This window comes from Ailuropoda melanoleuca, chromosome 12 (assembly GCF_002007445.2).
Source record: "Ailuropoda melanoleuca isolate Jingjing chromosome 12, ASM200744v2, whole genome shotgun sequence".
Taxonomy (NCBI): Eukaryota; Metazoa; Chordata; class Mammalia; order Carnivora; family Ursidae; genus Ailuropoda; species Ailuropoda melanoleuca.
The window spans coordinates 38,257,832-38,324,897 of record NC_048229.1 but is presented as its reverse complement, the minus strand read 5'-3'; the positions used below and the strand labels follow the sequence as shown (position 1 = coordinate 38,324,897).

Sequence of the window (67,066 nt, the reverse complement as noted above, 5' to 3'; positions counted from 1 at the left end):
TTCCATGCTCATGGATTGGAAGAATTAACATAGTTAAGATGTCCATGCTACCCAGAGCAATCTACACTTTCCATGCTATCCCGATCAAAATAAGGAGGACATTTTTCAAAAAACTGTAACAAATAGTCCTTAAATTTGTATGGAACCAGAAAAGGCCCCGAATCGCCAAGGAACTGCTGAAAAGGAAAAAGAAAGCTGGGGGCATCACAATGCCGGATTTCGAGCTGTACTACAAAGCTGTGATCACAAAGACAGCATGGTACTGGCACAAATACACACCCATAGACCAATGGAACAGACTAGAAAACCCAGAAATGGACCCTCAGCTCTTTGGGCAACTAATCTTTGATAAAGCAGGAAAAAACATCTGGTGGAAAAAAGACAGTCTCTTCAATAATGGTGTTGGGAAAATTGGACAGCTACATGCAAAAGAATGAAACTTGACCACTCTCTCACACCATACACAAAAATAAACTCCAAATGGATGAAAGACCAGTATGTGAGACAGGAATCCATCAAAATTCTAGAGAATATAGGCAACAGCCTCTACGACATCGGCCAGAGCAACCTTTTCCATGACACGTCTCCAAAGGCGGGAGAAACAAAAGATAAAATGAACATATGGGACTTCATTCGGATAAAAAGCTTCTGCATAGCCAAGGAAACAGTCAAAAAAACTAAGAGGCCACCCACGGAATGAGAGAATATATTTGCAAAGGACACTACAGATAAGGGACTGGTATCCAAGATCTACAAATAACTTCTCAAACTCAATACACGAGAAACAAATAAACAAATCAAAAAATGGGCAGAAGATATAAACAGACACTTTTCCAATGAAGACATACAAATGGCTAACAGGCACATGAAAAAATGTTCATCATTAGCCGTCAGGGAAATACAAATCAAAACCACATTGAGATACCACCTTACACCAGTCAGAATGGCAAAAACTGACAAGGCAAGAAGCAACAAATGTTGAAGAGGTTGTGGAGAAAGGGGATCCCTCTTACACTGTTGGTGGGAATGCAAGTTGGTACAGCCACTCTGGAAAACAGTGTGGCGGTCCCTTAAAAAGTTAAATACTGAGCTACCCTATGACCCAGCCATTGCACTCCTGGGTATTTACCCCAAAGATACTGACGTAGTGAAGAGAAGGGCCATATGCACCCCAATGTTCATAGCAGCAATGTCCACAATAGACAAACTGTGGAAGGAGGCAAGATGCCCTTCGACAGATGAATGGATAAAGAAGTTGTGGTCCATATAGATGATGGAATATTACTCAGCCATCAAGAAAGATGATTACCCAACATTTGCGTCAATATGGATGGAATTGGAGATTATGCTAAGTGAAATAAGTCAAGCAGAGAAAGACAATTATCATATGGTTTCACTCATTTGTGGAACATAAGGAATAACAGGGAGGACTTTAGAAGGAAGGGAAAAAGGAAGGGGGGAGATCAGAGGGGGAGATGAACCATGAGAGACTATGGACTTTGGGAAACAACCAGGATTTTAGAGGGGAGGGGGGTGGGAGGATGGGTTAGCCCAGTGATGGGTATTAAGGAGGGCACATATTGCATGGAGCACTGGGTGTTATACACAAACAATGCATCATGGAACACTACATCAAAAACAAATGATGTACTGTACAGTGACTAACATAATAAAAATAATAATTAGGGGTAAAGAAAAAAAACTGGGTGATTGACAGAGGCTGGAAGAGTTTTGAGGTACATGTTAGAAAAAGCCTAGATTACATTAAAGATACTATTGGTAGAAAGATACACATTAAAAGTGATTCTGGTGAGCTCTCAGATGGAAATTATGAACATGCTCTAGGAAACTGGAAGAAGAGTGATCCTTGTTAGGAAATGACAAAGAACTTGGCTGAACCATTCTATTCCTCTGTGGAAGGTAGAACTTGCACCTGCCAACCTTGGATATTTAGCTAAGGAGATTTTTAAGCAAAGTATTGATAGTTTAGCTTGGTTTCTTACTGGTTACTGTAAAATGCAAGAGGAGAAAGAGATAAATTGGAATTGTTAAGCAAAAAGGAACAGAACTTGAAGATCCTGAAAATTCTCAGCCTGTCCATATTGCAAAAAAGGGAGAAAGTGCATTCTGGAGAGAAGACCAAGAGTGTGGTTCAACAACTACTCCATAAGAGATTACAAATGGCTTTAATCTGGCATCTCAGTTGAAGTCAGGAACAGAGATGGGATTATACCAGCAGACACACTGCCCATTGGGTCTAAATGGGACAGAGAAAATGGAATGAGATGAAGGAAATCTGTTGGGCTTCTGAGATTCTATAGGACAAAGCAATAGAGCTATCTGGCTTTGAACATGCATTACCCTTAGAAAAAAGAAAAAGGTTCCAGTTCAGAATGGTTACTTTGCATTTACAACTACAGATGGAACGATTCCCTTGAAAGAAATGCAAAATAGAGCTAAGCAACTCCCACACATTGGGTGAAAAAGAAAGAACCCACACTGGACCGGGTAAGAGAGAGTGAGACACAGTCTCACCATAAACCTCACCCCTGGCAGAGCAACAAAATAAGGAGGGATCCACAAATCCAAGCTTCTTCCTGAGGAGCAAAGGATTTTAACCCCACATCTGGAACCCCAACTTTTTTTGTTGTTTTGTTTTTATTTTTAAATAATATTTATTTTGTTATATTAGTCACCATACAGTACATCCCCAGTTCTTGATGCAATGTTCCATGATTCATTACTTGCATATAACACCCAGTGCACCATGCAATATGTGCCCTCCTTAATACCCATCACTGGCCTATCCCCATCCCCCACCTCCCTCCCCTCTGAAGCCCTCAGTTTGTTTCCCAGAGTGGAACCCCAACTTTTAAGCCTTGCACCTAAGAGACAAGACCCCAAAAGTTTTGAAAGCCAACGAGGCTTTTGTCCATGAGACTCATGAGGCTATAACAAACAGGAACAGATCTTTGAGGTACTATTTACCCTCACAGAGCCCAGCACAAAGGCAGATGACTGAAATGCATCCATTCTTTCTGTGAAAGAAAACTATTTGCTTATTTTAAAGCTTTAGCCTGTGAGGCAGTTATTTTACCCACGTTTAGGGGCCTACATTATTCTCCAAATGTCAGTGAGCCCCCTTGCTCAACTAGACCTCAACAGTTATTTCTTTGTTACTTTCTTGAGGCATTGACAATGGCTAGAACATTCCCACCACCAGGCGAGAAAAACTCTGACAGCAACTGGAATGTCTAGAAGACCACACCTCACATGTCTCCCTCTCTGCCCAAGATCACTTACCAACCGCCACCCATGATCACAATCTGTTCTCTTGAACATACCCTCCCAACCTCTCCTTATAAAAATCAATCTTGCAGGCAGAGAGATTGATTGCTAAGGCCTGAGCCTACCACCTCCCCCAGCTGCTGGCACCCAAAGTAAATTTCTCCCTTTCTCTTTTCCGAACCCTCATCTCTTGAGTTATTGGCTTCTCTTGCAATGGCTTCATCCAAGTTTGTTCAGCAACAGGTCAGCAAACCCAGCCAGGAACTATGCTTTCGATTTGTCCATCCCCTTCGGGATTCCCCAGGATGGAGCAGTTGGCCACAGCAGTGCACCAAGACTTAACCACTCATTTCCTGAATTAGTGGCTGTGATAGATCATTCAGGAACACAAAGACTATGAAGGCCAGCAGGTACCATCTTCATGCTGTTCCCTCTGCCTTGATCAGGGTCTCTCCAATCTCCTGGAAAGGAGCTTGGGCACACCTTTAGAGTCCCAGTTTTTGTGGGTACCACCAGGGAACACCAGGGCTCTGCTGGCCAGTAAGCCTTACATCCAGGGATCCAACAGAACTGTAACAAATAGAGAAAGAGATCTTAGGGAGCTATCCCCCACCCAGGGCACATCCAGATAGGCAGCAGACTACACCTCCATCTTTCTGTGAAAGGGGCCTAACAGCTTATCTTCATAGCTGTAGCCTAAAGGCTAGGCTCCTAATTAAAAACACATCTGGGGGCCAGTCCTCTCCAGAGATCAGGAAGGCTGGTGGGTGCCAGGTCCATGCTCTCCCGCTGCTCCACCCCAGGTCAGCAGTGTTAACAAGAAAGAAGCTTGTGAACATATCTGGCACCCTGGCTTTTGGGGCTGCTGTCCTCGAGCACCTGGTTCTGGTGGCCTGTAGCGCTTGTGTTCAAGGGTTCAACAGTACAGTAGCAAACAAGAAGGAGCAGACAGAAATACCTATCTCCCAGTCTTCCTCTGAAAGAGGAACATTCGCATACTTTAAAAGCTGCTGCCTGAAGGTCTGGCTTCCAATCAGCCTTAATTGCTGACTGAAATCTTCCACTTTGGATCACTGACAAGTGTTGGCACAGCCTTGACTACTGGGAGTGAAACTGGTAACTAAAGAGTTAACAGGGCAAAGGAACACAGCTGTATCTCTTTTACCCAAATCTGCTTGTTCTCAGCATCCTGTCTCCCACCATGTTTCTATGAGATACCACCTTACGCCAGTTAGAATGGCAAAAACTGACAAGGCAGGAAACAACAAATGTTGGAGAGGGTGTGGAGAAAGGGGATCCCTCCTACATTGTTGGTGAGAATGCAAGTTGGTACAGTCACTTTGGAAAACAGTGTGGAGGTCCCTTAAAAAGTTAAAAATTGAGCTACCCTATGATCCATCCATTGCACTACTAGGTATTTACCCCAAAGATACAGACGTAGTGAAGAGAAGGGTCATATGCACCCCAACGTTCACAGCAGCATTGTCCACAATAGCTAAATCATGGAAGGAGCCGAGATGCCCTTCAACAGATGACTGGATTAAGAAGATGTGGTCCATATATACAATGGAGTATTACTCAGCCATCAAAAAGAATGAGTTCTCAACATTTGCTGCAACAGGGATGGCACTGGAGGAGATAATGCTAAGTGAAATAAGTCAAGCAGAGAAAGACAATTATCATGGTTTCACTCATTTATGGAACATAAGAAGTAGGAAGATCGGTAGGAGAAGAAGGGGAAGAAGAAAGGGGGGGATAAACAGAAGGGGGAATGAACCATGAGAGACTATGGACTCTGGGAAACAAACTGAGGGCTTCAGAGGGGAGGGAGGTGGGGGAATGGGATAGGCTGGTGATGGGTATTAAGAAGGGCACATATTGCATGGTGCACTGGGTGTTATACACACGTAATGAATCAAAAACTAGGGATGTACTGTATGGTGACTAACATAATATAATAAAAATATTTTTTTTGTGGTGGATTTTATTTTTTATAATAATTTTTTTCTTAAATCTGGCTCCTGGAAGTGGGAGAGTCAAGGATTTTTTTAAAAGAGTTTATTTATTTATTATTTTAGAGAGAGAGGTAGAGCAAGTTGGGGCCATGTGAGGATACAAGAAGTTGCCAGTCTGCAGCCTAGAAGAGGGTCCTTACCAGAACCCAACCATGCTAGCACCCTGAATCTGGCTTCCAGATTTCAGAACTGTATGAAATAAATGTTTGTTGTGTAAGTCACCCAGTTTACGGTATTTTGTTATAGCAGCCTGAGCTAAGACAGGGGTTATATATCTCTAAGCCGAATTTCAGACCTGATCCCTAGAAAAATATAGCTAGGCTCCAATGTGCAACACTGTACATACAACTCACTGTGCATACACTGAGAGTTCATAGACCTCCAGGAACTTGTCCAGGAAGTCCCCAAACTTCAGGTTAAGGAGATCAGCTCCTTACTTGCAACTTGTAACTGTCCATTGGGCCAAACCACACCTTGATGAACAGAGAGCTGGGAAGGCTAACCTAAAGTTGCACATAGGTCTTCATTACCCAAACTGCTTCAACTTTAAACCAGACCCTTCAACAATGAAACTTGTGCTTCATCTCCCATCAATTCCCTGTCCGAGCTCCTACCCTGTTGACCCACATCTCTGTGCTAAAGGCCCCAATCACAAACCTTTTAAATTCCTCCTAAAGCAGGTGCCCCCTATCAGGTATCAGGACTATCTCCCCTCTGGCCTCAAAAACTGCTATGTATAATGTAAGCAATATTATTGTATTTCATCAAGTTGAATATTCCAATGGTTGAAAAAAAGACATCCCAATTTCAGAAATGTTCAAATCAAAGAGAATGTGTAAGTCTTAGAACCTTACAGATTGATAAAATGGTAAACAGCTCCTACACCAAACACCCTCCAAGCTGAACTATTCAAATCCCTTTTCCCAGAACCCTCAATCTTGAAACCAAGGGTTAATATCAGATCTAGCAGGTGGCTTCCAAGGCCTTGCTCCATCCCTGACCTGTGTCTTTCTGGCTGGCCAGTGCCTATGCCTCATAGGCTGGTAAATACTGACAGATGAAACCACAGGTCGCAGTGCTTTCTAATTCCCTCCAGGACATGTATTTCTGCACCATCAGAGCTGTGCTGAGCACTGAGTTCCCTGGATGTGTGGAATAATTTCCTGAGTAAGAGTGGGAAGTGGGCTATTTGAGAACATTTCTTTAGCCCTCTGTCCCCTATTCAGTTCTCAAAATAGGAAGAACTGAAGACCAATTGCCCAGAGAGCCTGTTAGGATAGCAAACTTTAGACAAAATATTGAGCGTAAGTCATGAAAAACAAGATGGCGTCTGAGGAAAGAAGGAAGATAGCAATTTATCTGGGCCATGACTTTAAGGCGTAAGTGGTGCAAACTCCTTCCCTCAGGCTCCTCTGGTGAGAAGTACAGAATTCTACAGGTCTGGAGGAAGAAAAAGGAGACAGAAGACTTGCAGCTCCCAAACACATATTATTTGAAACACATTCTTGCTTCCTTCTCTGGCCCATGATACACAAGAAGATTCTTCAGCCCCCCCAAAAAACCCCAAAAGGCTGGGGTTGAGTCCCTCAAACACCAAAAAGATCTGACATCCCTGGTCAAAATGGCTGCATTTTTCCACAGAACTTGCCTTAGGCTCTAGGAGACTGAGTTCACAACTTTCTCTCCTGAACAGGTGGTGCCCCACCCTGCCCCGGGAAATAGGAAGTGCAGAACATCGTCTTCCGAATCCGACAGGAGCACGAATCAGCCGCCCACCCCTCCCACCCTAAGAAAGGCCAGGCACTGACGCTGCCACGTGCGTCACAAGACCCAATTGGGCCCCGGTGGACTCTGGGAAACGTAGTTGAGGGGGAAGGCTGGAACCGACTCTGTGGCTCCTAGTTCAGGAGGGAGAAGCAGGTGCTCCGCGTGATCTAACCCGCGCAGGTGGCGGGCAGAGTAAGCCCCAGGGCCAAATCCCCTCCGCGTCCGGATCCAGCCCTCTGAGCTAGGGCTGGGGCCTCAAGCGGTGTTTTTGCACAGGAAAAGGGGTACGGCGCGGGGGGGGGCGGGGAGTGGATGAAGGGCGCCGAAATCAGAAGTGGAAAGGAACAAGCTTCGAAGGGTGGAAGAGAAAAAAGGGATAAAGAAGGGGGGTAATCAGAAGGGGTAACGAAGCATGAGAGACTATGGACTCTGAGAAACAAACAGGGCTTTAGAGGGGAGGGGGTGAGGGAATGGGATAGGCTAGTGATGGGTAGTAAGGAGGGCACGTATTGCATGGTGCACTGGGTGTTATACGCAACTAATGAATCATCGAACTTTATATTAAAAAAATTTTTAAAAAAAGGGTGGAAGAGGAACAGTTCTATGGACCCCTCCCCACCAGCACAGCCCGGAGGTGCTGTTGTCTGGAAGCCCAGGGGCGGGGGGCTCTTCTGGGAGAGAAGCTCTTTAGTGATGCTCGTCCAAAGGTACCGGTGAGCCAAGGACCCTGCAGTTCACGTTAATTTTGGCAGCCCTTTGCCTTATAACCTAGCTCAGAGGCATGGAGATAATCTTTGGGAGGCTCGGTTTTCCTGGCATCACTGTTCATCTCAGACCAGGCAGAGCAGGATAAAGATTTGTGAGCACCGCAGAAACAGCAATGAAGTATCTGTCTTGGAGGAGGCAAAACTCCTGTCTCCCGGCTGGAGGAGGAAACATACTATGCCAGGGCAACCCATGATGCAGGTACAGTTTTTCATGGGTGCTGGGCTCCTGGGGGGTTGTGGGTGGGGGCATCTTGGGGACTTCCAGCACAAAGGCTCACTAAGCTTTACCCCAGGTGCCACCCAAAGCAAGGCAATGGCTTCCTATGGCCAATACCCACCATACGCCCAATTTTTCTGCAAGAATTGGGGGTATCCAATCTATATCTTGAGTCCAGAATAAGCTACATACTGGGATGGGTAGAAGGGAAAGGATTTCCCCCTTGATGACACTGAGGAGGAGGGGCTAGCAAAAGGGACAAAGAAATGGTCCAAGTCATGGTGATTTCCAACCTTCATCATGGCACAAACAGAAAATGGTAATATTTGTATGGCACACGGGTTGTATAAGGTAGGATGTAGATTAAGCTGATATAATAAAGACCCTAAAACACAGTGATCTAAATATCATATATTTATTTCTCCCTCATATGAGAGTCTAGGTAGGAGCAGTACAAGATTGGTGGGATAGTTCTGCTTTCCTGACCAAGTAATTTTCTTCTTTGGGGCCAAAGAGGATGTTAAAATTCTCGTTATCTCCCAGCCAGTAGGCCAGAGAAAGCAGGCACAGAAATGACAATCATCCCTATTGCTTACATCTCATTGGTCAAGTAAATTGGACTTGACAAAAATTAATAACTTCTGTGTATTAAAGGACATTATTAAGAATATGAAAAGATAACCTACAGAATGATAGAAAAATCTTTGCAAATTTTATATACAATAGGGTCTAGTACCCAATATATATATATAAAGAACTCCTTAAGACTCAACAAAAAGATAAACAGCCCAGTTAAAATTTGGGCAAGGGCTTGAATAGATATTTCTCCAGAAAAGATATACAAATGGCCAACAAATATAGGAAAAGATATTTAACATCATTAGTCATTAGGGAAATGCAAATCAAAACCACATAAGGTACCACTTCACATCCATTTGGTGGCTTAATTTAAAAAAGGAAAGTAAGTATTAGTGAGGGTGTGGAGAAGCTGGAGACTTGTACAGTGCTGCTGGGAACCTAAAATTCTTCAGCCACTGTAGGAAACAGTTGGCAGTTCCTCAAAAAGTTAAGTACAAAATAACCATATAACTCAATAATTCTCCTAGGCATATGCCCCAAAGAACTGAAAAGAAGTACATGTACATGCTTGTTCACAGCATCACTATTCACAATGGCCTAAAGGTGTAACTATGCCGAATCTCCACCAACATATTAACAAATGAACAAAATGTGGTATTTACATACAGTGGAATATTATTCAACCACAAAAAGGATTGAAGTATAGATAAGGCTTACATGAATGAACCTGCTAACCATTATGCTAAAGAAACCAGATACAAAAGGTCATTTATTGTATGGTTCCATCTATATGGAACATCCAAAATAGATAGATCAATTGAGGTAGAATGCAGTTCAGGGGTTGACAGGTTATGAGGGGAGAGAGAATGAGAAGAAACTGCTGAATAGGTAAGGAATTTTACTTTGGAATGATGGAAATGTTTTGGACCTAGAGAGAAATGGTGGTTGCACAACATTGTGAATGTACTAAATGCTGCCAAGTGTTCACTTAAAAATGGCTAACTTCATATTATGTGAATTTCACCTCAATAAATTATTCTTAAAATGCGAATGGTCTAAACACACCAATTAAACAGCAGAGATTTTCAGACTGAATTTTAAAAACAATTTTTAAAAACCAATTATATGCTGCCTATGGGTATTAAGGAGGGCACGTATTGCATGGTGCACTGGGTGTTATACGCAAGTAATGAATCATGGAACTTTACATCAAAAACCAGGGATGTACTGTATGGTGACTAACATAATAAAAAATATTATTAGGGGCGCCTGGGTGGCACAGCGGTTAAGCGTCTGCCTTCGGCTCAGGGCGTGATCCCGGCGTTATGGGATCGAGCCCCACATCAGGCTCCTCTGCTATGAGCCTGCTTCTTCCTCTCCCACTCCCCCTGCGTGTTCCCTCTCTCGCTGGCTGTCTCTATCTCTGTCAAATAAATAAATAAAATCTTTAAAAAAATATTATTAAAAAGAAAAAAAAAAAGGAAAGAGTGCAGCGGGTTGTGACTACATCATGAAGCTGAGGCGAGGAGATCCTTTGGGTCGCTCGGGGAGAGATTGCTGCCTGTCCTGGAAGGCATTTGGAAGTGTGTATTTAGCCCCTCCTAAGACAAAGCAGCAGGATCAGAGGGGGCACCCAGAGGGCAGGAAACCTCTTCACATTCCAGTGTCAGCCACAGTAGGCTCAGAATTCTGTGTGCTCACCCATTGGCCACTGCTCTGGGGTGAACTGAGCAGACACAGAGACTGGGGAAGATTGAGGATAACCTGGCCACTCCTTCTTGCTGTGAACCACAAAAGGCTTAAGCCTTTGCGCACAAAGATGTGATTTGAAAGAGGCTCTCTGCAGTGCTATTTCAGTGACTTAGGCATAAGCCACATTCCCTGTGCTACCACACGTTACAGTTGATAAGGCTGCTATCTTCACGATAGATGTTCATTGTAAGATGCTTTCCTACACAGTGATGTTTGGATGCGGGAAATAATGGCACATTCTCTGTTTCCACAGAGGTATTGAAAAATGCTTCCATCTTCATGAACGAAGATGTTAGTTGAAAGATGCTTTTGAAAGGGTGCTCTTTCTGCTCCTTTTCTTTTCTTTTTTAATTTAAATTGATTTAGCCAAGGTATAGTACCCAGGGTGCTGTTTCATTGACTTACGTAAATGGCACTTTCCTTCTGTTTCCACACATACCTTTGAAAACCCTCCTAGCTTCACGAGAGAAGATGTTAGCTGAATGATGCTTTCTTCTACAGAGTGTCTTTCAGTGAATCAAGTGTCTGACACGTTCCTTGTGCCTCAACCCGTATATTTGAAAACGCTATTCTCTTCATGAAGGAAGATGGCATTTGCAAGATTGAGTACTTTGCACTTTCCCCTGCCCTCCACAGACACATGTGAAAATACTTCTACCTGCACAAACCCTCATGTCCGTTGAAAGATGCTTCCCACACAGTGTTGTTCAAAGGGGTCAAGTCTATAGCAGTTTCCTTACACTTCCACTCATACGTTTGAAAACACTTCTAACTTCCTGAGAAATGCAGTTTAAATAGAAATCATGGAAGGAACCGAGATGCCCTTCAACAGATGACTGGATTAAGAAGTTGTGGTCCATCTATACAATGGAATATTACTCAGCTATCAAAAAGAACGATTTCTCAACATTTGCTGCAACATGGATGGCACTGGAGGAGATAATGCTAAGTGAAATAAGTCAAGCAGAGAAAGGCAATTATCATATGATTTCTCTCATCTATGGAACATAAGAACTAGGAAGATCAGTAGGAGAAGAAAGGGATGAAGAAAGGGGGGGTAATCAGAAGGGGGAATGAAGCATGAGAGACTATGGACTCTGAGAAACAAACTGTGGGCTTCAGAGGGGAGGGGGGTGGGGGAATGGGATAGACTGGTGATGGGTAGTAAGGAGGGCACGTATTGCATGGTGCACTGGGTGTTATATGCAACTAATGAATCATCGAACTTTACATCAAAAAACAGGGATGTACTGTACGGTGACTAACATAATATAATTAAAAAATATTTTAAAAAAATGGAAAGACACAGGGATGCCTGGTTGGCTCAATCGGTAAAGCACGTGACTCTTAGTCTTGGATTGTAAATTCAAACTCCATTTTGGGTGTAGAGCTTACTTGAAAAAAGAAATGAGAAAGACACAAATAGGTCAAAAGTAAAAAGATGGGGAAAGATATGCTATGCTAATACTAATTAAAAGAAAGCTAAAGTGGGTATATTAATATCAGACAAAATAGATTTGGGAACAAAATATTACCAGGGACAAAGAAGTTTGTTTTATAATGATAAGGGGATCCATTAAGAGTACATAATCAACAACAAGTGAATAAATAAACAAACAAGCAGAATCAGACCCATAAATACAGAGAATTGATGGTTACCAGATGGGAGGGGGGAGGAAAATGGGTGAAGGGGAGTAGAAGATACAGGCTTCCAGTACGGAATGAACAAATCACAAGAATAAAAGACACAGCATAAGGAATATAGTCAATGACATTGTAATGTATCAGACAGATGGTAGCTACACTTGCAGTGAATATAGCATGACATGTTTAAACCTGTTGAATCACTATGTTGTACACCTGAAACTAATGTAACATTGTGTGTCAACTATACCTCCTGCAAAACAAAACAAAACAAAACAACAACAACAAAAAAACAACCATACACACACAGAAAAAAAAATTTTAAAAAGGAAGTGTGTTGGGGTGCCTGGCTGGCTCAGTCAGTGGAGCATGCAACTTTTGGTCTTGGGGTCATGAGTTCAAGCCCCGTGTTGGGCATGGAGCTTACTTTAAAGAATTTTTTTTAAAAAGTGTATTAGAAAGAGCTGCCAAATTTTATCAAAGCTTTGGCTTCTATTTGTATAATTCAGTAGGGTTTCTCTTTTACTTTGTGTTTACAAGCTCCTTTTATTATGAATTACATTGCTAAATGTTGACAAATTCCCAGATATTGATTGATCTAGTCTTGCATTCTTGTAATAAATAAACCCTATTTAGTCATAATAGATAATTGATAGATAATAGATATAGATAGCAATGTAATTAAAGAAAAAAAAGAGTATGTAAAAATCGCAAATGTTTGCATTTCCTGCGAGAGCTTCAAAACACATAAAGCAAATACTGCTAGAACCACAAAAGACAAATAGACAAATTCACAATTATACCCACCAATATCAAAACAATTAGACAGTAGACTTGACAAATTAATGCAACAGAACAGGAATTATATGAATGTACCCAAATATGCGTGGTAATTTGGTATATGCTAAAGGTGACATTTCAAATAAGTAGGAAAAGATGGATTATTTGTAAATGGTGCTGAGAAATGGAATATAACATAGTGGTAAAATTAGATTCTTGCACAAAAAAACTTTAATGTAAAAAAATGAAAACAAAAGTAACAGGAGAAATCATGGGACCATTTTAAAATCATCTCAAGATGCAGAGGGCCTTTTAAATATGAATAAAAACTCAGAAGGCTTGAGATGCCTGGGTGGCTCAGTTGGTTAGGTGTCTACCTTTGGCTCAGATTATGATCCCGGTCCTGGGATCAAGTCCCACATCTGGCTGCTTGCTCAGCAGGGAGCCTACTTTCTCCCTCTGCCTGCCAGTCCTCCTGCTTGTACTCTTACTCTCTGTCCCACTCTCTCTCTCTGGCAAATAAATATATAAAATCTTTTTTCAAAATTAAAAAATAAAAAATAAAAACAGAAAAACCTCAGAAGGCTTTAAAGAAAATACTCATAAATTAGATAACATAAAAAATCATTTTGCATGGCAAAATGGCCTAAACAAATTCAAAAAAATAGTAAATTGGAAAAAATACTTATGAAATCATAAGGTGATTTCCTTACTATATAAGTAAAAGGTTACTTTGTAATTGAGTATTGAGCAAAAGATAAAGACAGTTCACAGAAAAGAAACCCAAACTTATTCACAATAAGAAAAAAGCAAATTAAAACTACACTTGGTTATCATTTTCCACCTATCAGACTGATAAAGATCCAATAGACTGATAGCTTGACCTAAAAGACTTGAAATTTATACCCGAAAGCTCAGAAAGTGTATACTTTTTGAATATACCTGTAACAGTTATGAAAATTGAGGCTCATTCAATTCCATTGAATCATTCAATTCCAAAGAATCAATATAAATGTCTGACTATAATGTAGAAGCATCAGAAACAAATAAGAAAAAGATAGCCAAGACTTCTGAGTTAAAGAACACCTAAGACTTGCCTATGGTTTTGCCATAGCTTGCTTGTCCTGAATTGCAATTCTCTATTATTCCCAAATAAACCTAATTTTGCTGTTAAAAAGAAAGAACACCTAAAGTAATTTACAAGATGTGAAAATTAATAATAATGAAAATACTAAATGCCAAAATTGTAGAATACAAACTATGTCATAGAGGGAAATGTGCATCTTTAAGTACATTTATCAAGAAAAACAAAAAACTAAATTCTCAACTCAAAAGTGTAGGGACAGAGCACACTCAAACAAGAATTAAATTATAAACATAAAAGGCAGAAATCAATACAGAATAGAGACAAAAGGATAGCAAAACCAAAAGATAGGTTTTTTAAAAAAAAAATCAATGATCAATAAGTTATATCAACCTTTGTCAAGGCTGATAAGTACAAAGATGCAAAGAGTAAGAAACCAAATGAAGTTTGAAGAGTAGTAAAAGAATCTTATGAAGGAGTATTTGCAAACAAATTTGATAACCTAGACTTATGAACATATTTCTAAAAAAATACCAAAACTGGCATAAGAAACAGAAAAATTTAATAAACCCAATCCTTTGAAATGGTATAGAAACATCTCCTCAGAAGACAACGCCTAGAGCCCAGATGGATTTACAAGTAAATTTTAACCAAACTTTAATGAATGGATTTGATGATATATTTGATAGGAGACAAACAAGGTGAGAAAAAAACACTTGATAGAGTCCAAATAACTGAGAAGTATATGGAGTTGTGCTCCAGCTCACCAGGAGTCAACAATAACAATGCAAACCAAAAACATCCAAGAAAGATGACATCAAAGAGAGAGGTGCTGCTGATGAGAATGTAAACAGATGCAGCCACTCTAGAAAGTAATCTGGTTGTACCTAGTAAAATTGTGCAAAAAACCAGGTGCAGTATTCTAGGGTAAGCATTCTAATCTAGTCCGGGTCTGCAAGGGGATACATACTAGGATGTTCTTTGTGAAAGCTAGGAATTGTATCCCTCACTTCAGATGGAAAAGAATAAATAAAACATAGTAAATATATACTATTAGTTACTATGCAAGTGTTAGAAGTGATGAATAGCATTAGATGACTATGCACAGAGTAACATGATAGATCTACAAACCACGTGGAGTAAAAGGACATCAAAAGAAAGCCAGGGTAGCATTTCTTATATCAGACAAAATAAACTTTAAAACAAAGACTATACATAATAAGAGACAAGGACACTATATAACCATAAAGGGGACAATCCAACAAGAAGATATAACAATTGTCAATATTTTTGAACCCAACATGGGAGCACCCAAATACATAAAACAATTAATAACAAACATAAAGGAAATAATTGATAGTAATATAATAATAGTAAGGGACTTTAACATCCCACTTACATCAATGAACAGATCATCCAAACAGAAAATCAAAAAGGAAATAGTGACTCTGAATGACACACTGGAGCAGATGGATTTAACAGACATATTCAAAACATTCCATCCTAAAACAGCAGAATATGCATTCTTCTCAAATGCATGTGGAGCATTCTCTAGACTAGATCACATATTAGGCCACAAAACATTTTCAAAAAATTCAAAAACATTGAAGTCATACCATTCATCTTTTCTGACCACAATGCTATGAAACTAGAAATAAACCGTAAGAAAAAATGTGGAAAGAGTACAAATACATGGAACCTAATTAACATGCTACTAAACAACAAATGGGTAAACCAAGAAATCAAAGGAGAAACAAAAAATTAGATGGAAACAAATGAAAATGAAAATATGATGGGCCAAAATATCTGGGGTTCAGTAAAAGTGGTTCTAAGTTAAGTTTATAGCAATATAGGCCTACCTCAAGAAGCAAGAAAAATCTCAAATAAACAATGTAATCTTACCTCTAATGCAGCTAGACAAAGAACCACATACAAAACCCAAACCCAGAAGGAGGAAGAAAATAAAGTTTAGAGCAGAAATACATGACATAAAAACTTAAAAAAACAATAGAACAGGTCAATTAAACCGGGAACTGGTTTTTTGAAAAGATCAACAGAATTGATAAACCTCTAGCCAGACTCATCAAAAGAACAAAACAAAACAAAAAACAAAATGAGAGGGTGAAAATAAAATCATTAATGAAAGAGGAGAAATAATAACTGACAGTACAGAAACACAAGCAATTATAAGAGATTATGAAAAGTTATATGCCAACAAATTGGGCAACCTAGAAGAAATGGATGAAACCCTAGAAACATATAACCTACCAAAACTGAAGCAGGAAGAAATTGAAATTTTGAACAGACTAATTACCAGCCAAGAAATTGACTCAGTAATCAAAAAACTCCCAACAAACAGAAGTCTAGGACCAGCTGACTTCACAGGTGAATTCTACCAAACATTTAAAGAAGAGTTAATACTAGTCTCAAAATATTCCAAAAAATAGAAGAGAAAGAAAAACTTCCAAATTCATTCTGTGAGGCCAGAATTACTCTGATACCAAAACCAGATAAAGACACCACAAAAAAAGAGCACTACAGGCCAATATCTCAACGAATATATATGAAAAAAATCTCAACAAAATACCAGCAAACTGAATCAAACAATACATTTAAAAAAATCATTCACCACAGGGGCGCCTGGGTGGCACAGCGGTTAAGCGTCTGCCTTCAGCTCAGGGCGTGATCCCGGCGTTATGGGATCGAGCCCCCACATCAGGCTCCTCTGCTGTGAGCCTGCTTCTTCCTCTCCCACTCCCCCTGCTTGTGCTCCCTCTCTCGCTGGCTGTCTCTATCTCTGTCAAATAAATAAATAAATAAAAATCTTTAAAAAAAAAAAAAATCATTCACCACAATTAAGTGGTATTTATTCCTGGGATGCAAGGGTAGTTTAATACTTGTAAATCAATCAACATGATACCTCACATCAGTAAGAGGCAGGATAAAAACCATGTGATAATTTCAATAGACACACAGAAAGCCTTTAACAAAGTACAACATCCTTTCATGATAAAAACCCTCACAAGTTAGGTTTAGAGGGAACATACCTCAACATAATAAAGGCCTTATATGAAAATCCCACAGAACATCATACTGAATGGGGGAAAAATTGAGAGATTTTCCCCTAAGGTCAAGAACAAAACAAGGATAACCTCTCGCCACTTTTATTCTGCTTAGTACTGGAAGTCCTAGTCACAGCAATCAGACAACAAAAAGGCGTCCAAGTTGGTAAGGAAGAAGCAAAACTTTCACTATTTGCACTATTTACAGATGACAAGATACCACATATAGAAAACCCTAATGAGTCTACCAAAGACTGATATATGAATTCAGTGAAGTTGCAGGATACAAAATCAATGTATAGAAATCTGTTACATTTCTGGGGCGCCTGGGTGGCTCAGTAGGCTAAGCATCTGACTTTTCATTTCAGCTCAGGTTATGATCTCAGGGTCATGAGATTAAGCCCACATAGGGCTCCATGCTCAGCACAGAGTCTATTTGAGTTTCTCTCCTTCTGCCACCCCACACTCTCTTAAAAAAATAAATAAATAAAAATTTTTAAAAAAAGAAATGTTACATTTCTGTAAATTAATAAAGAAGCAGCAGAAAGAGAAATTAAGAAAACAATACCATTAACAATTGTACCAAAAGTAATAAAATATCTAGGAATAAACTTAACCAAAGAGGTAAAAGACCTATACTCTGAAAACTATAAAACACTGATGAAAGAAATTCAGGATGACACAGAGAAATGGAAAGACATTCCGTACTCATGGATTGGAAGAACAAATATTTTAAAATGTCTACATTACTCAAAACAATCTACAGATTTAATGCAACCCCTATCAAAATACCAACAGCCTTTTTCACAGAGCCAGAACAAACAATCCTAAAATGTGTACGGAAGCACAAAAGACCCCAAATAGCCAAAGCAATCCTGAAAAAGAACAAAGCTGGAGGTACCACAATTCCAGACTCCAAGTTAAATTACAAAGCTGTAGTAATCACAACAGTATGGTACTGTCATAAAAAAAAGACACAGATCAATAGAACAGAATAGAAAACCCAGAAATAAACCCACAATTATATGATCAATCTTCAACAAAGGAAGCAAGAATATGCAATGGGAAAAAGTCTCTTCAACAAATAGTGTCGGGAAAACTGGACAGCTAATGCAGAACAATGAAACTGGACCACCTTCTTACACCATACACAAAAACTCAAGATGGATTAAAGACCTAAATGCAAGATTTGAAACTGAAACAATAAAAATCCTATAAGAGAGCACAGGCAGTAATTTCTCTGACATCAGCCATAGCATTTCTCTAGATAACCTAACCTGAGGCAAGGGAAATAAAAGCAAAGATAAACTATTGGGACTACATCAAAATAAAAAGCTTCTGCACAGGAAAAAAAAATCAACAAAACTAAAAGGCAACCTACTGAGTGGGAGAAGATAAGGGGCACCTAACTGCCTCAGAGGGTAGAGTATGTGACTCTTGATCTCAGGGCCATGAGTTCAAGCCCCACACTGGGCATGGTACCTACTTAAAGTTAAAAAAAAAAAAACAAAAAACTGGGAGAAGATATTTGCTAATGACTATCCAATAAAGTATTAGTATCCAAAATACATAAAGAACTAAGGCAACTCAACACCCAAAAGGCAAATAATCCAATTAAAAAATTTTGCAGAAGACATAAACAAACATTTCTTCAAAGATATGCAGATGGTCAACAAAAAAGATACTCAGGGGCGCCTGGGTGGCACAGCGGTTAAGCGTCTGCCTTCGGCTCAGGGCGTGATCCGGCGTGATGGGATTGAGCCCCACATCAGGCTCTTCTGCTGTGAGCCTGCTTCTTCCTCTCCCACTCCCCCTGCTTGTGTTCCCTCTCTCTCTGGCTGTCTCTATCTCTGTTGAATAAATAAATAAAATCTTTAAAAAAAAACAAAAAAAAAACAAAAAAGATACTCAACACTACTCATTATCAGGGAAATGCACATCAAAATTACAATGAGATATCACTTCACACCTGTAAGAATGGCTAAAATAACACAAAAAATAACAAGTGTTGGCAAGGATGTGGAGAAAAAGGAACCTTTGTGCACTCTTGGTGGGAATGTAAACCAGTGCAGCCACTGTGGAAAACAATATGGAGGTTCTTCAAAAAATTAAAAATAGGGGGCGCCTGGGTGGCACAGCGGTTAAGCGTCTGCCTTCGGCTCAGGGCGTGATCCTAGCGTTCTGGGATCGAGCCCCACATCAGGCTCTTCTGCTATGAGCCTGCTTCTTCCTCTCCCACTGCCTGCTTGTGTTCCCTCTCTCGCTGGCTGTCTCTATCTCTGTCAAATAAATAAATAAAATCTTTAAAAAAAAAAATTAAAAATAGAACTACCCTACAATCCAGTTATCTCACTACTAGGTATTTAGCCCCAAAACACAAAAACACTAATTTGAAGGGATACATGCACCCCTATGTCTATTGCAGCACTATTTACAATAACCAAAATGTGGAGGCAATCCAAGTGTCCACTGATAGATGAATGGACCAAAATGTGATGTGTATATACACATACACAATGGAATATTATTCAGCCATAGAAAGAAATATTGCCATTTGCAACAACATGAATATGAGCTAGGGAGTCTAATGCTAAGTGAAATAAGTCAATCAGAGAAAGATAAATACTGTATGATTTCACTCATATGTGGAAATTAAGAAACAAAACAAATGAGCAAAAGAAAAAGAGAGACAGACAAACCAAAAGACAGATTCTTAACTACAGAGAGCAAACTGATGATTACCAGAGGGGAGGTGGGGGACAGGGAATGGGTGAAATAGGTGATGGGGATTAAAGAGTATACTTATCATGATGAGCACTGAGTCATGTATAGAATTGCTGAATCACTGTATTGGACACCTGAAACTAATAATACTGTATGTTAACTATACTGGAATTAAAATGAAAAACTTCTAAAAAAATACACAAAAAGCAAGCAAAAAGTGCTGAGTAGAAAAAATGACACTTTTGTAGCATAATACCATTGATAGAAATTTCAAACATACAACATAATGACTGATCTTATAAGGGATATATATGTATGTTTAAGGATGCATACATGTGTGCGTGCCTACGGGGGAGAATAGGAATTGGGAACTATTTGGGAAAAAATAAACCAAGAAATGAGTGTTGGACTAAACAATTTTGATAATGTACTATGAATTGAAGTCCAAAAATATAAACGGAGATTTAAAAAACCAAGAGCCATACCTTCCTAGCCTCTATCTAAATAGAAGACAGAGTCCTAACAGCCTCAAATATCCAGACAGCCTCTGAGACTCTGAAGCTGCAAATTCACAGGGGCTGAATTTACAATTCCGTCTTACATGAACTGCTGGCTTTCGGGCATGCAATTCAACTTCTAGCTTGATTTCATGATTAATAAATGCCATGTTAAATATATTACATTCTTTCAAGTAATCCTTACAAAAACAAAAGGCTAGAATCATTACTTCAGTTTTATAGGTAACTAAACTAAGCTTGAAAGAAGTATAATCACTTTTCAGTTTCTCCTAAAGGAGCTGACATCCATATGAAGGTCTAACTCCAATATCTCTACTTGGGCCAATAATCAAAATGGCAGATACTTTCACTACTTTTTCTGGAAGAATATGCGATGAATTACCATGCAAATGCCTTTAAGAAAGCTGACCAGTAATGAGTTATTTCTCTGTCACTAAAGTATCTTCATCTCATGGCTTCAAGGAATCTGCTTTTCTCCACCACATAACTCTCTATCTCAAGCTTTGTGGACAAAGTAGAAAATCTTAGTAGGGTACAGAAAATTAATATGCTAAGTAGGAACTCAAAATCAATGTGAAATCATATTCAAAAAAGGAAACGTTTTTTCCAGCTGTCTCTAAAAGGAGCCCAATCATAATGGCAGCAATTTTGCCCAAAATTCATGCAAAATTCTAGCCCCCAAATATAGTAACTACTAAAAAGGCACGGGACTCTGGGAAATTTACTTATATTTCACACAAAGCTTTGTATTGTTTGCTCAGGAAGAGAGATCTGAAAAACTTTTAAAAAGAAAGAAAACCTGTAGGCAGAAGAGAACAAGTGGAATCATAACAATCTAAAGAAGCTTAGTGGCATTTCCTTTTGATTCATTTACATCAGTTGAGGCAATTTTAAATTATCATTAATTTTCAAATGGCCATCTTTAACTTATTAAAACTGTTTCAAAACTCCTGAAACGACTCCAAGTTTTATAAATGATAGTTAATAATAGTTCTCATTAGTGTGAGCTTAATATATACTTATCAAAATAAGCTCTACCATGGAGTTGAGCTATCTTTTTCCTCTTGATCAACAGGAATGATAGAAAACAAAAAATACAGTGTATATGGAAAACCCAATCTTACTTAGACTCTTTCTTAGACCCCCAAGTCTGGTTAACAAGACCTTCAACTGGGAAACATTATTTCCTTTCTTAAGAGAGAAACTTCTATTTCTGATTTCATTTCCCCTTTTGAATACATATGCTTGTTTTCTCCCTCTCTAAATTCCTTGCAAGGTAGCTAACTTCATGATGTTGGGCAAGAAACACTGAGGATGGGTCTGGAACATCCTATTATTGCCAGAAAGTAAGGATGCTTGCAAAGATGTCAGAGCAGAGCTGAAGGGAGCAGAGTCGGTCTAACTTGGCCACCAGTGGCTCATTCTGATAATTTGAGCATCACAATATATACATTATAATTAAGTGAAATGTGTTAAGATTGTAAAAGCCCATGAATTCATGAGGCTAAAAAGAAAAATGTTAAAATGCAATACACAAATACAGAATGAATGATACATATAAGAATGAATTTAGTAATTACAAAGTGTAATATTCACATGTATGGATTATATATGTATATATAATATATATGCAAATATACATATATACATATTTATATATAATTCATATATATGAGTTACCTTTCCAATAGGCATATAAGGCATATAAATGTGTATATGTGTGTGTTGGTATACGCAGTATAGATAGATCTCTTACCTATAGATCTCTTACCTTTCCCAGGTTTTTCATCTCTTTAATCAAAAGATAAATTCAAAAGAGGCTTCCTTCCCTGGCCATACAATCTAAAATATCAACCTTGTTCTCTACCCCTTCCTTCATCTTCTTTTCCTTAGAATTTACTCTCTTATATACTATATATTTTCATATATGTGTATATATATATATATATTATTGTTAGTCTTCCTCATTAGAAATTAGCTCTATATTTAAAAAAAAGCAGTCATTTTTGTCTGTGTAGTTCACTACTGTATCTCCAATGCAATGCCTACATTAGAACAAAGTCTGGCACACAGTAGGTACTCTATATAAAATGTTTCAATAAAACACACACACACCGGGGCGCCTGGGTGGCACAGCAGTTAAGCGTCTGCCTTCGACTCAGGGCGTGATCCCGGTGTTATGGGATCGAGCCCCACATCAGGCTCTTCCGCTATGAGCCTGCTTCTTCCTCTCCCACTCCCCCTGCTTGTGTTCCCTCTCTCACTGGCTGTCTCTATCTCTGTCGAATAAATAAATAAAACCTTTAAAAAAAAACACACACACACACACCTCCTGCTTAATCAAGAGTATATAAAAAAAATTTAAATATGACAAGCAAAAGTTGCACAAACAGACATGGCAGAAAGACATGTTCAGCAGCATAATAACCAGATGAAAAAAGGAATCCAACAGTTCCACCACCACTGGTCATACTTAATAACCAAGTGGAAAGGGTTTTGCCAGTGTGTTCTAAATGAATTAGTCCATGTCCTAAAGAGAATTAACTGAACAAACTCAAACCCTCATCTCTTAGGACAAGAAATGTCTAGATGACCCTAATAACTATAAGATACTAATAAGCATAAGTTTTTAATAATGCTAAAAGATCAAGTCACTATATCTCAATAAGATAATGGGTTGTATAATTGCAGATAAATAAAATTTAATACCTCATTTTAAGGAGAAACACTCGATTGTAAAGTACAAACACCTATGCTAAAGGCATGAGTGTAAAAGATTTTACCAACATTACAAGTGAAGTTTAATTGAAAAAACAGAGAATTGATCAGTGGCTTGGGTTTATGTCACCTTAGAGGAAGAAATCAGGCGCCATACTTAGATCAGAATCAATCAGTGAATAACTCAAACTCTCCACTGGTCTGAGTCATCACTCTTTTTCCTTTAGGCCTGGTAAGTTTACTGTAACCTTATGAAGCTTTCCAAAATGAGTTATTATTCAACTCTTAGTATTAAAAGAAGTATTTCTAGACCTCTAGAACATATAAGAAAAGAATAAAGAAATGACATGGATTTTCAGCATATGATATTGACATTTTAGTCAGATGTAATATGCTTGTCAGTGTTTTGTAATCAATATATTTTTTTCTGTTCAAGGTTTGAAGTATTAAGTTACACTAAATCTGCAGTTTCAGTTGTTTCAAGGGAATCTGTCAATATTTAGGAAATTTTCAGATTTGTATTAGATATAAATATAAATTGACTAATAAATTATAAGAGTAGTCAGTTTCACTCCATGCCCATATATAATTTACTCTTTCCTAATTCATTTGTTCTTTTGTTTTTATAGATGCTTTCCAGACAATGTCCAAGATTCTAATGGTTCTAACTGTTGAAGGTGATCCCATTACCATATCATCAGTTTACCTCTCTACATCCACTCAGATAAAACAGGAATATACTGCCCTATACCCTCATATTCCTCATTACTCTGAAGAATGGTAATAACTTATGCCCTAAAAATTTTAGGCTCCAGCTGTTTTACTTTTATCATATGTTGAAAATGTCCCATCCTTTCTATCTGCTGGTAATGTCTTTGTCTGAATCTCTAGTTCCAAAGAAGTTATCCATAAACTTCTTAAGCCAAGCTTACAATCGACCCACAAATGAAGACCTCATTTACAATTCTATTATATTCTATTATACAATATGTTTAAACCCATACTGAAAACAGAAAATCAAATAATTCCTTTAAGATGAGGAGCCATTCATTAATGTGACAGATCCATTATTCTCTTAGCTTGCCACTCTTTATTTAAAGGCCTATGGTGAGTCACCACCACATGATTTTAATTCCTTATGGGAAAGCCTGTTAAGGAGCTTTACTAGGTGAATTTTTGAAAATTTATCCTTATCATGAGTCCAACAAATACCAAATTAATTTTTATCAACAAGTAAAATATAATAATTCTCTCAGCTTTATGAAGGCTATGTATTCAACTTCCATATACTTGTTTTAGCAAAAGGTTGCTCAGGGTAAGTATGCCATAAAAGATAAGGCTTTCTCACATGTAGAGCAAACACAGGGTGTATGAATCAGGACTGTAATTCCAAGAGGCAAAAATCCAATTCAAATTAAGCAAAAAAAGGGAATTTATTGGATCACAAAAATTAAAAAGTAAAAGATGGTATAGACTCAGCATGATTGAATTCAGAAGATCAAACAATGTCATCAGATTTCTGTCTCTTATCTCCATTTTCCTGTGTGTTGGACTGATCTTGGGAAGGCTTTCCTCATGCAGTGGCAAAAAAAGCTACCGGAAAGTTTTTAACCTTGAAAAATCTGTCAAATCCTTGAAACTTGCAATTCCAGGAAAAAAATGATCTTCTCTTACTATCCATAACAATACCCACCTAGGGTTCTAGTGGTCCAAACAGGCCATCTACCAATCAACCCCTTATTAACCATATTGTGGCCAGCCTATGACCAATCCACTCCTCTCCCTGATCAATAATTTCATCAGAATGATATGCACTGAGGGTGAGGTAAGTTTCAAATGGGGCATAGAACAGATCAAAAAGTAACAGATGTCTACTATTCAGGCTGTTTCATATAAGGGATACTCATAAATAGAAGGCTTCTCCATATTTACTACAGTCACAGAATCCTTAACCAAAAAATTCACTGATATTTATTTAATAAGGACTGAGTGGTGACTAAATGTTTTCTTTCATATAGTTGTTATAATCAGAGAGTTTCTCTATTATGAATTTTCTGATGACGTCTAAGGGCTGAGGCACAGCTAAAATTATTCCCACACTCATTACAGTTATAGGGTTTGTCTCCAGCATGAATTCTCTGGTGTAGCCTAAGGGACAAGATCTGATGGAAAGCCTTCCCACATTCATTACATTCATAGGGTTTCTCTCCAGTGTGAATTCTCTGATGTTGATTAAGGTATGAGCCACAACTGAAGGCCTTCCCACATTTGTTACACTCATAGGGTTTCTCTCCTGCATGACTTCTCTTATGATGAATTAGAACTAAAGCATCACTGAAGGCTTTCCCACATTTACTGCATTCAAAAGGTCTCTCTCCAGTATGTATTCTATGATGCCGATTAAGTTGTGAGTCAGTCCTAAAAAACTTCCCACATTTGATGCATTCATAAGGCTTTTCACCTGTATGAATTCTCTGATGTTGATTAAGGTGTGAGCGATAGCCAAAAGTCTTCCCACATTCATTACATTTAAAGGGTTTCTCTCCTGTATGAATCCTTTGATGCAGAGTAAGGGCGATGCGTCTGCTAAAGGCTTTTCCACATTGATCACATTCATAGGGTTTCTCTCCAGTGTGGATTCTCTGATGCTGATTGAGGTGTGCGCTCTGTCTGAAGGCTTTGTTACATTCCTTACATTCATACGGTTTCTCTCCTGTGTGAATTCTCTGATGTTCAACAAGGAAGGCATAACGGCTAAAGGCCTTCCCACATTCATTGCACGCAAAGGGTTTCTCTCCAGTGTGGATTCTCTGATGTTGAGCAAGATGTGCACTCTGTCTGAAAGCTTTGTTACATTCCTTACATTCATATGGTTTCTCTCCAATATGAGTTCTTTGATGTTCACTCAGAAAGAAGTCATGGCTAAAAGCTTTTCCACAGTCATTGCATACATATGGTTTCTCTCCACTGTGAATTCTCTGAGGTTGAGTAAAGAATGAGTAACAGCTAAAGGCATCATCACATTCATTGAACCCATGTGGTAATTTTCCAAAATGAGTTGTTTGATGTTGAGTGAGTAATGAGTGGAAACTTAAGAGATTTGAAAAATCATTACTTTCATAAGGTTTCTCCCCAGGAGGAATTCCTGTATCTTTTCTAAGGTATCTATTCTGGTTGAATTCTTCACATTCATTATCTGCCAAAGATTCCTTCTCAGCAGGTAATCTTTTATGTTCAATTAGGATGGAATTTGGGGGAAACATTTTATCATAAATATCAAATTTACATACTTGCTCTACTGTGGAAACCCTCTCTTGTGTTGAAAGTACTGATTTCAAGAGAACACTTCTCTCAGAATTATTATATTTATTGTCTCTTTTCACAGCAGAGATTTCCTTAAGAGATGTCACTTGCCTGATATGCCTTTCCTGATTTCGTTGATGCCGCTCAAGTTCACCTTCATATTTCCAGGCTTCTCTGAAACTGGAATATTCAAGGTCATAACTTTTAAGTCTTTCCATTACCATCCCCTGGGATATTTGCTCTTCATCAATGTACCATTTTGGAGATAATTCCTTGATTTCATACCAAGACTCCCAGTCTGAAAAATATCAAGAAAGCAAATGTGTCCTTTTTTCCTCTACAAGGAGAAAACTGTTATAGAAGAAACTGAAGAATTTAATTGGGGGAAAGAGGGGAGAAAGTACATGGTTTTGACACCTCTCAAATACGGCCAAGCAAATATGAAAAAGATACAAAGAAAGAACAAAGAATGAAGAGAGCTGATAAAGGAAGATATATGTGTTGGCAATGGGGAGAAGGTGATAGAGGAAATGTAGGGCATCAAGCATATTTATATACAGGTAAAATGCAGGGTATCAAGATGCAGACAAAGCAAATGCTGAGAAGATAAGGAATTGAGAACAACTGACTAGATCATAATCACAGTTTCCCTGCCTCTAGTCTTTAAAGTCTCAAGTCCATTCTGCACTTTCCAGTCCTATTCTTAAGACTAAAAGCTCCAGGGACGCCTGGGTGGCTCAGTCGGTTAAGCATCTGCCTTTGGCTCAGGTCATGATCCCAGGGTCCTGGGATTGAGTCCCACATTAGGCTCCTTGTTCAGCAGGGAGCCTGCTTCTCCCCTGCCTGCTGTTTCCCCACTTGTCCTTGCTGCCTCCCTCTCTTTCTCTGTGTCAAATAAATAAATAAAACCTTAAAAAAAAAAGACTAAAAGCTCCAAGAAGGCAGGGATTAATGTTTTACTTATTTTTCTTCTTACTGTTGCATTTAGCGCCTAGGACAATGGTAGCATTTTGTTAAATGAATGAATGCTGACAGAAAGCTCAACAATTTCTAAGATTTTTTTCAGGGACCAGAAAAAAAGTATTGTGTTTTTGGGAGTTTTTTGTTTGTTTGTTGTTTTTTTAAGTGTCTAGAAGAAATCTTAAGATCAGCTTTGCTCATCACTGAGAGAAAAATGCTGCCTGGAGAATAGATACTTGATACTTTCAGGAGAGGATGTTGGTTGAGATAAGATGGAAAGAAAACTATTTTTTAAAAGATGATCTCAAAGGGGCATCTGGGTGGCTCAGTCAGTTAAGCGGCTAGGTCTTGATTTCGGCTCAGGCCATGATCTCAGGGTCCTGGGCTCAAACCCTACATTGGGCTCTGCACAGAGTCTGCTAGTCCTTCTCTCTCTCCCTCTGCCCCTCCCCACATATTCTCTCTCAAAATAAATAAATCTTAAAAAAAAAAAAAGATCTCAAAAAGAGGAAAATGAGGAGCACATGGCTGACTCAGTTGGTGGAGCATACAACTCTTGATCTTGGGGTTGTAGGTTTGAGCCCCACACGGGGTGCAGTGTCACTAAAAAAATATTTAAAAAAAAAAGGAAAATGAGAAAGTCCTTTTCGTGTCACACACAATAATCACCCAAAATATTCAACTATACAGAATCTACTACTATTTGCCCACCATCAAGTAGAGGGACAAAAGTCTGAGACACGGGTTCCTCTCTCTCTCTCTCTCTCTCTCTCTTTTTTTAAAGATTTAATTTATTTGAGAGAGAGAGAAAGAGAGCACAAGCAGGGTGAGGGGCAGAGGGAGAAGCAGACTCCCTGCTGAGCAGGGAGCCCCATGCAGGGCTCAGTCCCAGGACTCCAGGATCCCAGCCTGAGTCGAGGCAGACATTTAACCAACTGAGACACCCAGGTGCCCTTCTCTCTCCTTTTGTAAATTAAAAAAAAAAAACAACTTTAAGTAGGCTCCACACCCAGCATGGAGCCCAATACAGGGCTCAAACTCACAACCCTGAAATCAAGACCTGAGATGAGATCAAGAGTCAGATGCTTTAACTGACCAAGCCACCCAGGTGCCCCCGTTCCCTCTTTTTTAAACTCTAAAGAGATAAAACTTGTACATACAAAAATTCAATATGACACATAATGAAGGACTAGTTAATATGATATAGAGTGTCAGAAAAGCAGAGATCAAAACTCACTAATTTAGATAAGGAATGATTCCTGGAGAATCTGAGCTTGATTGTCAAGGCTATGATTATGCTTCCATAATGCAGTGATTATTCCAGTAACAGTCATTTTCATGTTGTTTTGTTTTTTAGAGAGAGAGAAAGAGTGAGAGAGAGAGCATGAGGTGGGATGAGGGGGAGAGGGAGAGGGAAAATCTTAAATAGATTCCATGCCCAGCACGGAGACTGACCCAGGGCTCAATCTCATGACCCTGAGATCATGCCCGAGCTGAAATCAAGGGTCAGACACTTAACTGACTGAGCCACCCAGGTGCTCCTCATTTGCATGTTTTGATATGCATGGAGATTATTTTAGAACTGCATGTTAGTATTTTTCAATTAATTAGATATAGTCTTTTCCATAACAACCTCCCGTCTGTTGAAAGAAAAGCTGCCTCCAGGCCAAGTCAGCACAAGTTGAAAAGCAAAGAACACATTATGCATCTGTATCTTTCTTCTTTCCAATACACCTTCCCACCCAAGAAAAGCCTCACCCCTACCTATCCCTCCTATGCACAGCCATGGATTTTCACTTACTTTGGGCTCTAACTCAACCAAGGCCTGAGAGGGATTTGTTCACTTAGCCTCTGTTAGGTCTACACTGTTGTTTTTTTTGTTGTTGTTGTTGTTTTTTTTTTGGCAGAAATTCATTGTTCCCTTACCAACTCTCCTAGAACCTTCTCTCCTATATTCATCACCCAGGGCCACTACATCTCCTCTTACCAAGAATAAATCTTTTCTCTACTCCAGGCAAATGGCAACTTTATACAATACCTACTATAATGCTGAGTAAAAGAAGACTGATGGGAGAAGGCTACAGACATTTTCCAACATCAGGTATTCTGAGATGCCTGGAGCTCCTATAACTCTTTGGGAAAAAAAAAAAAAAAGATACTCTGCACTTAGACAAATAAATACCATAGGGGAAGGAATTCCATGTAGGGTACTCTAGGGGATAGTACAGAGTATAGCCTGGGAAAGTACAAAGCAGGAAGTATTGTATACGTGGAAAACATATTCATTATAATTGGAGTACAGAAATACGTAGAAGTCAATGGTATTAAGTATTATGGTGGAATTCAGCAAAAAACAGAAGACAGACAATTCACCCATATCAGTGATTGAGGGGAAAAAGGGAAGTTATGGATTCAGGCAAAGTGGAAGAGAGTCAAATGGGCATCCATGTGTCACAGTAGAAACAACACAGGGTTTGGGATCATAGGTAAATTTAAATCCTACTTCTTCATCTAGCTAGTTATTCTACCTTTAACAAATTGATTAACTCATCTCTTGAGCCTCAGTTTCTTAGTAGGCAAAATGAGGTGACATTACAAGTATGGCATAAGATAAAAAATACATTCAAAAAATATCTAGGAGTGTCTGGTTCGCTATACGTATTCAGTGACACCATAAAATGAAACAAATTAATATGTATTCATTCAGTTATTCTTTTTTTTTTTAAGATTTTATTTATTTATTTGACAGAGAGAGAGAGAGCCAGCGAGAGAGGGAACACAAGCGGGGGAGTGGGAGAGGAAGAAGCAGGCTCCCAGCAGAGGAGCCTGATGTGGGGCTTGATCCCAGGACTCTGGGATCACGTCCTGAGCCGAAGGCAGATGCTTAACGACTGAGCCACCCAGGCGCCCCTCGTTCAGTTATTCTTACACCTACACCATTAGTAGTCCCAGATACTACATTTATGTCCAAAAAGGTATTATAAAATAGACTGATGGTCAGATGGCAAGACAAAGAATGGGAGAAGTAAACCCTTTGGGTTAAAATATATCCAGGCAATTGGAGATTTGTAATTTCCAACTGATTATAATCTATAAATGGATGGAAATTAAAAATCAAAGTATGATCAACTTTGGAATCCAATCAGAACTGCACAGAAAGTAGTAAGCATAGGTATTATAAGTTGGAAGAGGAAAAGGTCTTACTAGATTGTAGAGTCTCCCACATGCTGAACTGATGAGCTGTAGACAAACTGGTAGATTTCCTAATGAAGTAAATATACTCCTGGCATGAAACCCAGGGATTCTAGTAGGAAGTCTGGGGGAAAAGGGCCTAAGGAGAAATCTTAAGAAGAAAGTTTACTGCCAAAGCCCAAAATTCATGTTCCCATGAATAGCCTCACCAATGACACACAGACTTATAGACTGGATCTCCATCTTTAGAAAACTATATAGAGCTATGCTGTCCAATATGGAACCACTAACCACATATGGCAATTCAAATTCATTAAAATAAAAAAAGTTACTTCAGTTTCTCAATAATACCTAGCCATATTCCAAGTGCTCAGTAGCCAAATGTGGCTAGTGGCTACAATACTGGAAAGCATAGACACAGAATATATCCATCATCACAGAATGTTCTACTAGATGGCACTAGATAGAGATCCAAAGTAATATAACAAAGATCTTATGGTTGAATGAGGAAAAGACAGAAAATTAGGGGCATGAGTCAGTTAAAGGGGGAGAGAAACACAATAGAGCTCTGAACAGAGAAAATGAATAGTGCTCAGAACTATCTTACACATCTCAGTAAGCTAAGGAAGATGAATAGAAAAATAAAGAAAGGTACCTGGGTTTAGCCAAATTAGAGGGAGAAGAAGCCAGACTGCAAGTGGTAAGACATATAAGAGAATTTGAAGTAAAGGCATTGAGTGGAGATTATAATTGGTATATAAGCAATTGAAAGAGAGAAGACAGTATAGTGAATAGAAACACTGAAAAAGTCCTATGAAATGGTATGAAATTATTTCAAAGGAGTTTTTTTTCAAAGAAGATTTAAGTAAACCAAAATATAAGATATAACTGTACAAAAAGAAAAAATATGTACACATGCTTGCTTACCCCAACTTAATTTGTAACAGGTCAATTTCAATCAGAATTCCACAGGGATTTTATCTCTAAACTTATGAAATTATTTTAAAGGATGCATGGCAAAAGAGGAGCAAGAATATAAAAGAAAATTCTAAAAGAAAAAAGTTTCTAAGACCAGTAATATGACTTAAGCATTTCATTTTATACCTTCCTTTAATTAAAATCCCAAAGAAAGGACTCAACCAGGGTGATATGTAAAATTCTCTGTAATTGTAGGGAAATGTCAAGAGAAACACACCTGAAGCATACAAAGTTATGGGATGCAGAGAACAGAGGCAAAGAGCTCTGTAGTTCATCTCCTACCCACCTTTCCTCTCACAACCATCAATTTGTTCTCCATATTTACAGGTTTGATTCTGCATTTTGTTTATTCATTTGTTTTGTTTATTTAGATTCCACGAGTAAAGTCATATGGTATTTGTCTTTCTCAGTCTTATTTCACTTAGCATAGTACCCTCTAGAGGTCCAACAATGTTGTCACAAATAGCAAAATCTCATCGTTTTATAGCTGCGTAATATTCTCTTGTGTATATATACACATCTTACTTATGCATTTGTCTATCGATGGATACTTAGGTTGCTTCTAGATTTTGGCTATTATAAATAATGCTGCAAAAAATATATGGGTGCGGGAGAGCTTCTGGGTTGGTGAACACATGGAGATTTGGGAGAATGGAGTCCCAGCAGAGAGAGTGGAAGCTCCGCACCCCCTCCCTGTACCTTGTCCTATGCAGCTCTTCCATCTGGCTGTTCATCTATAATTATTATAGCCTTTAACAAACTGCTACACCCAGTCCCCTGAGTCGAGCTGGATAGGTACCAGACCAGCCTGAACATCCAGGGAATCAGCCTGAAACAGAGGAAGATACATCTGGATCTCTACAAATGAACATCTCCAGCGCTGAGTATTGAGGTACAAAGCGGAGAGCCGTGAAACCGCGCACAGATATTGGAAGATAAACAGAAGGGGGAGGGAGCCGCCGTGTTCGGGCACCAGGAAGCGGTAGCCACCTGCATGGGGGAGCGGGCAGACTCTCGGACGGCACCCGCAAGACAAGCAGACTGAGACCGTGAGCTGGGAGCACACGCCAACAGACTTCTCACGGAACTCCGGTGCGCTCACTGGAACCAGACTGAGACCGGGAGCTCCGGGAACGTGGGGGGCGGCTGGCGGCTGGCAGCCAGTGGTATTAGAAACACAAAGGACAGAGACGCGATGGCCCTGGAAGTGAGGGCTGGGACGCCGGGTGTGGGGTGCACATCCCGAGACGCTGCAGGGTTGAGCAGAACCAACAGTAACAGATTAAAGTGGCCAGACCATCAGTGGAGAATGGGCCGCAATCCCTCTGTTCTGTGACAGAGGCTGAGATTTGGCCGCTGCTGCTCTGACTCTCAGAAGAGGCACAGCAGACCGCCAGGGAAAGCTGCCAGAGAACAAAAGCCTGGAAATACCGGCTCACAGCGTGCCCATCCCCAACCCCCCTCGCAGGGGACATGGAGACTCGACCCAAACAGGGTTGCCTGAGTATCGAGGCGGCAGGCACCTCCCCAGAGGCAGGCTGAAAAATCAAGAAGCCCACATCCCGGGGCGCCTGGGTGGCACAGTCATTAAGCGCCTATCTTCGGCTTAGGGCGTGATCCCGGCGTTCCGGAAAGGAGTCCCTCATTGGGCTCCTCCGCTGGAAGCCTACTTCTTCCTCTCCCACTCCCCTGCAAGTGTTCCCTCTTTCGCTGGTTGGCTCATTGCCACATAAATAAATAAAACCTTTAAAGAAGAAGCCCACATCCCTAAGATCCCTATAAAACAGGGGCGCACGGCCTGGGTCCCAGTCAATAATTTGGGCTCTGGACAACACCACAACCTCTCCTCATCAGAATGATGAGAAAGAGAAGTCCCCCCAGAAAAGAAAAGACAGTGAGTCTGTGGCCTATGCCACAGAAATAATGGATATGGATGTAACAAAATTATCAGAAATGGAATTCAGAGCAGCAATGGTGAAGATGATGATTAGACTTGAAAAAAGTATTAACGAAAATGTTACTGAGAATATAGAATCCCTAAGGAAGGAAATGAGAGCGAATCTGACAGAAATTAAAGATTCTATGAGCCAAATGCAGTCAAAACAAGAGGCTCTGATGACCAGGGTCACCGAAGCAGAGGAACACATTAGCAAATTGGAGGATGGGTTAGTAGAAGAAAAAACGAAAATAGAAGCTTGACTTAAAAAAATCCACACCCACAAATGTAGGTTACGGGAGAATACTGACTCAATGAAACGATCCAATGTCAGAATCATCGGCATCCAAGAGGGGGTGGAGAAAAACAGAGGTCTAGAAAAGATATTTGAACAAATTGTAGCTGAAACTTCCCTAATCTAGTGAGGGAAACAAACATTCCTGTCCAAGAGGCAGAGAGGACCCCTCCCAAGCTCAACCACGACAAACCTACACCACGTCACGTCATGGTGCAATTCACAAATATTAGATCCAAGGATACAGTACTGAAAGCGGCCAGGGCGAAGAAATCTCTCATGTACCAAGGCAAAGGTATCAGAATTACGTCAGACCTGTCTACACAGACCTGGAATGAGAGAAAAGGTTGGGGGCGCACTTTTAAAGCTCTTTCAGAGAAAAACATGCAGCCAAGGATCCTTAATCCAGCAAGGCTGTCATTCAGAATTGATGGAGAAATAAAGACGTTCCAGAATCGCCAGTCATTAACCAATTTCGTAACCATGAAACGAGCCCTACAGGAGATATTAAGGGGGATTCTATAAAGGTAAAAAGGCCCAAGAGTGATACAGAACAGAAAGTCACAACCGATACAAACAAAGACTTTACTGGCAACATGGCATCATTAAAATCATATCTCTCAGTATTCAGTCTCAATGTGAACGGCTTAAATGCTCCCATAAAACGCCACAGGGTTGCAGATTGGATTAAAAGACGTGAGCCATCCATTTGCTGTCTACAAGAGACTCATTTTGAACCCAAAGATACATTCAGACTGACAGTAAAGGGATGGAGTACCATCTTTCATGCAAATGGACCTCAAAAGAAAGCTGGGGTAGCAATTCTCATATCAGATAGATTGGATTTTAAACTAGAGACTACAGTTAGAGACGCAGAAGGGCACTATATTATTCTTAAAAGATGTATCCAACAAGTGGATATGACAATTATAAATATATATGCCCCCAACAGGGGAGCAGCAAGATACACTAGCCAACTCTTAACCAGACTAAAGATATATATAGATAAAAACACATTAATAGTAGGGGACCTCAACACCCTACTATCAGAAATAGACAGAACACCCTGGCAAAAACTGAGCAAAAAATCAAAGGCTTTGAATGCCATACTCGACGAGTTGGACCTCATAGATATATGTAGAACACTACAACCCAGAACCAAAGAATACTCATTCTATTCTAATGCCCATGGAACATTGTCAAGAAAAGACCATGTTCTGGGACACCAAACAGGTCTCAACCAATACCAAAAGACTGAAATTATTCCCTGCATATTCTCAGACCACAACGCTCTGAAATTGGAAACAGGTCTCAACCAATACCAAAAGACTGAAATTATTCCCTGCATATTCTCAGACCACAACGCTCTGAAATTGGAACTCAACCACAATAAAATTTGGAAGAAACTCAAACACTTGGAGACACGAGAATGAAAACACAATGGTCCAAAACCTATGGGATACTGCAAAGGCAGTCCTATGGGGGAAATACATAGCCATCCAAGCCTCACTCAAAGAATAGAAAAATCTAAAATGCAGTTTTTATATTCTCAACTCAAGAAGCTGGAACAGAAAGAGAGGGATAGGCCTAATCCACTCACGAGGAAGCAGTTGACCATGATTAGAGCAGAAATCAGGGAATTAGAAACCAGAACTACAGTAGAGCAGATCAACAGGACTAGAAGCTGGTTCTTTGAGAGAATCAACAAAAATGAGATACCACTGGCAAGACTTATCCAAAAGAAAAGAGAAAGGACCTAAATTATTAAAATTATGAGAGAAAAAGGAGAGATCACCATCAACACTAATGAAATTGGAAGGATTATTAGAAACTTTTATAAACAGCTACATGCCAATAAACTAAGCAATCTGGAAGAGATGGAGGCCTTCCTGGAAACCTATCAACTACCAAGACTGAAACAGGAAGAAATTTATTTCTTAAACAGGCCAATTAAGTATGAAGAGATTGAGTCAGTGATAAACAACCTTCCAAAAAACAAAACTCCAGGCCCAGACGGTTTTCCTGGGGAATTCTACCAAACATTCAAAGAAGAAATAATACCTATTCTCCTAAAGCTATTTCAAAAAATAGAAACAGAAGGAAAGCTACCAAACTCTATAAGGCCAATATTACCTTGATCCCCAAACCAGGCAACGACCCCCTCAAAAAGGAGAATTACAGACCAATTTCCCTAAATAATATGGACGCCAAAAACCTCAACAAGATCCTTGCTAATAGAATCCAACAGTACATTAAAAGGATTATCCATCATGACCAAGTGGGATTTCATACCTGGGATGCAAGCATGGTTCAACACTCGCAAATCAATCAATGTGATACATCATATCAACAAGAAAAGACTCAAGAACCATATGATCCTCTCAATNATAAGGCCAATATTACCTTGATCCCCAAACCAGGCAACGACCCCCTCAAAAAGGAGAATTACAGACCAATTTCCCTAAATAATATGGACGCCAAAAACCTCAACAAGATCCTTGCTAATAGAATCCAACAGTACATTAAAAGGATTATCCATCATGACCAAGTGGGATTCATACCTGGGATGCAAGCATGGTTCAACACTCGCAAATCAATCAATGTGATACATCATATCAACAAGAAAAGACTCAAGAACCATATGATCCTCTCAATTGATGCAGAAAAAGCATTTGACAAAATACAGCATCCTTTCCTGATTAAAACCCTTCAGAGTGTAGGAATAGAGGGTACATTTCTCAATCTCATAAAAGCCATCTATGAAAAGCCTACTGCAAGCATTATTCTCAATGGGGAAAAGCTGGAAGCCTTTCCCTTAAGATCAGGAACGGCAAAGTGGATGCCCACTCTCACCACTATTATTCAACCAGTACTAGAAGTCCTTGCAACAGCAATCAGATGACAAAAAGGGATCAAAGGTATCCAAATCGGCAAAGAAGAAGTCAAACTGTCTCTCTTTGCAGATGACATGATACTCTATATGGAAAACCCAAAGGAATCCACTCCCAAACTATTAGAAGTTATAGAACAATTCAGTAAGGTGGCAGGATACAAAATCAATGCCCAGAAATCAGTTGCATTTCTATACATGAATAACGAGACGGAAGAAAGAGAAATTAGGGAATCCATCCCATTTACAATAGCACCAAAAACCATACGTTACCTTGGAATTAACTTAACCAGAGACGTAAAGGAGCCTATATTCTAGAAACCATAAATCACTCCTGAAAGACATTGAGGAAGACATAAGAGATGGAAAAATATTCCATGCTCATGGATTGGAAGAATTAACATAGTTAAAATGTCCATGCTACTCAGATCAACCTACACTTTCAATGCTATCCCGATCAAAATACCAATGACATTTTTCAAAGAACTAGAAAAAATAGTCCTTAAATTTGTATGGAACCAGAAAAGGCCCCGAATCGCCAAGGAACTGTTGAAATGGAAAAACAAATTGGGGGGATCACAATGCCGGATTTCGCGCTGTACTACAACGCTGTGATCACAAAGACAGCATGGTACTGGCACAAAAACAGACACATCGACCAATGGAACAGAATAGAGAACCCAGAAATGGACCCTCGGCTCTTTGGGCAACTAATCTTTGATAAAGCAGGAAAAAACATCCGGTGGAAAAAAGACAGTCTCTTCAATAAATGGTGCTGGGAAAATTGGACAGCTACATGCAAAAGAATGAAACTTGACCACTCTCTCACACCATACACAAAAATAAACTCCAAATGGATGAAAGACCTCAATGTGAGACAGGAATCCATCAAAATTCTAGACGAGAACATAGGCAGCAACCTCTACGACATCGGTCAAAGCAACCTTTTTCATGACACTTCTCCAAAGACAAGAGAAACAACAGATAAAATGAATTCATGGGACTTCATCAAGATAAAAAGCTTCTGCACAGCCAAGGAAACAGTCAAAAAAACCAAGAGGCAGCCACGGAATGGGAGAATATATTTGCAAAGGACACTACAGATAAAAGACTGGTATCCAAGATCCTACAAAGAACTTCTCAAACTCAATACACGAGAAACAAATAAACAAATCATAAAATGGGCAGAAGATATGAACAGACACTTTTCCAATGAAGACATACAAATGGCTAACAGACACATGAAACAATGTTCAAAATCATTAGTCATCAGGGAAATTCAAATCAAAACCACACTGAGATACCAACTTATGCCAGTCAGCATGGCAAAAATAGACAAGGCAAGAAACAACAATTGTTGGAGAGGATGTGGTGAAAGGGGATCCCCTCCTACATTGTTGATGGGAACGCAAGTTGGTACAGCCACTCTGGAAAACAGTGTGGAGGCCCCTTAAAAAGTTAAAAATTGAGCTACACTATGATCCAGCCATTGCACTACTGGGTGTTTACCCCAAAGATACAGACGTAGTAAAGAGAAGGGCCATATGCACCCCAATGTTCATAGCTGCATTGTCCACAATAGCCAAATCATGGAAGGAGCCGAGATGCCCTTCAACAGATGACTGGATTAAGAAGCTGTGGTCCATATATACAATGGAATATTACTCAGCTATCAGAAAGAACGAATTCTCAACATTTGCTGCAACATGGACGGCACTGGAGGAGATAATGCTAAGTGAAATAAGTCAAGCAGAGAAAGACAATTATCATATGATTTCTCTCATCTATCGAACATAAGAACTAGGATGATCGGTAGGGGAAGAAAGGGATAAAGAAAGGGGGGGTAATCAGAAGGGGGAATGAAACATGAGACACTATGGACTATGAGAAACAAACTGAGGGCCTCAGAGAGGAGGGGGTGGGGGTTTGGGATAGTCTGGTGATGGGTAGTAAGGAGGGCACGTATTGCAGGGTGCACTGGGTGTTATGCGCAACTAATGAAGCATCGAACTTTACACCGGAATACAGGCATATACTGTATGGTGACTAACATAATATAATAAAAAATCATTTAAAAAAATAGGAAAAAATATATATGGGTGCATACATCTTTCTGAATTAATGTTTTTGTTTTATTCATACTCACTGGTGGAATTATCGGATCATAAGGTATTTCTATTTTTAATTTTTGAGGAATCTCTCTACTGTTTTCCACAGTAGCTGTACCAGTTTATATTACCACTGGCAGTACAGTAGGGTTCTTTTTTCCTCCACATCTTAACCAATACAATGTTTTAAGTTTAAATTTTTTTTAAAAAAAAGCAAATTGTAAATAGATGCATATAAAAGTTGTATGTGTGTGTGTGCACACACATGCGTATCTGTGCAAGGGAATTTCTGGAAAGATATAGATCCTACCATGAACAGTAGTGGTCTTTGGATGGTATCTTGAGAGAAGAGTATACTTCCTACTTTATACATTTTTTAATTGCTTGAATATTTTCTAATAAATATTTCTATTTCAAAGGAAAAAGGATAGTAATGCCTGGCTGGCTCAGTCAGTACAGCATAAGACTCTTGATCTCAGGGTCATGCGTTGAAGTCCCACACTGGGTGTAGAGATTACTTTAAAAAAAGAAAAAAAAGGAAAAATGTTAGAAGCCCCCCTAATGCTGGTCCTCAACTGCACCTTTCCATATCAATCTGCATCTAGATTGATATGGAAATCCTTTGATGTGTCCTCAACTGCACCTTTCCATATCAATCTGCATCTAGATTGATATGGAAATCCTTTGATGTGTTTTTTCCATGAGAGTCTCTTCAACTAGGTGTGCTCAGGATGACGGCACTTACTGAAATAAAAAAAAAAATTATTTAAAAAAACCTTAGGGGCACCTGGGTAGCTCAGTCAGTTGAGCATATGCTTTTGGTTTAGGTCATGATCTCAGGATCCTAAGATTGAGCCCTGCCTGGGGCTCCCTGCTCAAGCAGGGAGTCTGCTTCTTCCTCCTCCTCTGCCCATACCCCCAACTTGTGCTCTCCCTCACGCTCTCTCCCTCAAATAAACAAAATCTTTAAAAAAAAATTAAAGTACTGTAGACATTTTCCCATGTCAGAACAAATAAAGCTACTCTAGTCACAGAATGGATGAACCATAATTTTGGCAACTAGGCATCTTAATAGATTTTTGCACTCCTATCCCAAAAGCTCAGTTACTTTCTTGCCAAAATTCAGTTGTGTTCTCAACCTCTTTAGTTCAGTTGGTGTTTATAACCATATACTTTAATTAAATATTTAGTTAATAAAATGCATGCTGAAGAGAGATTTAAAAATTTTTCTTCTGAGAAGAGTTGACAATGTTACATTAGTTTCAGGTGCACACCAGAGCACACCTAGTTAAAACTGGCCACCTCTGGCCAAGGACCAAACACTGCCCACTGCAGGCAAGGAGAGCCTCTGCAGATGGCTGGCCTGAAGGACAGAGCAGCCAAAACACAACAGCAAAGTGCACGTAGCACACACGAGACACTCTCCGAAGCACCAGGCCCCGGACAATATATGACCTCTTCTTCATAACGCTATTACTCTCAGGAGCACGAAACATAACAAGTTTTTCTAATATAGAAGAAGACCGAGATTTAAAATGCCAAGGAAAGGAATCCATTCCAAAAGAAAGAACCAGAAAAGGTCATTGCCAGAGATCTAATCAAAACAGATACAAGTAATATGCCTGATGAAGAATTTAAAGCAACAATCATAGGGCTATTGGCTGGGCTTGAGGAAAAAAAATGGAAGACTTCAGGGAGGCCCTACCACAGAGATAAACGAGTTAAAAAACAATCAGTCAGAAATGAAAAACAAAATAACTAAGATCTGAAACAGATTGGATGTAATGACCACAAGGATGAAAGAAGAAGAGGAACAAATAAGTTATATAGAAGGTAGAATAATGGAAAATAATGAAAACAAAAGAGAGAAGGAATAATTATGGATCATGAGAATAGACTTAGGGAACTCAGTGATTCCATTGAATGTAATAACATTTGTTTTACAGGAGTCCTAGAAGAATAACAAATATTGTTAAAATGTCTATATTATCCAAAGCAATCTACACATTTAATGCAATCCCATCAAAATACCAACAGTATTTTTCACAGAGGTAGAACAAACAATCCTAAAATTTGTATGGAACAACAAAAGATCCCAAATAGCCACAGATATCCTGAAAAAGAAAAGCAAAGCTGGAGGCATCACAATTCCAGACTTCAAGTTAATTACAAAGCTGTACTGATCAGACAGTATGGTACTGGCACAAAAACAGACACATAGATCAATAAAACAATAGAAAACCCGGAAATGAACCTACAGCCATATGGTCAGTTAATTTTCACAAAGCAGGAAAGAATACCCAATATTAAAAAGACAGTCTCTTCAACAAATGCTCTTGGGAACACTGGACAACAACACTGGACCACTTTTTACACCATACATAAAAATAAATTCAAAATGGATGAAAGACCTAAATGTGAGACAGGAAACCATCAAAATCCTAGAGAAGAGCACAGGCAGTAACCTCTTTGACACTGGCCATAGCAACATTTTTCTAGATATGCCTCCTGAGGCAAGGGAAACAAAAGTGAAAATAAATGATTGTGACCTCAACAAAATAAAAACCTTCTGCACAGCGAAGGAAATAATCAACAAAACTAAAAGGCATCTATGGAATGGGAAATTTTTGCAAACGACATATCCAATAAAGGGTTAGTGTCCAAAATCTATGAAGAACTTACCAAACTCAATATCCAAAAAATGAATAATCCAATTAAAAAGTGGGCAGAAGGGGCGCCTGGGTGGCACAGCGGTTAAGCGTCTGCCTTCAGCTCAGGGCGCGATCCCGGCGATCTGGGATCGAGCCCCACATCAGGCTCTTCCGCTATGAGCCTGCTTCTTCCTCTCCCACTCCCCCTGCTTGTGCCCTCTCTCGCTGGCTGTCTCTATCTCTGTCAAATAAATAAATAAAATCTTTAAAAAAAATAAAAATAAAAAAAAATAAAAAAATAAAAAGTGGGCAGAAGACCACGGATACACATTTTTCCAAAGAAGACATCCAGATGGCCAACAGACACATGAAAATGTGCTCAAAATCGCTCATCATCAGGTAAATACAAATCAAAATTACAATGAGATGTCACCTCACACCAGTGAGAATGGCCAAAATTCTGGAAACAACAAGTGTTGGCAAGGATGCAGAAAAAGGGGAACCCTCTTATACTCTTGGTGGGAATGTAAACTGGTACAACCACTCTGGGAAACACTATGGAGTTTCCTCAAAAAGTTAAAAATAGAACTACCCTATGATTGAGAAATTGCATTACTAGATATTTACCCAAAGGATACAAAAATACTGATCTGAAGCAATGCATGCACCCTGGCAGCATTATCAACAATAGTCAAATGTGGAACAGCCCAAATGTCCATTGACTGATAAGTGGATAAAGATGTGGGATACACACATACACACACACACACACACACACACACACACACACACAGGAATATCAGCCATAAAAAAGAGTGAAATCTTGCCATTTGGAGCTACAGTGTATTATGCTAAGCGAAATAAGTCAGAGAATGAAAAATACCATATGATTTTCACTCATATGTGGAATTTAAGAAACAAGACAGATGAACATGGGGGAGGTGGGTAAGAGAGTGGCAAACCATTAACTATAGAGAACAAACTGATGGTAACGGGAGGGGAGGTGGACAGCGGGATGGGTTGAATAGGTGATAGATATTAAGGAGGGCACTTGTGATGAGCACTGGGTGTTGTATGTACGTGTTGAATCAGTAAATTCTATACCTGAAACTAATATTACACTGTATGTTAATTAACTGGAATTTAAATAAAAATTTGGAGAAAAAAATGAAAAAAAATTTGAGCATTGTTGACACACGATGTTACATTAGTTTCAGGTGTACAACACAGTAATTCAAACTCTATACCATGTTACGTCAGCACAAGTTTAACTACCATCTGCCACCATACGATATTATAATATTGACTGTATTCCCTATGCTATGCCTTTTACTCCCATGACTTACTCATTCCATAACTGGAAGCCTGTATCTCCCACTCCCCTTCACCCATTCTGCCCATCCCTCCACTTCCTTCCCTCTGGCAACCATCAGTTTGTTCTCCATATCTACAGGTCTGATTCTGCTTTGTGTTTCTTATTCATTTGTTTTGGTTTTGTTTTTTTTTATTCCACATATGAGTGAAGTCATATGGACCTAAAGTGAATTATGCTAAGAGAAATAAGTCGGACTGAGAAAGACTAAGAAAGTTGTTTTTAATGAAAACTAAGTTAAAAGTTTCAGAAAAATAGGAAAACGTGTTACTTAAAAACCTGTTTTTGTATTAGGAAGAGAACCATAAAAGCCTATTAAAAACATAAAATTTCTACAAAGATTCTGCAGTCACATTGGTTTGCACATGTTTTGCTTTGCTTTAAAAAGATTAGCAATGGATATTGTAGATAGTGCATTATGAGTGTGGCTTATGTAAGGAGGACAGTGCTAAACCCCAACAGATCATATTCAAATAAAGGTTTTAGTACTATATCAGAAAATTAATGAATATTCATATATACGTTATAAAGTTAAAAAAAAAGTCTCACATGTGTGTATATTTTTTATGATCCCTCATGACCACCTTTTAAAAAAAGTAACAATTTATAAATCAAATAAGCAGCTTCTACAGTATGTTTTTGCATAATTTTATATTTCTTTTTTTAAGATTTTATTTATTTATTTGAGAGAGAAAGAGCATGCATATGTGCACCTGAGCAGGGGAGAGGGGAGGGCAGAAGGGGAGGGGCAGAGAGAGAATCTCAAGCAGAGTCTGTGCTGAGCGAGGAGCCCCACACAGGGCTCGATCTCAGAACCCCGAGATCATGACCTGAGCCAAAACCAAGAGTTGGACACTGAACCAATGGAGCTACCCAAGCACCCATAATTTTGTATTTCTGTAAGATACATTTCTAAAAGAAGTGTTAAATAAAACTATAAGTGTATATAATTTATATATTCATATTCATTGTCAAACTGCCCTCCAAAGTAATTTTTATCAAGTTTCATTCCTACCAGAACATAAAGTACATGTCTTCAAACTCATCTACGCTGACTAGGATCATTCTAAAATTTTTGCCCTTATAACTAAAGAGTACCTCATTATTCTATAATTTGCAATTTTCTGATTGTAAAATAGAGCATTTTTATACATGTATATGTACCAGCTATGTATTTTGTGGTTTCTTCTTTGGTGAATTCTTTATTTGTATCCTTTACACATATTTTTTCCCTTGTTTTTCTTCTCTTTTTTCTTTTTTTGTTATGTTAGTCACCATACAGTACATCATTAGTTTTTGATGTAGTGTTCAATAATTCATTATTTACATATAACACCCAGTGCTCATTACAGCATGTGCCCTCCTTTATACCCATCACTGGGCTACCCCATCCTTCCACCACCCCCCTTATGGAACCCTCAGATTGTTTCCCAGAGTCCATAGTCTCTCATGGTTTGTCTCCCCCTTTGATTTCCCCCACTTCAGTTTTCTCTTCCTTCCCCTAATGTCTGCCGTGCTATTGCTTATGTTCCACATATGAGTGAAACCATATGATAATTGTCTTTCTCTGCTTGACTTATTTTACTTAGCATAATCCCCTCCATCCATGTCGATGCAAGGGTGGGTATTCACCCCTTCTGATGGCTGAATAGTATTCCATTGTATATATGAACCACATCTTCTTTATCCATTCATCTGTTGAAGGGCACCTCAGCTCCTTCCACAGTTTGGCTATTGTGGACATTGCTGCTATGAACATCAGAATACATGTGCCCCTTCTTTTCACTACATCTGTATCTTTGGGGTAAATACCCAGTACTGTAATTGCTGGGTCATAGTGTAGCTCTATTTTTAACTTTTTGAGGAACCTCCATACTATTTTCCAAAGTGGCTGTACCAGCTTGCATTCCCACCAACAGTGTAAGAGGGTTTCCCTTTCTCCAAATCCTCGCCAACATTTGTTGTTTCCTGCCTTGTTAATTTTTGCCATTCTAACTGGTGTATCCTTTATACACATTTTAGTTGCACTACCATTTTATTTTAAGTGGCTTATAGAAGTCATTTATAAATTTAGAGCATTAAGGCTTTATAATATTTTTTCCCCTCAAATCATCACTTTTTTTTCAAGTCATCACTTTTTATTGTCACATGTCATCTTCATTTACAGTGCTTTCGACAAAATTTTTGAAAACATATTATGAAGTCAAATCTCCAATTTTTTCCATTATAGAGTCTGGCCTTGATGTCATTTTAAGAAAGACTTTCCAAAATCCAGTATTATACAAATAGTATCCTTAACTCTTAAGAAAATTTCTTCATACCATTGATTTAAAAAGCCACCTTGTTATCAAATACTAAGTTCTCATATACACACTGGTGTATTTCTGTACTTTCTCTATTGCTCCAGCGATCTATTTCACTGCCCTTATATCAGACCAATCTCCCCCATGGATAACAGTCAACATTCTTTAATATTAAAAATTGAATAAAGCAGTATATAAAATGACTAATACACATGACCAAGTATGCAATTCAGAAATACTAAAATAGTTCAGCAATAGGAAATCTTTACTATAAATTCTTACAGAATTTTTCTTCTACAAATTTTATGTGAGGAAAAAAATGTAAAAAGAAGAAAAAAATAATTGCCTTAAAAGATGCTGAATATATATAAAATCCAAAAGCCTCTCATGCTTAAAATATATGCATCCATAGGTACAATACATAGAGCTAGGAATAGAAAAAAACAGGCACATTTAGTGTGAAACACCTGAAAATGTCCTGTGATATCAGAATGAAAAAAAATTATAGCAATCGTTCAATATAGATATGGAAACTGTATTTGATAAAGTAGAACTGAAAACAAGAAAAGGTAAGAAGGAATATAAATACGGAAAGGTCACTACATGTAGCAAATATTTTGCCTTTTCCATCTAGGTACAGAGGAATCTACATCTCCCAGATTCCCATGCAGACAAGTGACTGAATTTTGGCCACTCAGAAGTAACATGTCACAAATGCTACTTCTAGACTAGTCCATTAAAAATGTCCTTAGAGATCCCCATCCATTTTATCTTTGTGTGTGTTGTGTGTGTGTGTGTGTGTGTGTGTGTGTGTGTGTATGTTTGTGTTGAGTGTTTGTCTCTACCTCCTCCCTCTCTTTTTCACTGGCTGGCTTCAGAGGATTCAGCATAGGACTTCAAGGCAATGGTGAGTCCTAAGAGATGATGCAGCCAACAGATGAAATATGGCTGCATATCTGAATGACAGCATGCAGCAGAAGTCCCAGATAACCTCACACTGGACTGTGATGTGTACAAGGAACAATTTTTATTGATTTTATTCACTGAGGCTTTGTTAAAGTATTTAGCTTTATGTTGACTAATACACTCAGAGAATTGCTGAAAACCTACTAGAATAAGAGAGTACAATAAGATGACTAGATAGGTGATAAATATATGCAAATAAATACTTTTTCTACATACCAACAATAACCAAATATCTAAACGGAAATAAAGATATATAGTAAGGAAAACAGCACAGCATTGGCTTCGGAATAAGTAAATAAATCAGTGGAACAAAAAAACAAAGGACAGACACAAGATTCTTGCAGACATAGGACTTGGCATGTTACAGAGGTGGCGTTACAATCAATAGAGAAGAAATGGATTAACATACAGTACTGGGAAATCTCCATGTGGAAAAAAAATGCCTAATACATCATATTTTAAAAATTAAAGTCCAGATAGATTATAGGAGAAGACTGAACAAAAGAACCTTAAAACTATTAAAAAATAATACAGGAGATTATCTTTATGGCCTCCATTAGGGGAAGATTTAGTAAACAAGACTACAATAAAGAAAAACTAATGGAAAAGATGGGTGAATTTGACACTACCAGTAAAAACTACTGGGTAAGAGAAAGCACTACAAAGGTAAAAGGCAAGGGACAGTCTGGGAAAAGATAACAAAAACACACATTATAGAAAAATGGTTAATGCTCAATACATAAAGAAGTTCTACAAGTCGATAAGAAAAAGACAAATAACCTTACCTCAAAGAACAGGTTAAAAAATATGAGCAGGTAATTCACGCAAGAGAAAAACTGAATGGTTCATTCACTTCTGGAAAAATGCTCAGTCTTACTAGGCAAACTAAAACAATTTCAAGAGCATTTCTCTTCCATTATACTGGCAAAAAATTATCAAGGGCAATATCCCAAACTTAAGTTGGAGACTATCAAGAGAATAAGGAAACAGAAAATCTCAGACATTGTTAGTAGAGGTATAAACTGATTCTACCACTTTCAAGAACAGCTTGAGTATCTAGTAAAATAAGGTGTGCACTCCTAAGCTCCAGCAATTTTATTACTACGTACAAATCCTTGACAAACTCTAATACGCATGTACATGGAAACATACCCTGCTACTATAGGAGACAGCAAAGAACAGAAACAATCTAAATGGCCATCAGTAGTAGGGGAAGAGTTAAATAAAATGTGGCGAATTTGAAACATGAAACTATATAGCAGTTTAAAAAAATGGAACTATATTACATAACAGATTTACCAAGGACAAATCTCAGAAAAATGTTGAGTAATACAAGCAAGTTGCAGAACAAAATGTAAAGAATACTACCTCTGAAAAAAATAAAAACACTTTTTTAAATGGATGCATAAATGTTTACAAAAGATGTTTAAAAAATGAACTGGAGGGGGGCGCCTGGGTGGCACAGCGGTTAAGCGTCTGCCTTCGGCTCAGGGCGTGATCCCGGCGTTACGGGATCGAGCCCCACGTCAGGCTCCTCTGCTGGGAGCCTGCTTCTTCCTCTCCCACTCCCCCTGCTTGTGTTCCCTCTCTCACTGACTGTCTCTATCTCTGTCAAATAAATAAATAAAATCTTTAAAAAAAAAAATGAACTGGAGGGGCATATGATGAATTTATGACTGATGACTGTTGTTGCTTCTCAGAGCAAGAGGCAGATGGGGGAAAGTGAATTGAGAATGAGAAATAGAGAATTTGTGCTAAGATAGTTTATCTCTTTCATCAAAAAAATGAAAACATCAAAATATTAACAATGATCAATTCTGGGTGGTCGGCATTTGTTGTATCATTCCCTTTACTTTCCTATATTCTTAACTTTGTCAATAAAAAGAACAAAAGTATTTCTTGAAATAAAAACTTGATTCTCCATCCTGAAAGAGAACACATGTGCCAGGAAAGAGTGATCTAAAATGGTCAAGACTGAGACGTACTCTAACAAAATAACTTTAAAATTAAAGAACCTACTAGGAGACCAGAACAAAATGCAAAGCTAATTATACATAAAGGAAAATATCAAGCTGGCATCACACTTCTTCATAACACTATTCAACATTAATACTATACTACAATAAACTTAGGGAAAGAACAGCCAATTATGAACGAGGTAGACTTGGGGGGACATTATTTGTGTGAACTCTTTGTGAGGAAACTGCTAGAGGACAAACTTCAGCCAACTAAGATATATCTAGAGAAATTTCAGCAAAAGGAAATTTTGGAAAACCCTAAATATATTTGACTATAGAATGAAGATGAAATGAAAGGTTGGGATAAATGTGACAGTACAGCACGTAAATATAATATGCCTTGACAACATAAAAAGCGTACAACTAACAAATTTGGGAAGAGAAGGTGGGAGGTGAAACAAGCCTACTTACTGACTCATCTGTAATAAGTAAAAAATCAAAGGCTAGTTTTTAAAGCCAACTAATCAAGTAATAGAAGGAATAAATATTGTCTACAGAAACAGAGCACTAGAACAAAAGAAAAATGTTCCTAGTTATTACAAAACTATAGTATTAAATGACCAAAATAAAAGGCTAGGTAAATAGGTAAGTGAAAGTCTTTTTTAAGAACTATAAAAATCAGAAAATGTCATATAAAACAATATACAGAATTAAGCCCAAACATATCAAAAATGTACTTGGACTTTCACCTATTAACTTGAAAAATGATATTCAGATTGGTTCACAGAGCAAAACTCAATTCTATACTGCATATAAATACCACATTTAAAATAAAGTGATTTTTAAAAATTGAAAATAAAAGGATGAAGAAAGAGCTTTAAAAAAGCAGAAAAAGGCTAGAAACAGATGATCCCCTAGGGCATTCACAAATAAGGCAGGCTGCTGACATCTTGATTTTAGTCCTATAAGAGCCACTTTCCAACTGTTGACCTCTAGAGCTATAAGATGATAAATTCACGTTGTTTTCAGCCAGTAAATCTGTGGTAATTTGTTACAGTAGCAATAAAAACCTAATATAGGAAGCAGTCTGCTACAACCTTTCTGGAAGGAAATTGGCAATCGCTAACAAAACTACATATGCACTTACTCAGCAATCCTACATCCAAGAATCTATCCTAAAAATACACCCTCGACAATATGAAAAAACATACACACAAGGTTACTACTGAAGCACTGGTCCTAATTGTAAAATAGTGCAAACATCCTAAAAGTCCACATGTCAAAGAGTGGTTGAATAAATTACCATAACATCCAGATAATGGAGTAATTTGCAGCTATTAAAAAAAATGAGGAAGATCCCCATGACTAATATGGAGTGTATTTACAGCTAAGTGAAAAAAGCAAAATGCAAAGAGTACCTATGGTACGCTACTCTTTATGTAGCATACAAGGAGATAAAAGAAACTGCGTATATGTCGGCTCATTTGTACAAAAGAAACATAAAAAGGACAAACCCGAAAATAAAGAGATTGGTATTCTATAGGAAGTGGGTAAGAAAGGGGTAGGAAGAAATTAGGGAACATAAATAGGATAGTGGGGATGAGGAGAAACTAACACATTTCTGAGGATATATTTTTCTATAGCTTTGATTCTTAAAAGCATAGTAATGTTTCAGATACAAAAATAAATAAATAATTAAAACCAACCAAGACGTAGTAGGAACCCAAAATAGAATACAAGTAGTAACAAATCAACCTAAAAGAGCTAATGTAGGTAACTTTGGAAAATAATATTTTGACTGAATACTGCAAGACTATAAACAAAAAGAACCATATACAAAAAATGTAATCCAGTTAGTAAATATGTTTCTCACAGAGGAATAGTTTGGAAATTCTGAAACTATTTAATGGGTATACTAAAACGGAGCACATAAGTAAATACATTGTTTCTCATTGTCAGAAAAAGAAATTACAGATAAGTAAAGGAGAAAGGCTAAAATAAACCCTGTAGAGTAGGACTATAATCAAGATATTAAAATAAACTGATAATATATAAAAAGACAGAGGCAGAAATAAATATAGAAATGTGAGTATACCTGTATGTATTGCTATACATACATATATTTTCCAGCTCCATCTGCTGTGAGGGCCTAGGAACAACGACATCCTGGTAGCAATGAGCACACAAAGCACCCAGACCTTGGTTTCCAAACGTCATTTCCCAATAAAAGGAACCATAGCTCCTAGGAGGAACAGTTGATTCAAGGCTAGGGCAAGGAAAACAAGATGAACCTGGAATACCTGGAACCAGGAAGGAAGGAAGTGCTCAAAAATGGATGGGGGCATGTTAAAAGGTCAAAGAAACCAACTGGAAGGAGATCCTGATGGTCAAAGCCAGAAGAATTTGAGCAAAAAATGATTCATTGGATTTACCTCACCCAGGAAAAATTAAATCCATGATTTATAAAGAAGTAATTGAATATATAAATAAATAGTAGATAAGGAAGAGCCCTTCTCTATAGGACAATCCTAACTAATGTACATAAAGACAGGAGGGAAATGGAAAAATCAACATTAGGCCAACACCACATTAACAACTGTTGCAGACAAGACCCAATGGGCCAATGGATGCTAAAATCAATAGGAAAAAGTTTCAGAAGAAACTGAATAGTCTCAAAGTATCTCTCCCAAGATATTTATTAATTACAAATAGAAAAACAGTAACTTTACAATGGAGAAACCAGGGAGACACCACCTTTACAAGTGATCAAAGTTATCATCTGCAATAAGCCATATCAATATTATGAATTCTTTGGTATGTTGCACTGAGAGAACATAACATTATTTCTGTGGCACTCTTTCCAAAAATGCATTACTTCAATCTAATCACGACAAAACATCCGATAAATCCAAATTGGGCGCAAGCAGATGTAATGAGCCATTTTTCCAGAGACAAGCATGTCTGAAGACACTGGGAAAGATTTCTCTAAGACAATAAAATCAACAGATTACCTTAATGTGTCTGAGTGTTAAGAGATTTAGACAATAGATGGGGAGTTGGGAATTGAGTTAGGAATATGTATATAGAAAACTAAGGGAAAAAACAAACACCACCACCCCCCAAATTATTAACTCCAGGAAAAATAAAAAGTCATATAGAAAAAGTAATCTTGGTATATACACAGCATGTGTATATAGCACTTAATAGCCATAATACTGTAAACACTGAACAGTGATTCAATCAAAATTATGATACCAGTGAGATGGGCAGATAGGAAGTGTGTGTGTGTGTGCACGTACATGTGTGCACCTGCACACACACACATATTTTGATTCAGGTTAAGTACTAAATTCTTATTTTCTTAAAGATACTGAATGAAGACTAAACCTGGAAAAACTATTAAGAAATAGCAACATACACATATTTGTTAAAGAAATAAAGGAAACATCAAAAAAAGCTGCAAAAGCAAAGAAAGTCAACCCCTCAAAGGAGAGGGAAATTGAGGAGGAGGACAAGAGACTGCCTTTTTAAGTGAATAAGCCTTGTAAAACTACTTGACTCTTTAAACAATGTGCATGCATAACTTTGATAATAACTTTGATAAAACTCTAAAATGTAATCTGGAAATGTATACATTTCTGACCCTAAAAGGGTAAGAAGGGTTGGGAAGGACTGAGATTCGGGTTATATGCAAAAGAATCACAAGTGTATAATTTGATAGAAATAGGGAGAAACCCACCCCCGCTAAGCCCAGGGCATCCTCCTCAAGTGCAGGGCAGCCTTCTCATGACCTCTTGGCCTGCCACCCTACAACAGCCCTCCTTGCCCAGTTCCCTGTCACTCACCAGCGTACTGACCATCTGACATCTCTTTTTCCACCATCCAAGGTTCCTTCCCTTGCTCCAATAAGGAGATCATGTTGGGCTTAGAAATGGAGAGTCCTGTTTACAGGAGAAGAAAAATGAGAGCAAGAAAGAGACAAACAGGGAGACAATCAACTTGCTATAGCCTTTCTAGGACTCAATCTCAATCTCTTATTCATTAGGCAAGAAAAGAAATCAGAGGAAGGGCCGGAGAATGGAATGATGCTTGTATGAAGGATGAAGATGAAGCTTCTTCCATAGCAGTGATTCTCAAAGTGCTAGACCAGGAGCACCACTGCCTAGGAACTTACTAGAAATGCAAATTCTTGGGCCCCAACCCAGACCTACTGAATCAGAAACCACAGTCGTTCTCAAACCTTAATGGGCATCAGAATCCTTTGGAGGGCTCACTAAAACCCAGACTCCTGGGCATATTCCCAGAGTTTCTGATTCTGTAGGTCTAGAGTGGGACCCCATAATTTGCAATTTAACAAATTTCGACCTCATTCTACAGCAATGGGAACTACTCATTTGTAACTCTTTGAAACTACTTCAAATTATTTCCTGGGAATAGGAAGTAGAAATTCAGCTAAGCACTTAAGATGACCTAGATATTCCCAATGGAGGAGGCAAAAACACCTCAGAGGGAAGATTCTGAATTATGGGGGAGACATCCTTACCAAGCCATACCAAGTTCCTGTAGTTCTCCAACATGACATCTCTGTATAAATCCTTCTGAGACGTGTCCAGCCATTCCCATTCCTCTTGGGAAAAATCTAGAGCCACATCTCTGAAGGTCACCAGACCCTGAAATTAAAAAAAAAAAAAAAAAAAAAATTTTTTTTTTTCCCAAGTGCNAGTGCTCCCATATGGTCCTAGCAGAAAAGATGAAATTCTGCCAGAGTTCAAAGCTCTGTGTGGCCTGAGGAAAATAATTATCGAGGAGCAAGTACATGCCCATGTTTGCCAAATATTTTGAGAGAAAGAGAAATATTAGAAACAGATTCACTCCTTGAAAATTTTGAAATAATGAAGTATATGTGAAGTGATTTAGGTAGAATTTTCATTAAAAGGTTATATGAAAAATCTGGAAAAAAACTTTAAGGCCAAAAAATAAGTTTAGGGGCACCTGGGTCTCAATGGGTTGAGCATCTGACTCTTGATTTTGGCTCAGGTCATGGGATCAAGCCCCATGTAGGGCTCCACGCTCAGTGGGGAGTCTGCTACTCTCCCTTTCCTTCTCCCTCTCCCTGCTCATGCTCTCTCTCTCTCTAAAGCAAATAAAATAAAATCTTTTTAAAAATAAAATAAAGGGGTGCCTGGGTGGCTCAGTCTGGTTAAGCATCTGCCTTCGGCCCAGGTCATGATCCCAGGATCCTGGGATCGAGCCCCGCAATGGGCTCCCTGCTCAGTGGGGAGCCTGCTTCTCCCTCTCCCTCTGCCTGCCACTCCCCCTGCTTGTGTGCTCTCTCCCTCTTGCTCTCTCTCTGTCAAATAAATACATAAAATCTTTTAAAATAATTAAATAAATAAACAGTTTAGCCTATACCACTTAACCATAAGCTGTTTGAAGGGAAGGATATCTATTTTACAAGTTCATGAATTATCTGGTGTCTGTATAAAACCTGTCATGCTGTAACAGTAAATATTTGCCACTTAGTGAATAAATGGTAAAATTTCCTCTAATAGATCCATGGGAAGGAAGAGTACTCAATGCTTAAAATGGCAGAGTTCCATTTTGCAGAATATGGTCTCATTTTTTATTAAAAATCATGAAACATCTATCAGTGCAGAGAACAGCTCTAGTGCCAAGATCTCAGATGCTGCCACAAGCCAACCTGCAAGTGACTTCTTCTAAACACAGTGTCTTCAGGTCTGCTATGTTAACTCTTTTTTGAGCATTGGTCTATTTAGTTTTCTACTTTTTGAGCTAGATTTTCTATTTACCTAGAGAGTAATCTCTTCTGCTCGTGCTTTCAAATTAAAAGTATACTGCTGTTCATCAAATCGCAAAAAAAAAAGACAAATATGGTTATTCTACATAGCAGAAATACAGATGAATGTGGCTAGAGAAAAAACCTCACACAGCCACATACTGTTATATAACTTTCGTGTGCCCCTCTACACTTCTCTGTGTCCTGGGAGGGTGACCTGTATTAACTGCATTAATAGACTCCCTTGCCTGACCCCATTTTCAGTTGGTTTCAGCCACATGCAAGAGATGGGAGGGAGGCAAATGAAGCCCCTGGCACCCTCCGTGCAGCACCACCCTGTGTGGTCTCTGTCCTTTCATCATAGGTCACAATGCCTGTCAGAGGTCTTTCCCACTCAGATCTCTCTCTCTGTCTAGGTTCAGGCCTAAGTTTTGCTGTTATGAGTCCCAAGGTATAGCACTATCCTTTCATAACTTGTAAAAAGTCCCCTCTGGAGTTTCTTGCCAGAACCCTGACTGATAAACATGTTGATTCAGATTCCACAAAAGCAGCACTACACTGCCCTAATAAATTCACTTTCCTGTTCTCCCATGACCATTTCATAGATTCTGTCTCTCTCAAAATACCACCAATTCCTTCCCTGTTCTCAATTTGAACTTCCTCATCTTCTTGCTCACCACAGGTCCTTGCTGAACTGTATCTATACTCATATATTCTGTCTTCCCTCTGTTACTATGCATAAAACTCCAGGCTCCATTCCCTCCACTTGTCCACACAAAGACATTGTTACCTCTCTCCCATGTAATTATCGGGGCGATCAGTATTTTCTCACTTTCCTAGATTATTTCTATCAGTATATAAACTGATGCAATAACTTTCATCTTATAGACAGATAAATTCCCTTCCATAATCTCACTGTAGTTATTGTCCCATTTCTCTACTCCTCAAAAACAAAATTCTTCCAGAATTGTTTAAATCAGCAATGTCCAATAGAAATACAATGTAAGCCACATATTAAAATTTTTCAGTAGCTACATTTAAAAAGTAAACAGATTTAATGATGAAAACAAAATAAGAGTTGCTATTATTTATTGACCAATGACTACATGCCAGACACCCTAATGAGCATTTTACAGATATTATCTTAATCTCATTGTAAAACTTGTTTAAAAAAGAAGTAAAAAAGTAGGAAAAAAGTATGAAACCCATTTTAGAGATGTTTAAGCCCAAATGTCATGCTTAATCACTAGGTTATATTGCAAAAAGGAAAAAAAAGTAAGTAAAAATAAGTAAATTTGGGGGCGCCTGGGTGGCTCAGTCGGTTGTGTCTGCCTTCGGCTCAGGTCATGATCCCAGTGTCCTGGGATCGAGCCCCAAGTCAGGCTCCCTGCTCTGCTTCTCCCTCTCCCTGCTCTTGTGCTCTTGCTCTCTCTCTCTCTCCCTCTAAATAAATAAGTAAAATCTGAAAGAAAAAAAAAAAAAGAGAAGCAAATGTAATAATATATTTAACCCATTATATCTAAAATGTTATTTCAACATGTACTCAATATAAAAATTATTAATGAGACACTTTACATTCTTTTTTGTACTGAATCTTCAAAATCTGGTATATATTTTATAGTTACAGCACATCTTAATTCAGAGAGTCTTAGGTGGCTACTGGGTACATTATTGAACAGCACAGACCTAGACTCTATATTCTTACCCTTCGGGTCCACTATTCCCTTGTGACCCCACTGCAACACTTTCATCCCAACCACTCTATCAAGTAGCTTTTGTCAAGAATATCTGTAGCTTCCATGTTACCAAATCCAATGGTCAGTTCTCAGTCTTCATCTTACTCTCTCTCCGAAGAATTTAATTCAGTTGATCATACCCTCTATGAAACACTCTGTGCTCCTGACTTCCAGGACCCATACTCTTCTGGTTTTCCTTCTACATCAGTCCTTCTCAGTCTCTTTTGCTGGTTCCTCCTCTTCCTGTTAGCCTCCAGATAAGAATACTCAAAATTCAGCCCTTGGGCATCTTTCCTATCTACACTCACAATCCTACCCTCAAGATAATCCCTATCCTGTCCTATAGCTTTAAATACACTAATGATTCTCAAATTCACACCTCCAATCCTGACTCCAGGTATATGATCAATATTTCACTTGGATATCCAACAGGTCTCTCAAGCTTAATAGATCAAAAACTAAATTCTTGTTCCCATCTCATCATCCTGCCCCGTCTTTCCATCTCAGTAAATGGTAAGGTCATTTGTACAGTTGCCCAGGTCAAAATCTTTGTAGGTATCTTTGACTTTCTTTCTCTCACACTCCACAACCAGTCCGTGGCCAAATCCCATATTTTCTATCTCCAACATATACCCCAAATCCCCCCAGCTCCAATGCCACCACCGCAGCCCAGGCAGCTATCACCTTCCACCTGGATTACTATAGTAGTCTCCTGACTGATCTCCCTGCTCCACCCTTACTTCCTTTCTATTTTCCTTTTAAAATAGAAATCAAATTAAATCACAAACATTGCAGTGACTGTCTTTCACCCTGAGAACAAAACTCAAAGTTCTGGTCATGAGTGTCAAGGGCCCACATAACTTGTTCCCCAGCTCCTCCTCTGATCTCATAGCGCTCATTTCCCTCTGAGGATACTGGCTCAATGATATTCCTAGAATACATCAGACATGTTCCCACCACAGTAACTTCATATTTGTTATTCCTTCTCTTTTTTTTTTTTAAAGAATTTATTTATTTATTTATTTATTTGACAGAGCAAGCATAAGCAGGGAGAAAGGCAAAGGGAGAAGAAGAAGCAGGTTCCCCACTGAGCAGGGAGCCCAACCTGGGGCTTAACCGACTGCACCACTCAGGTGCCCCTTCCTTTTCCTTTTAAAGCTCTTCTCCAGATCTTCACAAAACCTCCTTCCCACTTTCACTGAGGCTCTTCTTTGCTTAAATGTTGCTTCCTCAGAGAGGCCATCCTGGATCTCCCTATTTAATAGGGCACTCAATAATCACACCTCTGTCCTTTATTTCACTTGCACTGATCTCCAGCACAAGTCATGATCCATCTAAAGAGGATAGTTCTTTTCTATCACATATTTGAGCACAGCGCTGAGAAAAAAAGATAGTAAATGATTTGTAGAGAGATCATTTGCAGTAGTTAAGAGAGAGAAGTAGTGAGAGTGCTCATTGGGCTATTTCTGACTCTCTGAAGTCCCAAAGTCCCAAAAAATGAGGTGGAATTTCTGGAAACAAAATGAAAACATCAGCTTACCTGGGACATGGCTTTACAAAGTCCAACAGCCATTCTTCTTTCCTTCTTCAATCTTCTCTTTTGGAGAACAGTATCCTTAGAAGGGAGAATTAAAGGGGAAAAAAATGGCAGACCAGCCCTACGTTGCTGACCTAAGATTCACAAAGATACAACTCTTGACCCTTTAAGGTCTCCACAGCCTCCTTACATGGGCCACCCCTACCCCCTTTCAAGATCTGAGAAAAAGGCCAGAACTGAATTTAACCACTGAAGTCCCGACTGATATTAAGAACATGTAGCCTAAACTCAACAAAATCTAAATGGCCCCTGGCTGCCCCTTAGACTTCATTTCCTACCTTCATTCCCCTTGGCTCATTCCACTCCAGGCACACGGGTTTTCTCACAGTTAATCAAACACTGTGCATACTGCTTCTTCAAGGCTGTTGCCTTTGCTTTTCCTTCTTCCTGGACATGGCTCACTCCCTCTCTTCATTCCTGCTTGTGCTCAGTTGTCACCACATTTAGATAGAGATATCTAAAGAGAACCTCCCTTCTCTTTTCCCTTACCCTGATTTATTTTTCTTCTTAGCATTTGACACCACTTGACATGTTTTCTTCTCTTTATTGTTGTTTCCCCAAACAATAGCATAGGATCTAATAGAACTAGGATTCGTTTGGTTCACTGGTGTATCTCTGGTGTTAGAATAATGCCAGAGCCTTTGCAGGTGCTCAAAAAATATTTGCAAAATGAATAAATAAATCTTGTTGTGCCTCCTGTAATACTAACATATACATGTTGTATATGTCATTATCTTACTTAATCTTCACAAAACTTCAAAGATAAGTATTATTATCCCCATCTTACCAACAAGTAAAATTGAGGTTCAAAAAGCTTAAATAACTAACTCAGTCATAAGAGTAAAACTGCAGTGAGACTCAAAAACTGGTCCTCTTTCAAGAGCCTACAATGTCTGAATGAAATAGTTAACATAACCTGGGGAATCAACGCTATATATTTACTAGAGAAGCACCTTCAGAGCTGGCAGATATTACCTGTATTACTTCACGGGAATACAGCTTGAGGCAGGCATTGCTCATTTTTAATACAAACCAATAACAAATTGCACAGTCCCCTCAGAGCCAACGTTTCTTCATTCTGAAAATGAGCATAGTTGTGTTTGACCTAGAATTTAGGATACACGACCCCCTAATTCTGGACTACTCTGCACCAGCCAACTCAGGGTCTAAGAAATTTATTTTGTTAGCGCAACACAGCTTCAAATTGTCCATAAAAGCCTTTGCAACCTCAGAGGAGAATCAACGAAGTATTCTCCGCATCTGGGAGCCCCTACATAGCATCTGCATAAAAGAAATGTCTTTTAAATTTCTGTTTGCAAATAGCTGGGTATCACTTGGGCAATATTTTTGAGATGAACATCAGTCTCTGAAAGAAGCTGATTTTAAAGGTTTTGGTTTTATATAACTCCCCGGGCACATGCTGACCCTCCACTCCTTCACTCATTAGCTACATGACCTTGGGCAAGTTACTCCAGCTCTCAGAACATTTCTTTCCTCACTGTCAAGACTGCATGAGCCAATTCCTGGCATAGAGAAGTGCTGCCCTTGTTCCTGCCTACATTTTATATACACATTTGTAAAGGAAGTGAGAACATTTTTCTTTATTAACTGGGAAAGTCAGAACCAAAATTTAGCTCACTTGGTACATAAGAAAAAGAGCCATGGATCAGCCTCTCTGAGCACCACACATGGAAGAGTTTTGACAAAGATAAAGCTAAAATCTCAAACTCCATAGCCTAAGGAGAGAAAGACTGGGTTTTCAGACTGAGATTTCCTCCCCCAGAGGCAGTCAATTTGAGGATGATCTCACTGCAATGTCTTTAGACTGGGTCCTGTGACTCACAAGGGGAATGAAGGAAGAGGATCCCATATCCTAGAGGTTCCTAGTCCAAATCAGGGACAATCTTCTCCAAAACCCTTAGAACCCTGGGTCCCCATTTTTCACTCTCACAACATGGAAAAGATCAAGAGAGTTTGGTGACTAAAAGCAAGGACTCTGGAGCCAAAATGCCTAGGTTCAAGACCCGTTCTGTCGCTGTCTGAACCTGGGCAAGTAATTTTAATCTGTGCCCACAATCACACACTGGGTCCCACACAATCAAGCTTTCCATCTCACATACTCATACAAATTCTCATCCAGTCACACACATACACTATCCGTGGTCAAAAAAGCTAACCTGTGATGTCAAACACCTATGCAGTGGCATTAACACAAAGATAGATGACACACAATTACTCAGAGAGACAGTCCACGCAATCGCACACACAGTGACATACTACATAAGATCACACATCCTGTCATCATTACTCATACAAATTCATACCTGCATAGAGAAGATGGACACAGGTACACAATCACACCTGCTGTCACAAACACTGTTATATCCACAGAGACAAGTGATCAAACATAATCACACACATTCACACAGCGACACACACAATGTCACACCCGCATCTCTCACAAACCCATATACAGTAACAATTATACCTGCAGAAAACAGACACACACAGTTTTGTACGTGAGACACAGAGTTGCACATAAGCACACACGCGGTGACAGACAAGATTACATTCTGTCACACGGCGGCCTCTCACATAGTTATACGTAACCCCAGAGGCACCCACCCTGGTCCCATCCCTGTCCCTGCCGGTCCACCCCAAGCCCGGCCCTGACCCCCGGCTCCCGCGCTCAGCCAGGCCCAACTCACCTCCCCGCGGCGCCGCGGGTTCTGGAAACCCGCCCAGCGACTCGAGACTCGCGACGTCCCCTCCCAGAATCCCCCGCGGGGTGAAGCTGAGCAGGGACTGAAGCGCGCGGGACCCCGAGCTCGGCTGGGGAAACATCCAACTGGACTGGACGCCGCTCCGCTTTTCCTTAAGACCCTGAGAACCACGAGTCCCAGAACGCTTTGCGCCGGGGCCGCCTTTGCTGAACTACATTTCCCAGAGGGCCCCAAGGCCCACCTCTACTCCGCGCCTGCGCACGCGGCCGCGGCAGAGGGTGTCTGAGGGGAGAGTTGTGTGCCTCCCTCTCCAGTCGTTCTCGGCCACTCAAGTGACCGTGGGTACCTGTTTGTGAGGAAACCGTGAAGCTCCGCGCGTCCGTGACTGTTACTGAATGCTCAGGTGTGGCGATCTGTGTGTGACCGTCGTTGCACGGTTTTGTGCCTGAGCACCCCGGGACAAAGCTGTCAGTGCAGTGAGCTTCTGTATTTAAAATCACGTCCCGTGATTGTGGGTCGTTGTGTGACGCCGAGAATGTGAGTGTGTGTGGATTTGTGAGAGGGGCTGTGGCTGACTTTGGGCGACCATTTCTTTGTGCTCTTACCCCAGAGATCGAAAGAGTTTACCTGTGACACGAGGTGGGGCTTTTTTGTTTCTGGGCTTGCCTTTAGTGTGGAGCCGATGGGAGAGGTTTCTTTGTGTGCCTGCCTTTGTGTGTGACTGTCTCCAGATCTAACTGTTCTCCCACCCCTATGCCATCCCTCACCTCCGGCCCTGGGCCGGGTCACTGTTACCTTCATTTTTATATCCTTTCTCTACTTGGACCTGATGTGGTATCACAGAAGGGTAATTAGATTTCGTTAGGAAGACGCTCCTTTGCACCAGAGCCCTTTATAATGTGATAGCCGGAGCTCTGGGGGTTCTCTTGGTGCTGCTTCCACCTTTTCACTTTACAACTTCACTTAGCGCCCAGCTTCAAGAAAACCTTCCACAGTCTGGAGGACAAGAATGTGAGCCCCTGCTTAATGTTTAAAAAAAAAAAAAAGCCATGTCTGAATGGTAAAGAGGTTTTAAAAAAGATTTTATTCAGGAAAAAAAATGGCAATGGGGGAGAAGAAACATCAGCTAGAACTGGGCTCAGTTCCAAATACATCAAGAACAAGTCGGGTTTAAAATATGGAAAGAGCAAGTTGGTGGGGGTGGGGGCAGTCTGTGGATGGAAAATTAAGAGGAGACATCAAGGGTAGGAGGAAATTCTTGCTAGACTGAATTCTTGCTGAGGGCAGTCCAGGGTGATCAGATATCGCCTGGATGGATCAGGAATTTAATTAGATATTAAGAGTAGTCAGATATCAAGGGCTCTGGCTAAACTGAGTTGACAGAATTCTTGCTAAAACTGGGTAATGCAAAGACAATCAGTGAAACCCAAAGATTGAAGCGTAGTGGTTGAGAAGAGGGTCCAGAGGAGCCTGACTAAAATTTGATCGAGGAGAAAGTATTTGACAGTTAAAATTCTGAGCAAAGCAGCATTCATCCCCATCCCCAGACCCTGGAAGATCTGGAAGGTGTACTGAAATCAAGATATTGTTAAGTAGGGGTGTGTGAAAATTAGGGGGAAGTTCTTGAAATGAGAACCAATTAATCCCTCAATCTACACACACACACACACACAGACACACACACTTCTAACAGCTAAAGCCAGAGAGTCTTGGACAAAAGGATTCTGGCTAATAGGGCTGAAGTGATTTGCTGTTTATTCTGTGAAATTGGGCACTGTTACTTTCAGAATAAGGCAAGCACTTTTTTCTTTAAGACCCTACAAATATTTAATAGTTGGGTCGATTTAATGGGGAAATGTACTAGGTAAGTGTTTTTGGATAAAAATTGTGGTTTGCTACCTGATCAGTACATCAAATAGTTCTTCCCTGGGTTTGATTATCAGTGTAGGTTGGAAATCGTCTTGTATATGTGCTGCCAAAGCAAGCACTAGAGATCACCTTGGACTTTTCATACTAAAATGCTAGAAATATAAGACACTCCCTTCTTCACTGGCACAGTGTACCTTCAGAGAAACTTTGAATGGTATGACTATCTCTTCAGTGTTGGTAATTAATCACAGAAAGACTTTTTGTCCTTTATTTATTTTCTTACCTCATACCACCAAGTCCAACACTGGTTTGAGTCTAGTCATCTCCAGTAGAACAGGACAGTAGTACTCAAGTTAGTGGTTGCACTGCTAAAACAAATTGTGGTAGGACTATGTCCATCAAGATCTAGTCAAAAAAGCAGAACTACGGGCGCTTGGATGGCTCAGTCATTAAGCGTCTGCCTTCAGCCTAGGTCATGATCCTAGGGTCCTGGGATCAAGCCCCGCATTGGGCGTCCTGCTCTGCTGGGAGCCTGCTTCTTCCTCTCCCACTCCCCCTGCTTCTGTTCCCTCTCTCGCTGTCTCTCTCTCTCTCTCTCTGTCAAATAAATGAAATCTTAAAAAAAAAGCAGAACTACACTGGCAATTTCAAGGAATATTTAATTACAGGAAATCGATTGTACAATGTTGAATGACTGAAAGGGCAAAAACCTCAAGAAACAGCTAATGCCATAAAGCTTGGGGAACAAAGGGCAAGGGATAGATTTACCAGAATCTAAGAGCTCTGAAGAAGAAGAAGTCTCAGCCTGGCTGTTAACGGGGTTTAGTAGTGTGGTGCTGGGAAAGCAAAAAGAATTTGCAGGCAAGCTCTAGCCCTCTTCTGCTGCTAGAGATACTGAACGTCCAGAAAATAGGAAGTGAGTTCCTTCTCCCTTTCTGCCTTCCAAACTCTCTTTAATGCCTCCATCGGCAAACTATAACAGTAGCAAGGGAGGCTGGGAACTATCTTTGTCAGAGTTCTAGCTCCAATGTCACAAAATAGAGAAAGGCGTGTTTGAACCTGAAACATGACAGAAATGATTAGTATATGATCTTTGTTCAATTTGCTGGAAAATAAATTAATTCATATAATTTTCCAAGTTTATTCTTCTCAGAAACTTTTCTAAAATTTTTTATTTATTTTTTTTTAGTTTTTTTTTAATTTTAATGTTTTTTTATTATATTATGTTAGTCACCATACAGTACATCCCTGGTTCCTGATGTAAAGTTCGATGATTCATTAGTTGCGTATAACACCCCAGTGCACCATGCAATACGTGCCCTCCTTACTACCCATCACCAGTCTATCCCATTCCCCCACCCCCCTTCCCCTCTGAAGCCCTCAGTTTGTTTCTCAGAGTCCATAGTCTCCCATGCTTCATTCCCCCTTCTGATTNGATTACCCCCCTTTTCTTTATCCCTTTCTTCCCCTACCGATCATCCTAGTTCTTATGTTCCATAGATGAGAGAAATCATATGATAATTGTCTTTCTCTGCTTGACTTATTTCACTTAGCATTATCTCCTCCAGTGCCGTCCATGTTGCAGCAAATGTTGAGAATTCGTTCTTTCTGATAGCTGAGTAATATTCCATTGTATATATGGACCACAGCTTCTTAATCCAGTCATCAGCTGAAGGGCATCTTGGCTCCGTCCACGATTTAGCTATTGTGGACAATGCTGCTATGAACATTGGGGTGCATATGGCCCTTCTCTTCACTACGTCTGTATCTTTGGGGTAAACACCCAGTAGTGCAATGGCTGGGTCATAGGGTAGTTCAATTTTTAACTTTTTAAGGGACCTCCACACTGTTTTCCAGAGTGGCTGTACCAACTTGCATTCCCACCAACAATGTAGGAGGGATCCCCTTTCTCCACATCCTCTCCAACAATTGTTGTTTCTTGCCTTGTCTATCTTTGCCATTCTAACTGGCGTAAGGTGGTATCTCAGTGTGGTTTTGATTTGAATTTCCCTGATGGCTAATGATTTTGAACATTTTTTCATGTGTCTGTTAGCCATCTGTATGTCTTCATTGGAAAAGTGTCTATTCATATCTTCTGCCCATTTTATGATTTGTTTATTTGTTTCTCATGTATTGAGTTTGAGAAGTTCTTTGTAGATCTTGGATACCAGTCCTTTATCTGTGGTGTCCTTTGCAAATATATTCTCCCATTCCGTGGGCTGTCTCTTAGTTTTTTTGACTGTTTCCTTGGCTGTGCAGAAGCTCTTTATCCTGATAAAGTCCCATAAGTTCATTTTATCTTTTATTTCTCTTGCCTTTGGAGATGTGTCGTGAAAAAGGTTGCTCTGGCCGATGTCATAGAAGTTGTTGCCTATGTTCTCCTCTAGAATTTTGATGGATTCCTGTCTCACATTGAGGTCTTTCATCCATTTGGAGTTTATTTTTGTGTATGGTGTGAGAGAGTGGTCAAGTTTCATTCTTTTGCATGTAGCTGTCCANGTCCTCCAGGATTTTGATGAATTCCTGTCTCACATAGAGGTCTTTCATCCATTTGGAGTTTATCTTTCTGTATGATGTGAGAGAGTAGTCAAGTTTCATTTTTTGCATGTAACTGTCCAATTTTCCCAGCACCATTTATTGAAGAGACTGTCTGTTTTCCACTGGATGTTTTTTCCTGCTTTATCAAAGATTAGTTGCCCAAAGAGCCGAGGGTCCATTTCTGGGTTCTCTATTCTGTTCCATTGGTCGATGTGTCTGTTTTTGTGCCAGTACCATGCTGTCTTTGTGATCACAGCTTTGTAGTACAGCTCGAAATCCGGCATTGTGATGCCCCCAGCTTTGTTTTTCCTTTTCAACAGTTCCTTGGAGATTCGGGGCCTTTTCTGGTTCCATACAAATGTAAGGACTATTTGTTCCAGTTCTTTGAAAAATGTCATCGATATTTTGATCAGGATAGCATTGAAAGTGTAGATTGCTCTGATTAGCATGGACATCTAGACTATGTTAATTCTTCCGATCCATGAGCATGGAATATTTTTCCATCTTTTTGTGTCTTCCTCAATGTCTTTCAAAAGTGATCTATAGTTTCTAGGATATAGGTCCTTTACGTCTCTGGTTAAGTTAATTCCAAGGTAACGCATGGTTTTTGGTGTTATTGTAAATGGGATGGATTCCCTAATTTCTCTTTCTTCAGTCTAATTATTCGTCTATAGAAATGCAACTGATTTCTGAGCATTGATATTTGTATCCCACCACATTACTGAATTGCTCTATAACTTCTAATAGTTTGGGAGTGGATTCTTTTGGGTTTACCAGATAGTGTCATGTCATCTGCGAAGATAGACATTTTGGCTTCTTCTTTGCCGATTTGGATACCTTTGATCCCTTTTTGTTGTCTGATTGTTGTTGCAAGGACTTCTAGTACTATGTTGAATAATAGTGGCGAGAGTGGGCATCCTTGTCGTGTTCCTGATCTTAAGGGAAAGGCTTCCAGCTTTTCCCCATTGAGAATAATGCTTGCAGTAGGCTTTTCATAGATGGCTTTTATGAGATTGAGAAATGTACCCTCTATTCCTACACTCTGAAGGGTTTTAATCAGGAAAGGATGCTGTATTTTGTCAAATGCTTTTTCTGCATCAATTGAGAGGATCATATGGTTCTTGAGTCTTTTCTTGTTGATATGATGTATCACATTGATTGATTTGCGAGTGTTGAACCATGCTTGCATCCCAGGTATGAATCCCACTTGGTCATGATGGATAATCCTTTTAATGTACTGTTGGATTCTATTAGCAAGGATCTTGTTGAGGATTTTGGCATCCATATTCATTAGAGANGTCCATATTCATTAGGGAAATTGGTCTGTAATTCTGCTTTTTGTTGGGGTCTTTGCCTGGTTTGGGGATAAAAGTAATATTGGCCTCATAGAATGAGTGTGGTAGCTTTCCTTCTGTTTCTGTTTTTTTGCAATAGCTTTAGAAAAGGTATTATTTCTTCTTTGAATGTTTGGTCAAATTCCCCTGGAAAACCATCCAGGCTTGGAGTTCTATTTTTTGGAATATTGTTTATCACTGACTCAATCTCTTCATAATTAATTGGCCTGTTTAAAAAATCAATTTCTTCCTGTTTCAGTCTTGGTAGTTTATAGGTTTCCAGGAAGGCCTCCATCTCTTCCAGATTGTTTAGTTTTTTGGCATATAGCTGTTGATAAAAGTTTCTAATAATCCTTGCAATTTCAATGGTGCTGGTCGTGACCTCTCCCTTTTCAGTCATAATTTTAATAATCTCAGTCCTTTCTCTTTGTTTTTGGACAAGTTTTGCCAGTGGTCTATCAATTTTATGGATTCTCTCAAAGAACCAGCTTCTAGTCCTGTTGATCTGCTCTACTGTGCTTCTGGTTTCTAATTTGTTGATTTCTGCTCTAATCTTGGTCAACTGCTTCCTCGTGAGAGGATTAGGCCTGTCCCTCTGTTGCTGTTCCAGTTTCTTGACATGAGAATATAAAAGCTGCATTTTAGACATTTCTATTCTTTTGAGTGGGGCTTGGATGGCTATGTACTTCCCCCTTAGGACTGCCTTTGCAGTATCCCATAGGTTTTGGACCGTTGTTTTCATTCTCGTTCTCCATAAATTGTTTAAATTGATTTTTGATTTCCTGGTTTATCAAATCATTCCTGAGCAGTATGGTTCTTAGTCTCCAAGTGTTTGAGTTTCTTCCAAATTTTTCCTTGTGATTGAGTTCCAATTTATGAGCNTTGTGGTTGAGTTCCAATTTCAGAGCGTTGTGGTCTGAGAATATGCAGGGGATAATTTCAATCTTTTGGTATTGGCTGAGACCTGTTTTGTGTCCCAGAGCATGATCTATTCTTGAGAATGTTCCATGGGCATTTGAATAGAATGAGTATTCTTTGGTTCTGGGGTGTAGTGTTCTATATATATCTATGAGGTCCAACTCGTCAAGTTTGGCATTCAAAACCTTTGATTCTTTGCTTAGTTTTTGCAGGGGTGTTCTGTCTATTTCTGACAGTGGGGTGTTGAGGTCCACTACTATTAATGTATTTTTATCTGTATGTCTCTTTATTCTTTTTAAGAGTTGGCTTGTGTATCTTGCTGCTCCCCTGTTGGGGGCATATATATTTATAATTGTCATATCCACTTGTTGAATACTTCCTTTAAGAATAATATAGTGCCCTTCTGTATCTCTCTCTATGGCCTCTAGTTTAAAATCCAGTCTATCTGATATGAGAATTGCTACTCCAGCTTTCTTTTGAGGTCCATTTGCGTGGAAGATGGTACTCCATCCCCTTACTCTAAGTCTGAATGCATCTTTGGGTTCAAAATGAGTCTCTTGTAGACAGCAAATGGATGGGTCATGTCTTTTTATCNCTCATGTCTCTTTATCCAATCTGCAACCCTGGGGCGTTTTATGGGAGCATTTAAGCCATACACATTGAGACTGAATACTGAGAGATAGGATTTTAATGATGCCATGTTGCCAGTAAAGTCTTTGTTTGTATC

At 39.2% G+C, this 67,066-nt stretch overlaps 1 protein-coding gene across 7 annotated transcripts; it reads right to left on the bottom strand.

Moving 5' to 3' along the window:
• Positions 1-24,329: 24,329 nt before the first annotated feature.
• Positions 24,330-59,869, bottom strand: ZNF527 (zinc finger protein 527). 7 transcript variants are annotated; one of them, XM_034638311.1, is made up of 6 exons: positions 59,666-59,869; positions 57,236-58,035; positions 56,901-56,975; positions 52,371-52,497; positions 51,673-51,768; positions 24,330-26,516 (listed from the first exon to the last, which is right to left on the bottom strand). In XM_034638311.1, exons 2-6 carry the CDS (start codon positions 57,239-57,241, stop codon positions 24,943-24,945), a joined length of 1,878 nt encoding a protein of 625 aa, XP_034494202.1. In that variant the 5' UTR covers positions 57,242-58,035; positions 59,666-59,869; the 3' UTR covers positions 24,330-24,942. The 7 variants fall into 7 exon arrangements, with proteins under 7 accessions (XP_034494202.1, XP_034494204.1, XP_011216207.1 ...); XM_034638313.1 differs by having other exon boundaries at positions 52,381-52,497; XM_011217905.3 differs by having other exon boundaries at positions 57,933-58,035.
• Between the last annotated feature and the right edge of the window lie 7,197 nt (positions 59,870-67,066).

Bases quoted from the DNA above. Each gene is read 5' to 3' on its own strand.
- ZNF527 (XM_011217905.3), bottom strand. From the start codon at position 57,977: ATGAGCAATGCCTGCCTCAAGCTGTATTCCCGTGAAGTAATACAG. The intron at 56,976-57,932 runs GTAATATCTGCC...CTCCCTTCTAAG, and splicing joins ATTCCCGTGAAGTAATACAG to GATACTGTTCTCCAAAAGAG. The intron at 52,498-56,900 runs GTAAGCTGATGT...TTTTAATTTCAG, and splicing joins TTTGTAAAGCCATGTCCCAG to GGTCTGGTGACCTTCAGAGA.